General features: G+C 42.8%; 5 protein-coding genes and 1 long non-coding RNA gene across 13 annotated transcripts; 2 read left to right on the forward strand and 4 right to left on the reverse strand.

The window, feature by feature from the left end:
* Nucleotides 1-2,436: 2,436 nt before the first annotated feature.
* On the reverse strand, nt 2,437-21,337 carry LOC112844759 (uncharacterized). Its single transcript, XR_003217507.1, has 3 exons — nt 21,213-21,337; nt 17,367-17,369; nt 2,437-2,476 (listed from the first exon to the last, which is right to left on the reverse strand). It is a non-coding gene; the product is annotated as an uncharacterized LOC112844759 (long non-coding RNA).
* Nucleotides 15,805-19,555, forward strand: LOC109199800 (matrix remodeling-associated protein 8-like). The gene is made up of 4 exons (XM_019355133.2): nt 15,805-16,124; nt 16,554-16,895; nt 19,081-19,168; nt 19,494-19,555. Exons 1-4 carry the CDS (start codon nt 15,809-15,811, stop codon nt 19,540-19,542), a joined length of 795 nt encoding a protein of 264 aa, XP_019210678.1. The 5' UTR covers nt 15,805-15,808; the 3' UTR covers nt 19,543-19,555.
* Nucleotides 21,246-24,902, forward strand: LOC109199798 (E3 ubiquitin-protein ligase TRIM21-like). Its single transcript, XM_019355127.2, has 2 exons — nt 21,246-21,389; nt 22,969-24,902. The coding sequence occupies exon 2, from the start codon at nt 22,978-22,980 to the stop codon at nt 24,634-24,636; it is 1,659 nt and encodes a 552-aa protein (XP_019210672.1). The 5' UTR covers nt 21,246-21,389; nt 22,969-22,977; the 3' UTR covers nt 24,637-24,902.
* A 9,973-nt stretch (nt 24,903-34,875) lies between these two features.
* Nucleotides 34,876-47,851, reverse strand: LOC109199795 (CST complex subunit CTC1). 4 transcript variants are annotated; one of them, XM_025904391.1, is made up of 25 exons: nt 47,694-47,851; nt 47,379-47,463; nt 47,072-47,171; nt 46,774-46,996; nt 45,691-45,920; nt 45,483-45,612; nt 45,117-45,407; nt 44,914-45,036; nt 44,598-44,827; nt 44,263-44,407; nt 43,987-44,189; nt 43,744-43,913; nt 43,557-43,671; nt 43,003-43,411; nt 42,844-42,933; nt 42,402-42,539; nt 38,399-38,445; nt 38,201-38,286; nt 37,892-38,027; nt 37,535-37,603; nt 37,298-37,460; nt 37,037-37,092; nt 36,774-36,930; nt 35,299-35,419; nt 34,876-35,231 (listed from the first exon to the last, which is right to left on the reverse strand). In XM_025904391.1, the coding sequence occupies exons 1-25, from the start codon at nt 47,742-47,744 to the stop codon at nt 35,140-35,142; spliced, it is 3,660 nt and encodes a 1,219-aa protein (XP_025760176.1). In that variant the 5' UTR covers nt 47,745-47,851; the 3' UTR covers nt 34,876-35,139. The 4 variants fall into 4 exon arrangements, with proteins under 4 accessions (XP_025760176.1, XP_025760175.1, XP_025760177.1 ...); XM_025904390.1 differs by having other exon boundaries at nt 42,844-43,411; XM_025904392.1 differs by lacking the exon at nt 42,402-42,539 and having other exon boundaries at nt 42,844-43,411.
* Nucleotides 39,120-40,848, reverse strand: LOC109199799 (uncharacterized). 4 transcript variants are annotated; one of them, XM_019355130.2, is made up of 4 exons: nt 40,513-40,848; nt 40,281-40,464; nt 39,868-40,150; nt 39,120-39,780 (listed from the first exon to the last, which is right to left on the reverse strand). In XM_019355130.2, exons 1-4 carry the CDS (start codon nt 40,811-40,813, stop codon nt 39,532-39,534), a joined length of 1,017 nt encoding a protein of 338 aa, XP_019210675.1. In that variant the 5' UTR covers nt 40,814-40,848; the 3' UTR covers nt 39,120-39,531. The 4 variants fall into 4 exon arrangements, with proteins under 4 accessions (XP_019210675.1, XP_019210673.1, XP_019210677.1 ...); XM_019355132.2 differs by having other exon boundaries at nt 39,121-39,780; nt 40,281-40,488; nt 40,585-40,848; XM_019355129.2 differs by having other exon boundaries at nt 39,121-39,780; nt 40,281-40,536; nt 40,585-40,848.
* A 1,397-nt stretch (nt 47,852-49,248) lies between the features above and the next one.
* On the reverse strand, nt 49,249-55,080 carry LOC102077454 (uncharacterized). Of its 2 annotated transcripts, none has more exons than XM_019355134.2 (9): nt 54,932-55,080; nt 52,449-52,757; nt 52,182-52,356; nt 52,032-52,088; nt 51,791-51,936; nt 51,584-51,664; nt 51,299-51,483; nt 50,213-50,431; nt 49,249-50,123 (listed from the first exon to the last, which is right to left on the reverse strand). In XM_019355134.2, exons 3-9 carry the CDS (start codon nt 52,329-52,331, stop codon nt 49,786-49,788), a joined length of 1,176 nt encoding a protein of 391 aa, XP_019210679.1. In that variant the 5' UTR covers nt 52,332-52,356; nt 52,449-52,757; nt 54,932-55,080; the 3' UTR covers nt 49,249-49,785. The 2 variants fall into 2 exon arrangements, with proteins under 2 accessions (XP_019210679.1, XP_025760180.1); XM_025904395.1 differs by lacking the exon at nt 54,932-55,080 and adding an exon at nt 52,862-52,915.
* Nucleotides 55,081-70,365: the final 15,285 nt, after the last annotated feature.

Raw genomic sequence — 70,365 nt, forward strand, 5'->3', positions numbered from 1 at the left:
GATTGTTGGGCTTCATTTCTGTACTGAACAGTCATTTTAACATTTGCAGGTAAATAACAATTAGTTAATGTATTATATATATAAGAGACAAATATTGTTCTGTTAATATGTTGGCATTAGTAAATTTGGCTCAATGCTTACATATATGTATAAAAACCAAATGTACGAGCTGTGAAAACTGTTTCTGATAGAATGAAGAGTAGACTGATATATGAAATATTCTGTCATGGTTCTGTGTCGGTTCGACCCAGCTTTTTGGAGTTGTTATGTTTTGGTTTTGAAAGATGGATTTTTCCTGTATACTGGTGGTGGTGATGATTATGATGGATTATTATTTGTGTTCTCATGTTTTGTGTGGGTTTAGTTCCATGTGTCATTTTCTGTCTGTCTCTCAGTGTTAGGTCTGCGTCTTGGTGTAGTGTTCTCGTTTCCTGTTTTATTGTGAAGGTCTGCGTCTCATGTGGGTGTGTTCAGTTTTACCTGTCTCGTCTTGTTGATTACTCCCAGCTGTGTTCCCCACCTGTGTGTAATCTCCCCGTGTTTCTCTGAGTGTATTTAAGTCACGTCTTCTGCCTTTGCACTTGCTGGTCCGTCTGTGTATCCACCCTGCTTCATCTGTGTGTTTCCCTGCTGTCTACCATTGTCTGCCTCTGCTTGCCCTCTTTCATGTTCGTGTTCTGGTTCCTGCGCTGTAGTTTAGTTGTTGTCCAGTATAGTTTAGTTTGTCTTCGTTTGCCATTTCCCCTTTACCGTTTATTCAATAAACCACCTTCACACCTTTACTAGTGCCTGCAATTGGATCCTCCTTTATCATCTCCACACGGCTCATCTCATTCGCCGTGACATATTCCCTTATTGGGTGAGAAAATCAGAGCATGTCATAACTGCTTTAAGTCATACAGAATAGATATCAGAGCCTTAAACAGGCTGACTTCTGCTAAATGGGTCAAACTGGGCAGAAAGTCTACAAACACATAACATGCTTATAGAATATGATGTAACACTATAGATCAACTTAGCTCAGAATATATAAAGCATATAAACAATTACAGCAATATGATGCAACAAACACAGCAGTGCTACTAATCCAAAATACTCAAAGCTTCATAGAACTGAAACAAACATTTATTTTTAGCTCCATTCTGCTGCTCATACATACTTTAGGTTTCTGAATATTAAACTTGTTGCTGCCTTTCATAGTGTGTAACTTGAAGGCCCTGAGTACTTTCTCCCACACTGAAAACACTGGGATGATAACATTATTTGAACATTACCTAATAAGACTGATTTAGGACAGATAATTAGTTATGTTAAACTTTCCTAGCAGTCCTTCACAAACAGGGAACAGTCTGTCTATTCTCTCCATCTGTCAGCTGCTGCTGGCTCTTCCTCCTCCTCTTCCTCACACACTGCTGAGTTTGTCCTGGTGGATCATCAGGGTTGCAAAGCCTCACAGATGATGTGCAGCAGTGGGTCCCTCAGTCTGTCCTCACTCTGGACACTTGCAGTTGTCACACATGGAAATAAAATGTGTGATAAGCTGCAGGATTCAAACACAAGTGTAACTTATAAATACATGTTCATACTTTTATTCCACAATCAGAGAGAAAGAAACAGAGAGAGAGTGCAGGACAGACAGACAGGTGACAGTCTCAGGTGTATACACTGCTACAAAACAGCACAAGAGAAGGAGGATTTAGTGTTTGTGTTATTACGAGTGCTAAACAAGAAGAGTTCCCAGATGGTCCAGTGGACACATGTGTGACTCCTGTGATTAAAGCATCTTTCTTTCAGCTTAACGAGTGAACCGTCAGCTCGTTCAAACACACGTTAAAGTCTGTTTGGCTCGACACCACCGAACAGAGGCAGCAATATAACATAGCTAACATTAACAGTGCAGTGAATCCTGCTTGTGCCGTCATATTCAGGACTGCAAACCGAGCAGCATCACTGACTTTCAGCTTGTTGTGTTTGTGGATATATGACTGACTTTAATTATCCATAAAATCATCACATTCTCTGTAAGATTAAAGTCAACTATTGTATTATTATATTTTAAAGGCTTTAAAACCAAATAAACGCTGAAAGTACAAACATCACTAATGTCACATAACTTTGCCGACATGTGGCCAACAGTAATGTTTTAATGTTCTTAAACATTCGCACATAAATAAGTGACATAATATTCAGTACTTACTTCTGACAGTTCACTCTTCAGCCGCTCCCTTCGGCCGTATTTTGCGGCAAAATTATCCACACCCACCGCCGCGCTATGGATTGTGGGATATATGGGGCCACGAAGCGTGCACCGGACCACGCTTGATATTTGGGGAAATCGACGGCGCATTTGGAGTATGCATTTGAAGTATGCATTTGAAGTGCACTTTGAATTGTGACAGCCGTCGTCGCGTGGCGGTGACGTAATCGCACTTAAAATGCGTACTTCAAGCGTGCAGACCCTGAATTGGGACACAGCCTGAGGTTCTTCTGCAGGTGTCGGACATGTTTGGTCATGTGTGGTTTGTTGCTGGGAAAAACATGAATCAGTTTCACAGTAATGACAGCGTCCATCTTGTATCTTATTTTTAAAAAGGACAGCACAGGTGTTTGTGTCCATGTCACCAGTGGCGTCCTAGCCTGTTTGGCGCACCGGGCGAACACTCCCTCTGGCACCCACACACACACACACACAAACGTAAAACATTAAGGATTGTACATTAACATATTGAATCTCACCAGAGAAACAAACACACACATATGAAGAGAGAGAGAGAGTATGCATTGTATGCAAACAGCTACCAAACAGCCATCATAATTCGTCATACAATGAGAACAGGACAAATCAACAACTGACAATGACTAATTAATATTAAAATCTGTAACATAATGTATTGTTTGGAGTTTAGTTTGTTACTGTTGCTATTTTTACCATTTTTTTAGAGCAACTGTAACCCACATTATTTCCTTAGGGATTAATAAAGTATTCTGATTCTGATTGTTTCAGGATGACCTGCCATTATCCAATGACACATCTGCTTACCTGTATCTTTTGCTCGTTTCTCCTCCACTTCAGGATCGACATTGACCAATCAGAATGTTAAGCAATGTTCCCTCTAATGTTTCATGTGTCTGAACGAACACACAAACTCCCTGAGCGATCCTTTGGACCACTGTGAGCAACATCAGACGTGTGCACTGTGGTCACACCAGCATCGAATCCATCCAAATTACATGGTTTATTAAAATAATCAAATTACAGCATTTACATTTATGTTAGACTACTTTTAATTAACTGCTTTAGCCCACTTACAATGAAAATGTAAAAAAAATCTTGTTCATGACCTGTGTAGTATGCTAACACTATTGGAAGTAAAAATAACTTGAACTCCAATTTTGAAAACACAACTTTCTTTCTTTTTTAAAAAAAGCTCTGACTTGTATTGTGAGTCTGTTTTCTGAGAGAGTCTGTAACTCTCTGTCTGCAAAATACAGTATATAATGACCAATGCTGGGCAATTAATTATATAGTTACTTCTTTAAAAAAGTAACTCAGTTTGGCAAACAAGTTTTTATGCAGCTATTTTTTTTAATGCAGCCAAGGTGTTTTTATATAAACATTTCAAACTATTTACAGAACAATCAGCTGTTCTGCATCAAATCTGATGCCACACAAATTATTTGTGCCACTCCAAATAATAATTTCTGTCCACTATGAGATAAAGGAGAACAACAGCCTGATACCTGCAGGCCTGACAGCAGGAGATGTATCACTGCTGTAACACCTGTAACATTCAGCAGTTGCCTCATTGTTCTGACACACACAACAAAACTATTGACTACACTACACACTAACTACACAAGATTTGCTCTAAACGTCTCAAATCTCTCACGTCTCAAAGCACCGCTGTCACTCCTAAAACTTCCCCCCGTTTCTTATCAACTAGATGCCACGTTGCCATATCATTTTTTGATTGGTCGACACGGTACATTTTTGGACGAATAGGAAAGGGGGTGGAGTTTGTTTTTGCTCACAGGCTTTCGAGCCTTTTTCTTATAAAACGCCGTTATTACCGTTTCTTCCCGCAGTAAATATGAACAACGATAGTATTCAGGAAAAAAAATCCGAACATTGCAGATATTTTTATCATAACTCTGGTTTTACGTGTCCTATCAACACAATTTAAAAACTGGTATAAAGTCCACACTTTTCCGTCAATTGTTCCGTCTGTCCTGCTCACATCCCCATTGGTTGTACACGTTGTCATTAACGTGGCTTCACTGCACATCAGCCACGCCGCTTTGCTAGCTAAAACACCGGTGTCGGCACATAAGGACGCTGTCATAGCCTGTCAACGACGCTGATTAGCTGCGTATATACGAATGTAAATCGCATCATTGGCTGGACTATGGGATAAGGTGGCATCGTTCTAATCCCATATGGGAGCAGCCAGTCACTCACTGACTAACACTGCAAAACAGAATTGTTAAAGTATTAATTTTAATTTCAATTCAGGTTAGATTTTTTTTTTTTTTGTGCGCAACACAGATTTTCTGTGTGCAGAGACTGTGCCAGCAGTGCGCAATTGCGCACGTGCGCAGCTTAGAGGGCACATTGATGTTAAGATGTCATACTTTTGCGACTTCGGGAAAAAATGCGGTAAAACAAGAAACTGTACTTAAGCTGCAAGAAACCGCCTCTGTCCGCCGATCAACGGACCCTAACCCTTTAATAAACGGTAAGAAGAATTGATATTGTCCTTGCAACATTGGAATTTCATAAATGCACAAATTGCTTGGCGCGCAAAAGAATAATAATAATAATAATGGATTGGATTTATATTAGCGCTTTTCAGGGCACCCAAAGCGCTTCACAACAATGTGATTGGTCACTTGCAATGTTGAACCTGGAACAACATTTTCATGATGATCTGGGAACAACACCAACACGACGATATCAGATCATCCCCAGTGCACACAATACTCCCAACCCGAGGATCACCACAACATAACCTAACAGACCTACACCTTAGTTCACAGATTCACTTTGTCTAAGGTGTATTTCTGTGATTTCACACAACCCAGGATTCAAAACATGAATACTTAATGGGCTTGGATTTACAACATTGTGAATGAAAAGTGCTCTATTTGGAAGAAGCAGGCCCCCCTCCCCTTTCGACGGGTTGTGTGTGACTCTTTAAATCAAACTGTAAATTATAAATTTTAAATTGTTATTGATCCCTTTACCCCGAGTCCTAAAGTGTATATTTATTTTCTTACTCTTCTTATATTTGTTGTTTGTTTACTTGCACTGCTGGAACTGGAGCCTCGTTGTCTCGTCTCTCTATATGCTGGACTGTATGTAGCGGAGATGACAATAAAGTTTACTTTGACTTCAGCAGCGAGCAGGCGCACCGAGGGCTCTCGCACTCACTTTTCGCGTATAGAATTTTGACATCGGTGCATATTATAAGTCTGTATCATAATGTCTGGTGTTTTCATGTTTGTTGGTTTGTTTTAATTTTGTTTTATTTTGCGAGTTGGTTATTAGATGCTGCGCCAGCCAGCCAGAGAATCCCCCGCCGCCCCACCGTCTCCTCCCTGTGTAGCAAGCACCAGGCGCACCTGCAAACGAAGGACGCCCTTACTCCCAGCAAATGGGCGATAGAAACCCAATCTGTGCCTACGACATTCTCGATATGCGCTGGCATGACGTCGGGGAAGCATGAGTACGAGTAAAAAACACTTTTTGCCGATGCCCGTGATGCCGCCCCCCACCATGACGCCACCCCGGGCAATCGCCCCTGTCGCCCGTATCAAAAACCGCTACTGCATGTCACACTCAGACTGAAGTCACCTTTATAAGTTAGACTATGGTTGTGTCCAAATTCATGGGCTGCATCCTCCTGAGGCCGCATTTCTAGACCGATTACGTCACAGCGACGCGCCGAAGGCTGTCCAAATTCGTAGACTCCTCCGAATGCAGCCGACAAATGCGTCCTCCTTTTCCCCAAATTTGAAGGATGGGTCGGGTGTGTCCTTCGCGGTCTACCATATCCCAGAATTCATAGCGCGGCCCAGCCAAACTCCAGTTTCCAACAATGGCGGCCGCTACTAAGTTTTAAAATTACTCTTATTAATCTTTCTCGGTCACAAAATAAACATTTAACATATTTTCAGGCGAGAAAGTAGCTGTGTAAACATCAAATATCTGCTCGGTTTATCAAGATATCACATATTTGCAAAAGTGCTTCGATGTTTTCGGAGACGTCTGTTACCCACCAGCTCGATAGGTAGCTGGGAGCTCGAGGGTCACTGAAGCCGCCAAGAACGGCACAACTCCCGGCACATCATGTTCAGATCACCGCGGACTTTCGCTACTCAGGTTAAACGTAATATGTAAGTCACTTAGACAACCTAAAAATGTTATTGTTGGGCTTTTTTCATTGTTTTGTTTGTTCGTGAGTAAATCGGTTTGGCTGAGATTAAAGTTATTAGATCAGATTAGATAAATAAACTTTATTAATCCCCCGGGTGGGTTCCTCCTTGGTTTTCACACAGCTGAATAAACGTCAAACAGAAAACTGATTAAACAGAAGTGTGAGATGTTCGAGAACTTACGTCAGTGTCCTGTTATATTTTAGATAGCAAGGAGCAGACGGTCGAGTTTATTAAACTCCACTGAGACAGCGGTGACACTAATCTGAAGGCTAGACCGTCCAATTTCACAGCCGTTTACTTCCGGCCTACCCGACCTTCTGAGGACCCGGCCCACGTAGACCACGAAGGCCGGGTCCTCAGGAGGATGCAGCCCATGAATTTGGACACGACCTATGTCCAGGAGACTGAAAGAAGAACAGAATCAATACAATGAAACAGGAGCAGACAGGACTGGCTCACAGACGCCTTCTGCTGGTTGCTGGTTAGTGCATAAAACTGTGTTTCATAAACACTCAAACACACCTCATGATAGATTTCCTGTGACATGTTCATTTTTACTGTGTTCATTTTGCTTTTGTTAAAGGTCTTTGGCTCTGACTGTGTATGTTCAGCTTTTACTTTAAATGATTATGTCCTGTTATATCTGAGCTGTGAGCTGTGATCACCAGCTGCTGAATATCAGCATCTGAATGCAGCACTCGTAAAAACAGGAAGATTTCAGGTGAGTTTTATTCATAAAGTCATAAAAAGCTTCAAGTTTCTTCATGTAACACTTTAAAATCAGACAAAGGTCCATACAGAGAAGACTTTACAGGAAACATTGGATTAGAAAGCAGAGCGGGGTTATTCTACGTTTCACACAGAGCACACTGTCATCTGCCTTAAAGAAGTCCAGACGCTTTTCTTTGCAAGCTCTTTTGACTACGATGACCTGGATGACTGAGAACCTTCACAGACGTCATCTGCCTTTAACACTTTTCACATCCATGCCTCTGGCGCCCTCTACAGACGGCAGTAGAAACTGCTGCAGAGCTGTGAGTCAGTGGGATGTCACACAATGTTGAAGTGTGTGTCAGTGACTCAGTGAGCAGCTGTTACTGACCCACAGTCACTGTGAACACTTTACAGAGCTCCCACAGATCTAAGTGCTGACTCACCTGTTCAACATGCCAGAGGAAGCTCACATACACACAGAGCTCTGACATCATGACTCATGACATCAGCTCAGTGTAAAACATTTCAACAACTTCTTTAAGCAGTTTGGCAAAAAGGATCGGTCTCCTTTATCTAAAGGAGGCTTTTTTAATCACATGCTAATATCACCCTTAAATTTGACCCAAAATGCACTTTGTGAAGGTGGATTCAAAAGTTCAGGGTACCAACTTCATATATGTATCTACATCACAGATATGAAAGGTTTTCCTACCCACCTGTGTGCATTTCAAGGGCCTGACACTCTTTTCTACAGAGGCCACATCAGAGCAGTAATATACTGGTTTACAGAGTCAGAGCGAGAGGAAGGATATTAATACAACTCTGAGCCTGTAGATGAAAACATCCATTACTGTGTATGTGTGTGGTTGTTGTGTTACCTGTCCTCCTGCCAGCCTTCCTCTGAGGTTTGATGGCCACCTGACAATAAGTGACCTCAGGAGGACCTGAAGACATGAAGACATGAATGAAGTGATGCTGCTGGATCAGACACAGGAAACGTCTCAGTCCTGAGACCTGAATCAGCTGAACGTGTCTCTGAAACATGTCTGAAACGCTCTGTGAGACCCATGAAACTGTTTTTGATAGAAACCCCACAAAGAACAGATCCAGGCGGGGGGACAAAATGGTTTCAGGACATTTCTCAAATAAAAATGATTTTATCTTCATCTGCTGTTCTTAATAAAGCCAAAATAAAACGTGCTACATTAAAAACACATCAGTGAATGAACCTAAAGGAATCCTTCCCACCAGGTGCTCACACAGTCTGTCCCATCCTGAAGTTAATTTTAACACCCTGTTCCTGCTCCAGGAGCTGAGCTCTCAGACTCTCAGCCCATGCAGCAGGTCATGGTTACATGTCCTCTACCCCTGATCACCTCTGTGATCCTCAGAGCCACTATCTACTCTAACTAGACTCAGACATGATTATCATCTTGTGTCACAGCAAGCGATAAACAGACAGGCTGGTCCACAGTGTGGATTCAACACTTTGCCTCTGCTCAGTGTGAAATGGACACGATTATTTATTCACAGCCAAACAGTCGCTACTGATGAAGGAATGAAGGAAGTACAGTCCAGGTTACAGAAAATTTAAAAGAATATAGAATTAACAACTTAATTATAGTTGCTAAATTTTTCATTCACAAATGTCGCTTCTTGAAAATTACTCCAATTTTGGTTGGTTTTAAAAATGAAGCCCTGCTGTGGGAGGCTGTATTTAGATAAGTGTAACTTAAATAAAGCTCAAGCTTCTTGATTGATGTAACTAGATTGTTTATGCATACTTGTATATGTTATGTCACCTTACTGTACTTGTATGCTGCTTTATTCCTGACCTATACTGTTCTTTAAATGTTCCTTTGTTTGACTACTGCTTTGTTCCACTTATACTTGTATATGACTCTTCGTTGACATGTCAAAATAAGCGCTGTACTGTTATATTGTTTGAGAATTAAAAAAGTACAGTCCAGGCACCTTTTCTGCCTGGTGAGATCGAGCTGAGTGTCTGATGTCCTAGAACTGTCTTTATGTTGGTCGGAAATCAAACATCTTCCTACTGCTGATACTGCAGCTTGCTGCAACTCGTGAATGCGTGTCCATTCCACACTCTTTCACAGTTAATAATATAATTTAATAATAGGCCCCGCCCCCGACTGTACCGCCACCTTTAGTAACCAGCAGCTGGTCGGTCCCATTAGTCACATACTCAAGTTATTGGAGAAATGAGAAACACAGTCACTACATTGTGAACACGTATGAATTCAGTCATCTCCATTTTCACTTTTTTTTTTTTACATTTAATGAAACAGTTCATGAACAACCAATAACTTTTATAAAGTGTCCTGTATTTAGACATGTGTGCACACACACACACACACACACACACACACACTGAACTCCACTCACTCACCTGGAAGATAAACACTCAGGCTAATGATGCTGATGTGATTATTGCTCTGGGGATTTAACAGGTGACCTAAATCATGTGTAACATGTGAATTTCCCAAATGTGGCATTAATAAAGTCTGTGTCTATGCCAAACCTGAAGTTTAAACCCCTTTTTAAATTTACCAACATTTCTGATTTGCAGCTAAGACTGTGACATGTTTTCACAATTTGCAAGCCAGAATAGTGATCACTCTTGAAGCCTGGTTGCTGCACAATACTAGGACTACTAGCACTAGTTCTAGTACTACTGCTACTGCATAAAGCATATTGTTCAGGAATTTCACAGATTTGTTTAAGTCTAATGTGTTGGCTTACAGGTAAACTTGTTTTGGAGGTGGATAGGATGAAAACTTCCACCATCACATAATGTTTTCCGATCAGTAGGTTTGGAGTAAAAAAGAACTGAACGTATATTTGTCTTTTTTGGGCTACTTTTATGTCAAGAAAGTTAACTTTTTTAGAACTGTGATCAAGGATAACACATAAACCCTTGAAAATGTGAATGTAAAAATTTTACAAACTCCAGAAAAGTGGCAACTGATGTGGCTAAAGTGCAGGCATTTTGTACTTAAGTAGAAGTACAGCTGTTAGTGTCAAAAACACTTGAGTAAAAAGTTTGATAAAGTATCGGGTCAGAAATGTGCTCAAAGTGAGAGTCAAAGTAGTAACCTAACTGCACCGTGTACTATAATAAAAAAAATAAATAATATTAGTAGATAGGACTACAAACTTAGTGTGGTGGTAAAAGGCACAAAGGCCTCAGAGGCACATTTGGCAGCGATGGTTAGAGCTCAGACACCTGGAGCCTGGGGGTTGGGGGGCTAACAACACTGACTGGTAAAAAAAAGTCTAACATCTAGGTGTTACATGGTGTTGCAGGTGATAAAGAGCCATAAACTACTTCCATTTGTTTAAAGGAGATTGCCAGTTTGGTTGGGTGTTTTAGAGTCACAGAGATCCTGTTCTGCTTTACTTAAAAAAAAAGGATTTTCAGAGCTGTTGATATATGAATCGGTGCTTATAGAAACATGGATCAACCCTGTTTTTGACAGTGTGAGTGTTACATTGTGACAGTTTCCATAAAAGTCTGCAAATTCTCTGAACAGGTAGCCATGAAGCAACCATATTTTTCTTAAGATTAATTCAACTTAATATTATTTGTATGGCCATATCACAACAACAGCATAGCCTTAAACCAAGTTTGGAGTAAAGAGAACTGGACATATATTTGCTTTTTTGGGTTACTTTGATGTCAAGAAAAGTTAATTTGTTTAGAACAGTGATCAAGGATAACATGTAAAACGTTGAAAGTGTCAATATAAAAACTGCACAAACTCCAGAAAAGTGGCAACTGATGTGGCTAAAGTGCAGGCATTTTTTACTTAAGTAGAAGTACAGCTGTTAGTGTCAAAAACACTGGAGTAAAAAGTTTGATAAAGTATCGGGTCAGAAATGTGCTCAAAGTGAGAAAGTCAAAATAGTAACCTAACTGAACGTTGTGCTATAATCAAAAATAAAATCATATTAGTAGATAGGACTACAAACTTAGTGTGTTGGTAAAAGGCACAAAGGCCTCAGGGGGGACATTTGGCAGCCAGGGTTAGAGCTCAGACCCCTGGAGCCTGGGGGTTGGGGCTAACAACACTGACTGGTAAAGAATCTAACATCCAAGTGTTACATGGTGTTGCAGGTGATAGAAATCCATAAACTATTGTTTAGAGGTTGTTGTGGAAGTTTTCCATTTAATAAAGCCTGCAGACAAGTGATGAGCGGTAGCTAACATTGTTTAATCAAGACAAAAGTACAGAAACCAAGCATGGTGAGGGACTGCCATCGCTGGCGCAGAGGGTGAGCATGGCTCTCAGTTAAATACCTCCTACAGGAACAAAAGGCAGTACACAGCTGTTTTCACGCCTTTGGTCTTTCCCCCAAAGAAAGTTTCACACTCCCTTGCTATCTCTTACAGTGGAGAAAAGACAAAAAGACTCTTCCTGTGGAGATGGAAGAGTCTTCAACATCATACGAAGAAGGTCATTTTACTCCACACACACACACACACACACACACACACACACACACACACACACACACACACACACACACCCCTTTGGAAAATCACATAGTTTGACCATAAGAATTCCCAGAATAATTAGTGTTTGAGATTTCTGAAGCAACATCACAAAAGAAAAATATCCTTGCATGTCACTTTGCTTTCATTTGAAAATCTAAAGTTTTTATGTAAAACATAAAAGCAACAAAAACTTTAGATGTTAGAGATGTCCTGATGAAATTTGTGAATATCTAGATCAATGGTGTTTCCTTGTGAGAGTCTATAGGGCATAGACTGAGGCTGGGTTTTAGAAATACATGATGGTAACATGAGACATGTTAACTTTGAGAACACTAACATCTAGATTAAGGTGTGAGAAGTAAATGCATCACAGAAGCTGAAAAGAGGTTCCTTGTCTCTAGATTAGTTGAAATAAATTGAAAATAAACTGATTTGAACAGGTTTGATGCATTATACAAAAAAAGGTTGATGAAATAGTTCACATGATCTAAGCAAGAGTCACTCGGAATCTCAAATGTTAAAGTACACTTACTGATTGTACTTTTACTACATGAGCTAATGTAGATGCTCTAAAAGCACGCTGACTGAAAAAGAAGCACACATTTGGAGAAACTATGCTGTAACTTCTCATACTGTGAAGTTTTTCTGACAAAAGTGAATTGAAAACTTATGCTGTACAGCTTACTAAGGGGTCCTGTGATGGGCCATGTGCAAATACACAAAAGAACAAGTTAAATTTTACCATAACACTGACTGGAGAAAAGCCAGTTTGGGATTCTAATTGAGATTACAACTGTAATCAGTAAAATCAGTGCTGTGATAGTTAGTTTAAGATCAAAACCTGATTTAAAACACAGTCTAACATGAACATTCTTGCCCCTGAAAATAGGTCAGGATGGCCGAAAAATGTACTTTAAAATGAGATTTTCTTTTTTGTTTCATTGGAACAGTAAAGTACCATAACAAAGAAATGAGTACACCTTTGTAGATATCACTGATATGGAGTTTTTCATGTTTTACATAAAGACTTAGGGCTGCTAGTTTCCTAATGGCATTTTCTCATTTAAACCATGGTCAGTTAAAAAGTTTAGCAGCAAGACACTTGTTTCCTTTGTTCCATCAAACATTTCTTTCAGACATCTGTGTTTATCGGAGCGATATGTGACTATTGAATCAGCAGAAAGTACACAAATACAAGATTAAATATTTTATTTATTTATCAAAGATACATAATTACACATTGATACAATGAACAAGGTGTCTATAACAATTACACATGGTGTAAGAAAAACATTATAACATACAAATAAGTGTTTTATGATAATCTGACACACTTTAAAAGCATAAGAATAAAAGTTTAAAAAAATCATGTTCTTTGATGATCACATTACATGTATCACATTTTTAAAGCATAACGTAGGGAGCAGAGTGTTCACAAAAACAGTTTTAGAGGACTTAAACACGATTACTTTTTCCACAGTGCTTGTATGCCTCTTGCAAAACTATGTACTTTTCACCATAAGACACAATAACTCACGATTATCTAAGACCAGCCATGAAATGTCCGTCGCTTCATTACGATCATTTGTCCCCGCTGTTGCCCTCAGATCCAGTCTTCTGTACTGGGGGGTAAAACGTCTCTTTTTGGGTGTTCATAAAAATTTTCTCAAAAAGCGATGTTGGTGAGGGGACCAGAAACACTGGGTTGCAGAGCAGTTGGTAAGGACTTGTATATTTCTGGAGAGTCAGCAAAAGCTGTCTTGCTCGTGCTCCTGATTGGATATGTGGAGCCCGGCTCTGATATCTCACTGGTGGCAGCTAAAGGTAGGCACGCCTTGGAGGCGGAGTTGGTCTCGGGCGCAATCTTTCAAACGAGCCTCACGGCATTTCAGGCAACCTCAGGCTGGAAACAACATCCGGTCACTTGTGGTCAAAATCCACGCAGAGCTGGTGTTTCGCAGGGATCAGGTTAACACATCAGGCTTAAATCAGAGTCTAAAAATATAAAGAAAAACAAAAAGAGTTTTAAAACACGCAAACTAGCAAAATATCAAAGGAGCATAACATGATACCTGATGAGGAAATGATAGGTGATGTAGACATGTAATGTATACGCTTTCACGGGAGTTAAACTAGAGCTTATATATATATATATATTTAAAGTGTATTGTACATGGGATAGGCTCCAGCACACCGCGCGAGCATGAAAAAGGATAAGTGGAAACGAATGGATGGAAGGTGTATTGTACGTGTTACAAACCATTGTTATATATTTTTTCTTAAATGAAAGGATTGAGAGAATGGTCAAAAGGAAAATGCAAAAATGTAGTTAGAGAGGAAGATTAACACTTACCGATTGATATGCACATAGGGAAAGCAACGGCAGTTGTTGCTGATCCCTGGTTCGCAGTTGTTGCGAGCTCGTTTCCCGCAGGCTCTTCTGCACTTCGGGCGTAGCGATGAGGCTCAAAACACCCCATTCAGACAAAAGTAAAGGCGATCCGCTTTTAGCTAGTAGAAATAGATTTCGCTCTCTGTGAGGCTGAAGGCATAACCCCAAAATCCGCCGGAGCTGTGATGAATTCTGTCCTACATTCGGTTAGCGGGTGCTGGCTGAACCCTATTCGTGTGAGTTGCGCGGGGGTGGCAGAGGCTCTGTAGCTGGTTACCGGGGTCTGAGAGACCACAGTGAGGTTGGTAGGTCTGGTGGCCATGTTGTTTGTGAAAAAAGGAGAAAACTTGTTTTTCTGAGAGAAAAAACAGTTAAATTTACGTTGAAATGTTAGATTATTTATCCTGAATGGGAGCCAGCAAGTTAACCTATCGCTGAACAGGTAAATCCAAGCTGAGCGCTATTGGCTAGCCGGGGTGCGAATGTTATGTGATTGGCAGCGGGGCAGTAAGGTTTACCTGGAGGCGGAGTTGGTCTCCGGCGCAAATTTTCAAACTAGGCAATGGAGCATTCGCCTGCTGAGCCAGGGAACGAACAAGTAGGAAAAACTGTGCTCTGGCTGAAGTTCCGTGAGAGCAAGAGCGAAAAGGAGGACTTAGACTCTGCGCGGATTTTTAGTGAGAGGGCTGGTTTTTTGAAGAAAAAGACTAAGGGTTTTTTCAGGATTTCCCCTGTTATCGAATATAAGGGTTAGGGTATATGAGGGGGTCCCTACAAGTTATTCTAGGGTTTTTTGGATAGAAATACGGAGGATTTTTTGAGGAGTTTCTCCCTGCTTATTTCCTAAGGATTGGGGGTTGGGAGCGGGGAGAGAGTTTTAGGGAGTAATTGTACGGGGTTTTTTTGTGGTGCGTTTTTTGGAGAAAAAGAGTTTTTTAAGAAAGTTTTTTTTTATGTTGGGAGCCGCGGTGCGTTTATGCTCGGGGAGATCGCGAGACTTTTTTCTTTTTGCGATTCTGAGTTTGATTTTAAATCTCCTTGTTCGGATTAAACAAATGCATATAAAATGAAATAAAGTGTTCCCCAAAGGCATGCACCCTGTATTTCTGGCCATACTGAACGTTACAAAAGCACAAGTTTAACTAAGCACATTTATACTGGTTTAACATGTTTTCACACACACAAAAGCACGGTCCCAGACACAGGCGCGCTCACGGGCGCTCCTAGACACACATGCGCTAGGGGCGCGCACGCGGTGCGCGCTCACGCGCTGACCCACCAGTAGATGGCGTTTTTTAAAGCATAAAAAAAGTAAAAACTTTTTTAATAGCTTAAAAATAAAAGAATGCTATTTGATATAAAAAATAATCAATTAGTTGGTTTTGGGGGAAGAAAAAGCAATGAGCTATGAACTAGCATATTTTGGATGAATATCATAATTTTTATGAAAATCATATTTTTTATGAATATCATATTTTTTATGAATATCATATTTTTATTACTTCCTTTATTACTTTATTACTTCCTTTACTTCCTGAGCTCATGAATATTTTATTGGGGGGCCATAAATCACTCAGTTTGACATAAGGGGTATAATATCCCTCTCTAACACACACGAAGTTCAGCTCCAAGTCAGAGAAACAGGAATGGAGAGCTGCTGGTTACACAGCAGAGGACATGATGGAGGATCAACCTCACTGATGTCTGTCTGTCTGTACTCTGATATTTTGCTTTTAGATGTTGGGATGCAGATGGTGGTTACACAAGGGCTAAAGTTTGTAATGCTGCCCTTCAAAATACCACGTGACCTTCCTCATGGCACCACAGTGGAGTGGAGACACAACAGTGTGAAAGTATACAAGTGCATAGCTATAAATTTTGGCACACAGCACCAGCCTCGCAGAGATCGTGCCAGGATGGATGGATATCCACTGACAACTGGAGACTTCAGTCTGACCCTTAGACACCCTCACCTCAGTGACAGTGGAGTCTACACCTGCACCGTCAACAACACATACAGAGACATCCTGCTACAGAAAGTGGTGACTCTCAGTGTCACAGGTGAGTGTAACAGCTGTTTGTGTGAATCGAACATGAATCAGTGTAATCAAAGATCTGCTGATGGATCTGTGATAACCTGATATCACAGAAACAAAGTGAATTAAAAAAGTCATACTCTGCTGACATGTTACATTTTTCCATCCATTTAAAACTGTTCAGATGAAGAAATGTCGCAGTGTTCAGGACATTGTTCAGCTGTGAGTCCAGCTGTTTCCAGCTGTTTGAGAGTGAATGTGTAAGAGTAAAGAAAGCAACAGAAAGCTGTGCAGCCTCACACATAAACACAAAAGCAGTTCAGCTCCAAGTCAGAGAAACACTGAAAACAGGATGAAGAGCTGCTGGTTACACAGCAGAGGACATGATGGAGGATCAACCTCACTGATGTCTGTCTGTCTGTACTTGACATGTTCTGCTCTGGTCTCTTTTTAGATAATGAAGTAGGCGTGTTGGAGGTGACACAAGGGGAGAGGTCTGTGCTGCTGCCCTTTCAAACCACAGCTGACCTTCGTCAGGGCGTCACAGTGGAGTGGACACGCTCAGACTCCAAACACACCAAAGTCTGCGTGTTTCAGAAAAGCCAAAGCCAGCCAGACAAACAGCACCAGGGTTACAGAGGTCGCGCAGAGATGGATGAAGATGCACTGAGAACTGGAGACTTCAGTCTGACCCTGAAAGACCTCCGCCTCACTGACAGTGGAGTCTACACCTGCACCGTCTACAACAAGAATGGACACATGCTGCTACAGAAATCAGTGACTCTCAGTGTCAGAGGTGAGTGAACAAGTCACAGGTCTGAGTGAGTATTTGCTAAATAATGCAATCAGACTAATAAATCATGTGGGTGTTCAAATCATGGGCTGCATCCTCCTGAGGCCGCATTTGTAGGCCGATTACGTCACAGCGACGTGACGAAGGCTGTCCAAATTCGTAGACTCCTCCGAATGCAGCCGACAAATGCGTCCTCCTTTTCCCCGAATTTGAAGGAAGGGTCTGGTGTATACTTGGTGGCCCACCATATCCCAGAATTCATAGCGTGGCTCAGTCAATTCCAGTGTTCAACAATGGCGGCCGCTACTAAATTTTAAAATTACTCTTATTACTCTTTCTGGGTCACAAAATAAACTTTAAACATATTTTCAGGCAAGAATGTGGGTATGTAAACTTCAAATATCTGCTCGGTTTATCAAGATATCGCATATTTGCAAAAGTGTTCCGACGTTTTCGGAGACGTCTGTTACCCACCAGCTCGATAGCGAGCCGAGAGCTCGAGGGTCACTAGAGCCGAGAACGGCACAACTCATCATTTCGCTACTCAGGTTAAATGTAATATATAAGTCACTTAGACAACCTAAAAATGTTATTGTTTTTGCTTTTATCAGTGTTTTATCTGTTCGTGAGTAAATCAGTTGGCTGAGATTAAAGTTATTAGATTAGATTAGATAAAGTAAAACTTTATTAATCCCCTGGCTGGGTTCCTCTTTGGTTTTCACACAGCTGAATACATGTCAAACAGAAAACTGATTAAACAGAAGTGTGAGATGTTCGAGAACTTACGTCAGTTTCCTGTTATAGTTTAGATAGCAAGGAGCAGACGGCCGAGTTTATTAAACTCCACTGAGACAGCGGTGACACTAATCTGAAGGCTAGACCGTCCAGTTTCACAGCCGTTTACTTCCAGCTGACCCGACCTTCTGAGGACCCGGCCCACGTAGACCACGAAGGCCGGGTCCTCAGGAGGATGCAGCCCATGAATTTGGACACGGCTCATGTCATGTATAAAGAGATATGATGAGAGTCCATCCTTCTCCTGCTCCTTTACCAGAGAAACTCTGAAATATCTCAGGCACCTACATAACCCAGAATCATCTTCAATAAACACGCAATCATTGATAAACCGAGAGTGAAACAAAAACCTGACATTATCTATCAGAGGCCTCAGAGCTTGAGGGTCCTGCACAGTATCTTTGCTGTTCCTAAAGCTGCACTCTTCTGTTCAGTTCAATTAAATTTTATTTATATAGCACGAAATCACAACAGCAGGCGTCTTAAGGTGCTTTATATTGTAAAGTAGATCTTACTATGGGAAGGAAAAACTCCCTTTTAACAGGAAGAAACCTCCGTCAGAACCAGGCTCAGAGAGGGGCGGGGCCATCTGCTGTGATTGGTTGGGGTGAGAGAAGTAAGACAGGATAAAGACATGCTGTGGAACAGAGACAGAGGTTAATAACACATATGATTCAAGGCAGAGAGGTCTATTAACATATAGTGAGTGAGAAAGGTGACTGGAAAGGAAAGGCCCCTCCCTTTCCTGGTTCTTCTGGAGGTTTCTTCCTGTTAAAAGTTTTTCCTTCCCACTGTCGCCAAAATGCTTGCTCATAGGGGGTCATATGATTGTTGGGTTTTTCTCTGTATCTATTGTTGTACGATCTACTGTACAATATAAAGGGTCTTGCCCTGTGTGATCGACCCCAGCCTCTATGGATCTTGTGCTCAGAGCTTGTTCCTGTACTGCCATGATTAGTGCCTCTGTGGTGTCTTTCAGTCCAGCTTTGTCCAGCCACTGGTAGGATTTCTGGATGTCAGCCTCTATCTGCCGGTGGTAAATACCGTGCAGGGGCACAAATAAGAGGCTGTGAACCCAGATTTCCATCCACATATTCAATCACAGAAATCAGATTCACTCAATCTTGCTCATTAAGATTGAGTTGTGCAGTTTTATAAATCTAACAGCCTGAATTTGGAGACCTGACCAGAGTCAGTGTTCAGCTCTGCTGGGTCCATGCAGGCTTGGACGGTCACTCATGTTCCACTAGTGATTTTAGTATTTCCACTATTCAAATTCAAACTAAACCACAGCTGAGAGGAAAGAGTCTTGCACATGGTCACCTGGTTTGTGTGTGTGATGTAGAAATAAGTTGATGAGTTCTGAGACTCGCTCCTGTTTTCTCCTCTGCAGCAACCTTAAAGGGAGCCATGGCAGACATGCTGGCACGTCTCAGGAGGAGGAGGAGGGCACCAAAATCTGAGATTAAAGTGGAAAAGAGGTATGTTTGCAGGGTCACAGTGGTGTCTGTGTTTACCTGTGAGGTCACCATGGTAACTGCAGCTGGTCCACTTTAAATGAGCTCAGTGAGTGAGGATGTGTAGGGTCACATGATCACAGGAACTCACCTGCCCGTGCATGTATGAATGTATGAACCTGGTTTAATTCTTGGCTCTGATCCTCATCCTAGTTCCAGCTGATCGATCACAGATCAGAGAACCGATCAGTCTGTTTGTAGGATATTGATCAGCTGGCACAGCTGGGATAGACTCCAGCATCAAACCCACGGACCCATGTGAGTGTCTGACTGTCCTCTGTGTCCTCAGGAACAGGAACCAAGAACAGGAACGTCTGACTGCTGAAGAAACAGTCTGAGGAGGAGGAGCTGGTGATGAGCAGCCTGTGTGTATATACAGTATCTCTTGTGTATTCAGCCCTGAGGAAGATGAAGGTCCTTTGGCCTTCCTCTGCTAACAGCTAACTAACCTCAGCCAGATGTTCTGCAGCTGTTTCTCTAACAATAGAAGTTTATAATGATGATGACCCCGAGCGTGTTTCTGCTGTTCTGATGGAGTGAAAATGCTTCATTTGAGTCAAAGGTCAAAGCTGCTGACTGTCAGGAAGCATCAGAGCTTCAGAGAAGATCAGACAAACATCATGACACACCCCCTCTGACCCACGAGTCCTTCCTGCTCCAATCTGAGCAGGAAGGACCCGTTAGATAAACATGGACTAACTCTGAGTGCAGAGCTGGTTTGGAGCTGTGGAGACTTACTAAGGAGTAAAGTGGACATGAATGAGTCACAGAGGGAGGAGGAGGTGAACAGTGATGTTTGTTAGACATGATCAGACTGAAGAGATGAACAGAAGAAGAGTTTAATGCTGGATTTGAACAGAACAGGAAGATAAGCTCCGCCCAGCAGCTGAGTCCTCTCTGCTCACACTGGTGTTGGACTGCAGACCTCAGGGAGTCTGCTTCCACATCTGGTTTCCACAGCTGGAGGAAGGAGGACTGTCCCACGAGCACGCCTACGCCCCTCTGTCATTACTGAAGTAGTGATGGTGTTTAATCAGTGTGAGACTGTTTCACTGGTTCAAGCAGAGATTTACATAAATGAGCTTTTATGAGTTCTTATATTATCTTATCAGGCCGTTTGCTCCTGTTAAAGATAAATGTGCATCGAACTTTGTGGATCTTTAAGTCTAATAGTTTAAACCTGTGTGTGACTTTGTGTCCTTGAACGGCCCTGACAGACTGCTGTAGTCCATAATATTCATTTTTCCTGCTGACTAAAATAAGCAGCTGAGCTCTGTGAGGGCAGAGCTGCTGCTAACAGGTGAGTCTGTTACCTGGACTGGACTGAGTGAGCTGCTGTGTCACAGCTTTATCAGTGACACACTCAGTGTGTGTGTGTGTGTGTGTGTGATATGTCATAGTGCTTGATAAACACATGAAAATATATTAAAGGTTGATTCTTTTTTTCTTTTGGTTTGTGGAACAAAAATCAGCAAAGAAGAAACGCTGGCGTAAAACTTAGTGTAGAAGTGCAACAAACATAAGCCGGCTCATTTGATGGTGTGACGCTTGAGAAGGATTTGCGCACCTACATCATTATTTACGGTTTAAATTGTGCTGCCTTTAGGTGCACCTGGTAAATTCAGGAATCTCTACTCCAAACCACAGCAGGTTGTTTTAAAGGCTTTTCTGGGTTAAGTTCAGTTAGCTTTGTATAAACACATGTGTGAGAAATGTTCTTCAATCAGCTCTTTTTACTCTCTTACATTTCACAGCCAGTACTTTTGTACTTTTACTTGAGTAAAGAAGTTGAATTAGTACTTGGAGTATTTTTAACAGTAGTACTTCTACTTCAGTACACACTGTGTGAACTTTTACCACCTGTGTCTGAGACCTCCTTCAGGGTCCACCTGAAGCTCTCAGTCTGCTGTGGAAAAAGGAAATCCAGGTGAGTTTCTCCTGATCACCTGAGGCCGTCATTACTGTGTGAACCCACTCCTCACTCCTCCCACCCGCTGCACACAGTCACTGAGTACAGACCGGCTGATAAAGGGAGAGGCAGGAAGAGGCGGAGCAAAGACGAGAAGTTCAACGTCATTTTGCAGAAGTGAAAGTGTGAGAGAGCAGCAGCAGAGCTGCAGTCGAGTCCTGTTTGTCTCTAAAAGAAGATTCACTGGAGTCCATCAGGTTTCTCTCAGCAACAGTGGTGAGTGCAGCTGATCACACTTCCTGTTTCTACACAAATCTTCACTCTGTTCACTTCATGCTGACTCATCACAGTCACACTGGATCCATAGAAATCTGCTCATGTAACCACAGATCCACTGTAGGAACATCGAGCTGCTGCTTCAGTCTCACTGTGGCTCTGCTCAGGACTGTGGACTCAGACTGTGCTCTGGACTTCAGACTGACTCCACACTTCCTGGTTATTCATCACTTCCTGTTCCTATTAGACTGATTCTGGATCTGATTGATCATAAGGATTACAGACGTGAAAACACCTGTTTATTCTTTATTGATATAAAGCCTTTGATACTGTAAACCAGCAGATTTTGGTCAGTACTTCAAAAAGTCATTCAGACATTTTACAAAGAGAGATTGTCTGACTTAGTGTATCCTGTAAGAGTCACAGATGTTCCTGAATCATTCAGAAAACAGTCGATGCTTCACTTTATAACTTTGTGTGGAAACATAAATCTCATTATTTAAACAGATGTGTTTGAATCATCCTGATAATCAGGCTTTAAATATGTCAGAGTTCACACATCAGCTGTGATGTTCAAGCTGAACTGGATCAAACATGTCATCAGACACAAACATAGATGATGGTGTTTAATCCCAAAGCTTATTTAAACAAACTGGAGGACAGAATTCCTCCTTAAATGTGATTTTGATCAACAAAATTCACTGATCTCATTTTCACACACAGGCTTTATCATGGTGGCTTCTTCTCTACTAACATAAATCTTTGATCTGGACAAACAAATATTGAAATACAAAAATAAATCAATGTTTTCTGAGGATCCAGAATAATTGAATGCTGTATCCCAGCGAGTGACTGGAAAAGTTCATCTTCTTCCATATCCTGAGTTTGTGAGGAGCTGTGATGTTCCAGTATCTGTGAGAGAAAACAGTTTTTAATGACGCACAAATGGAGCAAATATACAGACACCACTGAATAAACATGTTCTCATAAATGCCATTAATATACTGGATCAACAGTTAATAACACATTTCTGAGGTTTATGATTCATTGTCCTCCTCACTGTCACTTCTATTGGAACAGTCACTGTTTAATATTAATGGCTCGTTGATCTGGACTTACAATAAGAAGGATTTAGTCACCAACAAGGTCGAAGTTTACTTCACAGTAATTGATGGAAAATATCCAACAAACTGATTTATTCAAGTATAAAATGATCTGGATGAATCTTGGAGCTTCTGTAAAACAGTCAGAGAAACAATTTCACATCTTTCTAACGACTGTTTTTATCTTCATCCCCAAAGTTATTCTGTTCATCTGGACGCTGCACTGTACAGCAGACACTACGATGTTCAGTTTGTGTTTGGGATGAACCAGTTTGTGTCTGAGTGTGTTGCTGGGTCTCCACCAGTTACTCTGAGAACTGAAGAAGCTTCTCTGATGAAACGTCTTCAAGAAACTCAAAGAAGTCCAGACGCTTTTCTTTCCAAGCTGCTCAGACTACTGACGCTTGTTTCTCTCTTTTTAAAAATGAGATTTAAAGTGAATTTTGAATCAAATGTTTCTTTTCTTTCTCCCTCAGAGTGCAGACATGTCTGCTGCCAGCAATCTGCGATCTGAAGATCAGTTTCGGTGCTCCATCTGTCTGGATGTGTTCACTGATCCAGTCTCTACACCATGTGGACACAACTTCTGCAAAACCTGCATCAGTCAGCACTGGGACATGAATCAGAGCTGTCAGTGTCCCATGTGTAAAGAGACTTTCTACACTAGACCTCAGCTGAGGGTCAACACCTTCATCTCTGAGATGGTTGCTCAGTTCAGACGTGAAGCTCAGCAGAAAGCCAGCAGCAGCAGCTCAGAGCAACAAGCTGCCAAACCAGGAGAAGTTCCCTGTGACTTCTGCACTGGAACCAGACTGAAGGCCCTGAAGTCCTGCCTGGTGTGTCAGACCTCCTACTGTCAGACTCACCTGGAGCCTCATCTGACAGTGAAACGTCTGAAAAGACATCAGCTGATTGATGCTGTGGAGAACCTGGAAGGCAGGATGTGCACGAAGCACGATAAACTTCTGGAGCTGTTCTGTAAGACCGACCAGACATGTGTCTGCATGCTCTGCCCTGTTTTAGACCACAAGAACCACGAGTTTGTTCCTCTGAGAGAAGAATATGAAGGAAAGAAGGCAGAGCTGGAGAAGACAGAGGCTGAGATTCAGCAGATGATCCAGAAGAGACGACTGAAGATTCAGGAGATCACAGAGTCGGTGAAGATGAGTAAAGATGCTGCAGACAGACAGAAAGCAGAAGGTGTTCAGGTCTTCACTGCTCTGATGGAGTCTGTTGAGAGACGCCTGAAGGAGCTCATGAAGGAGATCGAAGACAAACAGGAAACTACAGAGAAACAGGCTGAAGGTCTCATCAAAGATCTGGAACAGGAAATCTCTGAGCTGATGGAGAGAAGCTCTGAGGTGGAGCAGCTCTCACGCTCTGAAGACCACCTCCACCTCCTCCAAAGCTTCTCCTCCCTGAAAGATGTTCCACCCAGCAAGGACTGGACAGAGGTCAGAGTTCATCCACCATCATATGAGGGGACTGTGGGGAGAGCTGTGGCTCAGCTGGAGGAGACAGTCTGGAAACCCATGAAGAAGAAGCTGTTTGAGGCTGAGCTGCAGAGGGTGCAGCAGTATGAGGTGGATGTGACTCTGGATCCTGATACAGCTCATCCTGAACTCATCCTGTCTGATGATGGAAAACAAGTGTATCATAGTGATGTGAGGAAGAAACTTCCAGACAACCCAGAGAGATTTTCTCTGTGTGTTATGGTTTTAGGAGAGCAGAGTTTCTCTTCAGGCAGATTTTACTTTGAGGTTCAGGTTAAAGGAAAGACTGAGTGGGATTTAGGAGTCGCCAGAGAGTCGATTAACAGGAAGGGAAAAATCACACTGAGTCCTCAAAATGGTTTCTGGACTGTGTGGCTGAGAAATGGAAATGAGTACGAAGCTCTTGATGACCCTCCAGTTGATCTCTGTCTTCATCCTGGTCCTGAGAAGGTGGGGGTGTTTGTGGATTATGAGGAGGGTCTGGTCTCCTTTTATGATGTAGGTGCTGCAGCTCTGATCTACTCCTTTACTGGCTGCTCCTTCACTCACAAACTCCACCCATACTTCGAACCCTGTCCTAATGATGGAGGTAAAAACTCTGCACCTCTGATCATCTGTCCTGTCAATCAAACTGAGTCGATCAACGACTGATTTTATTTGATGAATGATTGATTTTTCTTGAAGGGACCAAATGAACATATTGAGTGTAAATCCTCTACAGTCTCCATGTTTCTATAGAATCTGATCATCAGGACTCTGATTCACACTTTGATTCTCATGGAGTTTGATTTGAACAGAAGAAAAGTTGAATCAGGAAATGTTCCCACTGATGGAGACTCGAGCTGAAGAGCAAATATCAGAGAATAAATGTCCAAAAGCTTCATTTACAATAAAGTTTGTTCAATGCTTTGAGTGAATCCAGACTCATGTGTGGCTGTTATACGGAGCATCAGAGTCCAGCTGAGTTATGTTGGATACAAACTGCTTATTTTGGCTCTGTGAGGATTTTTGTTCACTGAAAACTGATAAGACGGATAATATTCAAAGAACTCTGTAGAGATTCATGCATCCATGTTCTCCACCTGCAGGTGTGGAGGAGAAAGGTGGAGCACAGACTGCTGCATCCTTCCAGTCACATCATTTTGATGATTATATTTCCATGTTGTGATGATTTGGGTTAAAGAGAAACAGAGTTGAACGGCTGCAGTCACAGCATGAAGAAGATGCTGAAGCTGAGCTGTCAGTGAACATGTTTCACAATTTACTGAAACATGTGTTTTTTTTTCTTTATGCCGTACAACCTATTTTAAAAGAGCTTTGATCACAACATCTTTGCTTTTTCCTCCAATCGTTTATTCAGCTTATTTTATTTAGTTTAACTAACAAAGGCTTAAAATTTAACTCTTGACCTGATTTAAACGTTTAATTTCTCATTAACTCAGACTTTTAATTTATTTCCTTGTTTAATGTATTATTTCTTTGTTTAATTTTTGCCGATCCCTTCTGTTTAACCTGTTTAATCTGACCTTTGACCTATTAATTTTAACAGTACTCTTGTTTTGACCTTTGACCTATTCATTCCTTATAACAAAAAACCCTTTTATCTGATATTTTCACCTTATTTATTGATTATATATATCTATTATATTTTATCACCTTACCTTATTTTTTATTTCTTTATTTTTTCTTTATTACCTTCTTCTTTAATCAAACGTGAAATTTCTTTCACCTTTGAACTTCAGGCTTAAATTAAACCTTTTTTAAAAACCTTCTTACCAACACATAATTCCAACTTTCTGCATTAAACATCTATCTTATCATATAAACACTCGATCACTGAGAGAACTTTGCCTAACGTTAAAGTTAGGTTAGAACCAAATGAAGCAGCTGATCTCGTCAAACTCATAGCGACAGTAACTGACAGTGAATTATTTTAATGGTCTTCATTGTATTTGTTAGAAACATTTTTTTTATTTTCCTTTAATTGCGGGACTTTGGTTAAGTTAAATCCAATGTATTAACCTACCTTTGAGGTGAAGTGCAGCTGCGACTAACGCTACGGCAGGCAATGAGGTGCGTTTAATGTCACTCTGTTAATTTGAGCATCCATAAACTGAATGTCTTATTTTTTCTTACTTTATTATTGCCAATTTATTGGAGAATTGGGCCATTTAATTAAGATAGATTTTATGTTGTTGGTTGTAAAGATCTGGATGGATATTTTATTTTGTATTTCTATTTTTCAGTTTGATTTTTCAAGACTTGGTCATTTGCCTTTTTCTTTATAACTTGGCCTACTTTTAGTTTTAGTTTTGTTAAAATTAGCAGTAGTGAGAAATGTTATTGTTGGTCTTGAATATATTTGATGTAGCCCATACAATTAAGGTAAGTGTCATGTTTTTAGTTGTTAGAGTCTGATGAAGAATCTTTTATTTTATTTTTCTCCAAAAGTTGATTCTGTTTATCTGGACATAGTGTTTTTCAGTTTCAGCTGAATGCAGGTTTCCCCAATCTTACACGTGTCAGGAGCATCAGCACAGCTGAAATGCATTTTTTCTAAGCACCGCGTCTCTGTGGCTTTTAAACCTCAAAACACTCTATAACAAAAATTGGTCCACCCCAAGGATCGGGTCCCCTGGTGTAGTTTCCACTGTGTGAGACTGAAGGCTTCCTCAGAGTGAGGCTGAGAGCGGCAGGCCCAGGTTCAAGTCTGACCCGTGGCCCTTCAAATAAAGCTGAAAAAGGCCAATAAATTATATTTTGGCGTGTTGGGGGAGCGGCTGTTCTCTCCCATCATGCCTTGGGACATGTGCTGCTGTTAATGTTCTTGTTTTGTTGTTTATGTTTACGTTTCTTTTGGCTGTTACATTGAATGTTGTGTTCATGCTGTAGTGAGTTCAATGACAGTTATTGTTGATGGAAGAATGTCGTACCATGAGTGAGATCAGGCTTGTGGTTATTGACCCTCTGAAGCACAGTGTCGTACTATGTGTGTTTTAATAAAGAGCTCCCCCTACCAGTTTGGGGTTGAACTGCAATCTCCCTGAGAGCTTCTTTGTTGAGATTCCTCTGCATGCCACATTGGTGTCAGAAGTGGGATTCCGAGAGCATGGCCACTATTCTGAAAGACGAAGAGGAGCTGAGGAAGATTGAGGAGCTTATCACTCGCCTGGAAGCGGTGAATGGAGCCCGACTGAAGAAGCAGGGGGAGCTCTGGGCAGCAGCAAGCCAGCCAGTGGAAGATCTGTGGGGCTTACCAGATGGAACCTCACAGCCCCGCCCACTGGGAAGCTGTCGGAGCCGCCAAGGCATGCTGCAGGCTCCAGGACCACAAGCAGCCAGCCAGCCTTCGCTCATGGTGGTGCCGGGGAGCAGCACACCCTCACTGCTGGCAGCCGAGGGGGACAACGCCAACTGTCTCCAGGACCCAGTACAGCCGCCACTGCCATCAGGGGCTCCTGTCCGGGGGAGCATGAAGCTGCCACGCTATAATGGGGAAGCACCTCCAGAGACCTACCTTATCCAGGTACAGCTGGCTGCTCAGCTAAATGGATGGTCAACGAAGGAGACAGCTGTTCAAGTCGCCCTCGCCTTGGAAGGCAGGGCACTGCAGATCCTCACAGATCTTCAGCCAGAAGAACGTTTAAGTTGGCCTGCTGTTGCCAGAGCAATGCAGAGCAGGTTTGGCCTCCGTACACATGCGGATGATGCCCGAGATAAACTTGCTAGCCACCCACGGAGACAAGAGGAGAGTCTGGGTGCCTATGCTGCTGACCTACGTCTTTATGCACGTAGAGGGTACCCTGCTTTTGATGCTGCAGCGCAAGAAGAGCTTGCTCTCCAGGCTTTTGTCCGGGGTCTCCAGCCAAAACGACTACAAGAGCACATCCGTCTGCATGCACCAGAAACCCTGGCGGCAGCTCTAACTGAGGCCAAAAGAGTGGAGCATGTGCTCAGCCCAGGTGCACGCAGCCCTGGCGTAAGTCACCAAGTGCGCCAAACAGACTACGAAAGGAGCGACCAGGAGGAGGAGGCCCGCCAAACCACCCACATACCACCTTGGCGATCTCGGCGAGGGAATAGACAAGCAGGAGGCCAATCCAGGGATAACTGCCATCGGTGTGGAGAACCAGGCCACATCGCACGCTACTGTCCAGCACCAAGCCCACAAAGCCTGGCACCCCAGCTGCCGTTAAACTAAGGCGGGGTGGCACAACGGAGGAACTGCCCCCTGCAACCACTCTGCCCTCCAAATCACACTTGCGGGTTGGCCGGCTCGGCCAGGCACGAGGACTGTATCTGGACTGGACTTGCCGGCACCACCTGTAGAGCCCTGATAGACACTGGATCCACGCTTTCCTTGGTACAGGCCGGAGTCCTCCCTGGTACTGACGGCCCAAGACCGCAGGGTTGGCAGCCTACTCAACTCCACATCACCACAGTCACAGGGGAGCGTGCCAAGGTTAAGGGGGAAAGATCCCTCCCGGTGGCTGTGGCTAACCGCACTGTTGACCACCAATTCTGGCTAGCCAGCATCCAGGACCGATGCATCGTTGGTCTAGACCTGTTAACCAAATGGGAGGCCACAGTGGACGTGTCCCGAGCAATCCTTTACCTGGGCACGGAGGCTGTGAAGCTCCACACCACCAAGGAAGTCCCGCTGCCTGCCTCCACTTTTTCAGCCAGCGTCAGGAAGCCTGAGGACCTGTACTTTATTATTGCCACCGCTGGCGGTGGAAGGGGCCTCTCCTTCACCAGCGGCACAGCAACTGTCCACAGAGACCAAGCTAGCTGTCAAGGACCTATACCAGAGGAGCTACGAGGGTCTCCAGGTTGATCAGCAACGGCAGCTGCGGGAGATACTCGACTTGTTTGCCGACATCTTTGCAGCCAAGGATGAGGACTGCATGCAAACCAGCCTGGTACAACACGACATTGACACTGGGGATGCACGGCCCATCCGCCTCCGCCCTCGTCGCCTTCCCCTTGCCAAGCGTGCCGCAGCAGAGCAGAAGGTCAGGGAAATGGCAGAGGCAGGCATCATAGAACCCTCAAACAGCCCCTGGGCGGCCCCAGCCGTACTGGTTCGGAAAAAGGATGGTACCTGGCGGTTTTGTGTCGACTATCGTCTACTCAACAGCATCACACGCAAGGACTCCTACCCGTTGCCCCGGATTGACGATGCCCTGGACGACATTGCTGGGTCCTGCTGGTTCAGCTCCCTCGATTTGCGCAGTGGCTACTGGCAGGTGGAGCTGACGCCAGAGGCCCGCCCAAAGACTGCTTTCTCCATTGGCCAGGGACTGTGGCAGTTTAAGGTGATGCCCTTCGGCCTCTGCAATGCCCCAGCCACATTCGAGCGCCTAATGGAGGGGGTTCTGGCTGACATTCCCCGCGACCGCTGTGTGGTCTACCTGGATGACCTCCTTGTCCACGCAACAGACTTCGAGAAAGCCTTGGCTAACCTGACTGCGGTTTTCCATGCTATCCGCCAGGCTGGCCTTCGTCTCCACCCCAAAAAGTGCCACCTCTTCCGGAAGGAGACAACCTTCTTGGGTCACATTGTCAGCGGAGCAGGGGTTTCCACCGACCCCGCAAAGGTGGCTGCTGCGAAGGACTGGCCCATTCCGGGCAACCCTGCTGAGTTGCGGAGCTTCCTTGGCCTGGCATCATACTACCGGCGGTTCGTCAAGGACTTTGCTACCATTGCAAGCCCCCTGCACCAGCTCACACAGAAGGGCCGGGAGTTCCACTGGAGTGAAGACTGTGCCGTGGCATTCGATCGGCTCCGATCTGCACTGGTTGAGGCACCGGTGCTGGCCTACCCAGACCTGCAGCTTCCTTTTCTCGTGGACACCGATGCCAGCAACACGGGTGTGGGGGCTGTACTGTCGCAGGAAGGCCCTGAGTCGTCTCTCTACATACAGTCCAGTATATAGAGAGACGACCAGGCTCCAGTTACAGCAGTGCAAGTAAACAAACAAATATAAGAAGAGTAAGGAAATAAATATACACGTTAGCACTCGGGGGAAAGGAAAGTTTACTTTGACAATAACAAAATCAGCTTACTATCACCTCAAGAATATTTCAAGGATAAAAAATCTGATGTCTCAACAGGACCTGGAAAAACTAGTCCATGCATTCATCTTTAGTAGGCTTGATTACTGTAACAGCATCTTTACAGGTCTACCTAAGAAATCAGTCAGACAACTACAGCTCATTCAGAACTCTGCTGCTCGACTCCTCACTAAGACCAAAAAAGTGGACCACATCAGTCCAGCTCTGAGGTCTTTACACTGGCTGCCTGTCCGTCAGAGGATAGACTTTAAAGTTCTGATACTGGTCTATAAAGCTCTGAATGGTTTAGGACCAAAATACATCAGTGACCTCCTGACCCAGTATGAACCTTCCAGATCTCTTAGGTCATCTGTATCCGGTCTTTTATCAGTTCCCAGAGTCAGAACCAGACACGGAGAAGCCACATTCAGCTTTTATGCTCCTTATATCTGGAACAAACTCCCAGAAAGCCTCAGATCAGCTGAAACACTCAGTTTATTTAAATCCAGGTTGAAGACTCACCTGTTCTCAGCTGCTTTTGAATAAAGCACCAAATCCACACTTAAGCTTAAATTTCAAAACTTACATTTTAACTACTGATTTTATCTACTGTCCTGATTTTATCTACTGTTTTGATTTTTGATTTTATATACTGTTTGTTTGTTTGCTTGTTTGTCTTAATCAATTTTAAATCATGTTTTTTATCTGTTGTTTTCAATTTCTCTGTAAAGCACTTTGAATCACCTTGTTGTTGAATTGTGCTGTATAAATAAACTTGCCTTGCCTTGACTTCAGCAGCGAGCAGGCGCACCGAGGGCTCTCGCGCTCACTTTTCGTGTATAGAATTTCAAAAAAACATTGGTGCAAATTATAAGTCTGTATCATAATGTCTGGTGTTTTCGTGTTTGTTGGTTTGTTTTTATTTTATTTTATTTTGCGAGTTGGTTATTAGACGCTGCTCCAGCCAGCCAGAGAATCCCCCGCCCCGCCCTCTCCTCCCTGTACCGCAAGCAGCAGACGCACCTCGCAAACAGAGGGCGCCCTTACTCCCAGCAAATGGGCGATAGAAAACCGATTGGTGCCTACGACATTCCCAATATGCGCTGGCTGATGTCGGGGCAGCTTGAGTACGTGCATTTTTTTTTTTTTGCCGATGCCCGTGATGCCGCCCCCCACCACGATGCTGCCCCGGGCAACTGCCCTGGAGAAATAGTTTGTTGCTTTATAAGAAAGCCCTCCGCAAAGCCAGAACATCTTACTATTCGTCACTGATTGAAGAAAATAAGAACAACCCCAGGTTTCTCTTCAGCACTGTAGCCAGGCTGACAAAAAGTCAGAGCTCTACTGAGCCAACCATCCCTTTAACGTTAACTAGTAATGACTTCATGAACTTCTTCAGAAATAAAATTTTTATCATTAGAGAAAAAATTACCAATAATCATCCCACAGATGTAATATCGTCTACAGCTACTTTTAGTACCATTGATGTTAAGTTAGACTCTTTTTCTCCAATCGATCTTTCTGAGTTAACTTCAATAATTACTTCCTCCAAACCATCAACGTGTCTTTTAGACCCCATTCCTACAAAACTGCTCAAAGAAGTCCTGCCATTAATTAATTCTTCAATCTTAAATATGATCAATCTATCTCTAATAATTGGCTATGTACCACAGGCCTTCAAGGTGGCTGTAGTTAAACCCTTACTTAAAAAGCAATCGCTAGACCCAGCTGTCTTAGCTAATTATAGGCCAATCTCCAACCTTCCTTTCATATCAAAAATCCTTGAAAGAGTAGTTGTCAAACAGCTAACAGATCATCTGCAGAGGAATGGCTTATTTGAAGAGTTTCAGTCAGGTTTCAGAGCTCATCACAGCACAGAAACAGCTTTAGTGAAGGTTACAAATGATCTTCTTATGGCCTCTGACAGTGGACTCATCTCTGTGCTTGTCCTGCTAGACCTTAGTGCAGCGTTCGATACTGTTGACCATAATATCCTATTAGAGCGATTAGAACATGCTGTAGGTATTATAGGTACTGCGCTGCAGTGGTTTGTATCATATCTATCTAATAGACTCCAATTTGTTCAAGTAAATGGAGAGTCTTCTTCACATGCTGAGGTTAATTATGGAGTTCCACAGGGTTCAGTGCTAGGACCAATTCTATTTACATTATACATGCTTCCCCTAGGCAGCATCATTAGAAGACATAGCATAAATTTTCACTGCTATGCAGATGATACGCAGCTCTATCTATCCATGAAGCCAGGTAACACACACCAATTAGTTAAACTGCAGGAATGTCTTAAAGACATAAAGACCTGGATGGCCGCTAACTTCCTGCTTCTTAATTCAGATAAAACTGAGGTTATTGTACTCGGCCCTGAAAATCTTAGAAATATGGTATCTAAGCAGATTCTTACTCTGGATGGCATTACCTTGGCCTCCAGTAATGCTGTGAGGAACCTTGGAGTCATTTTTGACCAGGACATGTCCTTCAAGGCACATATTAAACAAATATGTAAGACTGCTTTCTTCCATTTGCGCAACATCTCTAAAATTAGAAATATCCTGTCTCAGAGTGATGCTGAAAAAGTAGTTCATGCCTTCATTACTTCCAGGCTGGACTACTGTAACTCATTATTATCAGGATGTCCTAAAAACTCGCTGAAAAGTCTTCAGTTAATCCAAAATGCTGCAGCAAGAGTACTGACAGGGACTAGAAAGAGAGAGCATATTTCTCCTGTTTTGGCTTCTCTTCATTGGCTTCCAGTTAAATCCAGAATTGAATTCAAAATCCTGCTCCTCACTTACAAGGTCTTAAATAATCAGGCCCCATCTTATCTTAATGACCTTGTAGTACCATATCACCCTATTAGAGCACTTCGCTCTCGCTCTGCAGGCCTACTTGTTGTTCCTAGAGTATTTAAAAGTAGAATGGGAGGGAGAGCCTTCAGTTTTCAGGCCCCTCTTCTGTGGAACCAGCTTCCAGTTTGGATTCGGGAGACAGACACTATCTCTATTTTTAAGATTAGGCTTAAAACTTTCCTTTTTGCTAAAGCATATAGTTAGGGCTGGACCAGGTGACCCTGAATCCTCCCTTAGTTATGCTGCAATAGACGTAGGCTGCCGGGGATTCCCATGATGCATTGAGTTTTTCCTTTCCAGTCACCTTCTCACTCACTATGTGTTAATAGACCTCTCTGCATCGAATCATATCTGTTATTAATCTCTGTCTCTCTTCCACAGCATGTCTTTCATCCTGTTTTCCTTCTTTCACCCCAACCGGTCGCAGCAGATGGCCGCCCCTCCCTGAGCCTGGTTCTGTCGGAGGTTTCTTCCTGTTAAAAGGGAGTTTTTCCTTCCCACTATCGCCAAAGTGCTTGCTCATAGGGGGTCATATGATATGATTGTTGGGTCTTTCTCTGTATTTATTATTGTGCGATCTACTGTACAATATAAAGCGCCTTGAGGCGACTTTTGTTGTGATTTGGCGCTATATAAATAAAATTGAATTGAATTGCCCGTGTCGCCCGTATCAAAAACCGCTACTGGCTGTTACATTGAATGTTGTGTTCATGCTGTAGTGAGTTCAATGACAGTTATTGTTGATGGAAGAATGTCGTACCATGAGTGAGATCAGGCTTGTGGTTATTGACCCTCTGAAGCACAGTGTGGTACTGTGTGTGTTTTAATAAAGAGCTCCCCCTACCAGTTTGGGGTTGAACTGCAATCTCTCTGAGAGCTTCTTTGTTGAGATTCCTCTGCATGCCACAATATTAAATATAAAATATAATTAAAACAACATCAGAATGAACAATGAGCTGCTGTTAAGAACTCCCGACGTCCATCCAAGGCCCGATTGTCTTACAGATAAAGACAAAGACAATGTTTCATCCCTCCGTTCTCCTCCTGTTTCACTTTAAACACTGTTTCCATGACAACAACCAATATATATGGAAAAGAACCCGACACCAAAAACTGAACTGTGGAAAAAGTTTTGTAGCAGATAAACTATTAACTTTATGTTATTAATTTTCAGCTCATACCATCATTAAAACATGTTAGAACACGCATGTAGGATTTCACAAATCATCGCTCCTAAATTTAATCGCATCCATAACAATTGTTTGTACGTGTTAGCTTTGAAAACATCACATTCTGTATGTTAGTTGGTTTAGATGAGTGATCTCCAGGATGAAGGATGAATGAGTGCAGAGGCCCGTTTCATGGAGGCTGTTTAAGTGTGATGTAAACCTGGATTAAAAACCCACATTTGAACACATTCATCAGTGGCTGTGACCATGTTGAAGGACTAATGCTGACGTGCTCTGACACTCATTAGCATAGAAAACAAAGTGGTGAAAGCACAGAGCCCTGAGGAGCTCCACTGGACCGCTCTGTTCACACAACTTACATTTAATGATTTTACTTTTATTTACATGTAAAACACCCTCAGAGAGAACAGTTGTTTCAGAGCTGCCAGCTTTATTGGAAAGATGAACTGAAATCATTTAACCTAAAATTGTCCAATTTATGACAAACTAACACGGTGAAATGTTGCAGGATTAAAATGTGTCGATGGATGAACTCTTTCAGTATAAGATCAAATAATACAAAACACATGAAGGTGAGGAGAAATGAATTTTAAAGTAAGTGTGATTTAAAGCAGACTGATTCTTTCCTGGTCAGGCTGAAGCTTTCACCGTCTGACGTCTGTAAAGAAACTGAAACACGTTCACAGTGTTTAGTTTTACTTCACAAACACAGAGAATCTGAACCACAGGCTGTGGGAGTTACACCTGACCCAGAGCCACACGTGTCACACAGCACACCCACCTGTTCGGGTACGTCTCTGATGTGGGCGCCACTCACAGGGATCACTTCCTGTAGAAGGGTCACATGACCTGTTATAGGCCCCTTTGTGATGATGACAGCTCCGCCCCTTTCGTGTGAGGTTAAACCCAGAGAGCTTCGTGTGACCTCTGACCCTGATCATCAGGGTCAGTGAAGGTGAGATACCGTGTGACAGGAGGAGGAACAATAAAGTTTTATTTGTATGAACATGTAGAACATAAAATCAGAACGAAGCAGGTGGAGCTCAGTCAGGGTGGAGGTGCAGACAGGTGAGCTGAAGGGGAGGAGCCAGTCTGGTCAGGAACTCTCTGTCTCCTCGAGTGAACCTCCTCACCTCTGAAACACAAACACACGACTCTGAAGGTTGCAGTCAGGTTGGTCAGGGTGGTGAGGGTGGGGTTACCTTCTGGTCTCTGGTTGGTGCGTTTCCTGCAGGTGAGGCTGAGCGGCCGAATCATGACATCACTGCTGCACAGACACAACAGGAAGTGGAGGAGGAAGTCGTCAGCGTCCCCGTCACACACCTGAGACAGAGACAGAGGTTATGTCACTGCAGACTCACGGCTCGGCCCTGTGGAAACGTCATGCAGGACGTCTGTTTCTCTCTGTGGTGTCCCCCCACAGTGTCCCCCCACAGTGTCCCCACCATGCTGTGTGGACGCTGTTCTTTGGGTTGTAGCTGCATCTTCTTCTCGTTTCACCTCCTCTGACCACAGGACGTTTCAGTCTGCAGGGTCTTTGTCCCGGTCGTCCTCAGCAGTGTGGCTGAAGGTGTCTGCTCTGCAGACGTGGAGCTCTGTGAGCTCACAGTGTGTCCCTGTGCAGCCTATAGAGTCTTTGAGGTCTTTGCTCTGACAGGCTTGTTCTGTACTGGGCGGCTCTTTGACTTTCTTCAGGTTTCACTTCCTGACACTCTGATAAGCTCAGATATCCACAATGTGAATCCTCACAAACGTCTGTTTCTCTCTTTTCACTCAAACCTTCTGACATTTTTACACCGACTGTAAATATGAAGAAAACTCTCAGTTTGAACCTGAGTTTATCCCCAAAAGTTGATAGTGTTCATCTGGACGTAGCGTTTTCAGTATAGAAACTGATCTTTGCAAAGTAAATAACAAATAACATGAATGAGTTAAAACCATAAATGGAAATAAGTGCTCATTAATCATAAAGAGTCTCGTGTCACAGTTTATGGAGTTAAAACGTGTTCTTGTTATTTTAAACAGGACGTCTCAGTTTAGACTCCACATTTGTGTTTTTAGAAACTGTTACTGTTTGATACTAATCTCACTTTCTTATGATTATAATTATTTTCTGCAGTATAGGACAAAAATTAATATTCAGTTAACACAGCTCCACCTGTGGGTGGAGGGTCCCTGTGGGTTCTCCTGGTGTGACCCGAGTCCTAAATGCCTCTCGCTGTCCTGCCCCTCCCCTGTGGTCTCCACCCTCCATGTGAGAGGTGTGGCGTTGCAGTGAACATGAAGCTGGTCAGCCCTGATTACCCTCAGAGCTACACCACCTGCTGCTTCTTCAGGTCGAGTGGGTGGAGTCAGGGGCACGACCTGAGTGTCACTGAAACACACGGGTGTAAGGCCCCTCCCCCCTGTTCACGTGAGCCCAGCATGGGTCCGTCACACCTACAGACTTTTAAAGGTGGAAGTGGCCACGCCCCCAAACCAGTTCAGCAGTAAAGTGTGAGCAGACGGAGCTGTTACCAGGATGCAAACAGGATGTGCCCTTTCACAGTTAAAGCCTCAGAAATAAAAACATGACCCGATCTTAAATTTTTAAAGATGAAATAAAGTTTAAAGACGACGATGAGCACGTGACTCACCTGTGACAGGTAAATATATACACCTGACAGGTGGTACTGACCTGGCTCTGCCCACGAGGGAAGACTCTGATGTGACCTCTGACCCTGAGTGCTCTCTGAAGCCCCTCCCACTGAGCGTCAGCCAATCCCAGCAGAGCACGAACCAGAACAGCTGAGAACCAGACGTGAGCCTCACCTGTCCCGTCATCAATCACCAGCCTGATCGAAGAGCAGAGCGACATGGTTTGATCATGTGACTGTCACCTGACTGATCCAGGTGGTTAACGTGTATCAGCAGGTGAGCTCAACAGGAAGCTGCTCTTACTTTGCTGTGGACTGAAACACTGACGAGGTCGAGTGACACTGAGAGCTGCTGCAGCCCTGAGAGAGAGAGAGCAACAGGTAAACACACACACACCTGAAATCGTGAGCAGTTCACTCCAAAACTACACTTTACTTACGTGCACCAACACTAACACACCACCAACACGCTAACAACACATGAAGCACTCTGAGTACTTTCACTGCACCCGAGAAACTACAACTAAACACATCCTGTACACACTGTGTGTATTTTATGCAGTACCTGTGTGTACACGCTGCCACACAGCGAGCAGCTCCACTGCAGTTGCAGGAACAGGAAACACACCACGTGACCTTTGACCTGTCCCACAGTGCACCTCTGCTTGCTGCTCAGAGCCCACTCACCCAGGTGCATGATGGGAGCAGGAGGAGGAGGCTGGGCCGAGCTGATAGAAACAAAACAAATAAACAACAGCACGACAAACACGTGAACCAGACTTTACCTGCCCTGTAAACTTACCTGGTGTCTCCCAGGGAGACCACAGTTATCGAGCTGACAGGTAAGTACGTGCAGTACACACTTCCTGTCCTGAAACACACACACACAGGTAAACCACACAGGTACATAACCATCGGCATAACTTTGTATTGAACATTGGGGGGTCAAGATCTCTGTCTAAATAAATAAATAAATCTGGGTACATTCCCAGATGATCAAACATGCAACTATTTTACTGGTAACACCTGAAATGAGTAAAGAAGATCAACAGCCTATTTATGCAAGATAATTCATAATTTTATTGGGGGGTTACATTGGTTGGAAATGAGTCCAAATAAAGAGTCCAAACATTTATAAGACTGTCTATGTGTGTCTCACCTGGACAGCCTCCTCTGGAAACCAGACAACAGCAGAGTGTTACCCGGCAACAGGCCAGGTGGGTAGGGGGTGTGGCTTAAGTCCAGGTACACCTGCAGACTCCTCCCAGCTTGGTCACAAAGAGTGAGACGCACACCTGCACACACACATTCAGCTAACAGTCAGACCTGAGACTCATCCCTGAAGCACTGCTGCCTGCAGTTCCTCTAGTGTCCAGCAGAGGCAGCAGTGAGTCAGCCCCCATAGACCCCCATGTTAAAACTTCACAGCAGAAAAAGCCTGATACACAAACCACCTGTGTGTTTGTACCTGAGTGTGTGTGTCCAGAGTGGGCAGTCCTGTTGTTCACACTGATCCTTTCAGACACCACACCCTGAAAACACACCAGCTCTGAACTGAAACACACACACACACACACACACACACCAGTAAGAGTTTAAAGCAGGCTGGAGCTGCAGTTCCTCAGATGGCCACAGGGGGCGACTCAGTGAGGGATGAGCAGTTTACCTGCAGTCTAAGACCTCTGAGACAGACAAGACTGTGGGTGGGACGGCCTGAAAACACAGAGAAGGGAGATGGAAAATGTGACGTCATTCAGGGGTAAAACCACAAAGGATTGTGGGTACGAGTGGCAAGTGTTACTAGCGCACGGCGGCTTTCACATGGAAACAGTCACACAGCGATAAAAAGAAACACAAAAAATGGCAAGAAGCTGTTGTATTATTACAGTTTTTTTTAATTGGTTTGGCACTATTTTCATAACTAAAGTGTGCATTTTCAAATCTCTCAGTACAAAACTCACATTTGATCACATTTGTAACACCACTAGTCATTCTTTCAAATCAGATGTCATGATTTCATTGCATTTGCACATATTTACATTCCACGTAATCATTGTATCAGAACACATGATCACTGTGATATAGTTTGAGAACATTTGCTTTAATCACCCAAACAAAACAGTAAGCTCTTTTTTCAACTTAGTACTTTTACCAATCATTTCATTCAGGAGAAAATAATACAAGGTAAGCGATTCAAATTGTCCTTGGTGATGAATGAGTGTAACTGAACTGTAAAACTGTACACAGCAAATATTACACTTATGTTCAGACATAAAAAAAATTATATAACTATACATATACATATACATACACACAGACACACACACACACATGAAAAAGGGAGAAAAAAAACAAGTCATTTACATAAGCAAAATATATTTTTATTTTATTTTATTCTCATCACTTTTACACAATTAATCAAGCCGGTCATTAACATTGGGCCATAAATTTTCATCAACATCACAGTGGATGTCTTCGTTGTTCAGGCACCGTGGGAAAAATCTCCTGGCATGACGAATCCAGGCTTGACATTGCTCAGCAGTTATATCACCACAAGCTTCACACATGGCTTGAAGAAGGGAGACATGCTCATGGGGATGGCGATCATACACCTTCCACCTCCATGTAGAGAAGAATTCCTCAATTGGGTTGAGGAAAGGGGAATATGGTGGAAGATAGAGGGTCATGAAGCGAGGATGTGTTTGAAACCATTCCTGAACCAGCTGTGCATGGTGGAAGCTGACATTGTCCCACACAACAACATAGACGATGTCTTCTCCCTGACAGGCCTGCTCCAGTTCATTTAAAAAAAACTATCAGGTGTTCAGTGTTGTATGACCCTAGAACTGGTCTACAGCCTACCACACCATCTTCAGATATAGCTGCACACACTGAGATGTTTCCCCCACGTTGTCCAGGGACTTGGATGGTAGCCCTTTGTCCAATAAGGTTACGTCCTCTGCGTCTAGTTTTTGCCAGATTGAAACCGGCCTCATCAACGAAAATATACTTGTGATGATTCACAGCAGCGTCCAGCTCCATCACCCTCTAAAATGATCATTTAGTTAGTTTTTTTTTTACAACTAATAGTTGTCAGTACTGTTACAGTAATTGCATGCCAGTTTAGTGTTGTACCTGAATATATTCTGAACGCAGTTGTTTCACCCGGACATTGTTCCTCTCAAAAGGAACCAAGTAAATTTGTTTCATGGAAACTTGGTGCTTCTTCAAAAGCCGGGCAATCGTTGGAAGGCTAATTGATGGCACATTGGCAAAGGTGTCATTGCTGTTCTCAATAGCCTGTTTGATTTCAGACAGCCGTATGTCATTCCTTGCCCTGACCATTTCCACCACAGCCAACTCCTGCTGGTCAGTCAAAACACGTGGGCGACCACCACCAGGTTGTCTCCTGTTAATTCTGAGGACAATCATATACTGTCAATATTGAAGTATTACCAATCACATTACTGTAAACTGACAATTACATGTTGTTCATCTATACAATAGGGTACTATTTTTTAGAAGTGAAGTTGCTATAGCAGACATACCGGTTTTCTTGGCGAAAAGTTTGGATGATAGAGCTGACAGTTGACCTTTGTAAATTAGGCTGTACCAACCTGGCAGCCTCAGCCATGGTAAAGCCTCTGTTAACCACATGGTCAACAATGATGGCCCGGACTTCATTAGAGATGATGGTGCGTTGTCTTCTGCCTACATTTCTCTGAAGACCACCTCTCTGTCGAGGAGCACCACCACCTCTTCCTCTTTGTCTGTGCCCACCTCTCTGTCGAGGAGCACCACCACCTCTTCCTCTTTGTCTGTGCCCACCTCTCTGTCGAGGAGCACCACCACCTCTTCGATGAAGGTTTCCTCTCCCTACGAGTCTATCCTGCTCCATATTTGAACAGTGCAAAGTCTCAAACACAGTTCTACTTATATGGTAACTAATTGTGATCATCAGGGGGAAACAATTAGCAATTAGTATTTCTAGATTGAAAGCTCTTGCAGCAATGTGTAACTTACAAATGACCAGACAACAATCAGTCAAGTTGAAAATCCATGGACATAATGAATGATTCATTGATTAAACATTAAGATCAGTTGAATTGAATGACAGACAAATGTATTAAACTGAATGATAAGAGATGCAAATCAAAAATTTTATAGGGATAACATTATGAAAGGCAGTAACTGTGAACGAAACATTTATTTAGATGAAACACTTATTTTGTGTAGTGAAAAGGATATTTTGCCATTATGTGTATTGTACTAACACAATTGGAAATATGCTGAAATGTTTGAAAAAGGTGCACTTTTGATGATCTGTTGCGATATAAGTACGAAGAGTTTTGAAAATGTACCAATTGCTTGTGAAAACTGCGCCAAACCAATTAAAAAAAACTGTAACTGCAATAGCCGGTAGCATGACAGCCACGGGAAGCCGACGGGTAAAGAGATCGTTTTTTATCGGATGACGTCGTGGAAGAGAAATTGTTATATATGTGCATATATATGTGCCCAATGGTTGTTTTGAAGCAATCAAGTGATGAATAACTGTTTTCCAGTAAGTTGAGTTCCAGTGGGGGTTTTTTTGTTTGTTTTTGTATTGATTTGTTTTTCACGAAGCAGCTAATAAAGCTGATGGATTTTTACAATTTTGCTTCTCTCTTGTCAGATTCTATAATGGAATGAAACAATAATGCCAGTTATAAATAAAGACAATAAATTGAATGAATTACGAAACACTCATTTTATTTCTATTAGATCTGAAAATGTTGTGTAATACTACAACCTGAAACGACAAATAGATTGTGTTCGACTGTACAGGAGCTAAAAATATTTAACAACAGCTAAATAAATGGTAAATGGGCTGCATTTGTATAGCGCTTTACTTAGTCCCTAAGGACCCCAAAGTGCTTTACACTACATTCAGTCATTCACACACTGGTGATGCTACATTGTAGCCACAGCTGCCCTGGGGCGCACTGACAGAGGCGAGGCTGCTGGACACTGGCACCACCGGGCCCTCTGACCACCACCAGAAGGCAAACATGGGGTTAGTATAGGGGTTAATATAAGGATATTTGGGCAGCCAGGAGGCAGCCTGGGATCGAACCACCGACCTTCTGATTAGTGGCTGACCTACTCTGCAGCCCCAGCTACAGCTGTGAAATGGAATAGTCCAAATCACCAAAGTAAACTGGACCTGGGCTTGTTGCAGGGATCTGAAGTTAATAAACATTTTGGGAGTGTATGCACTAAAACTTAGGACCATATAATAACAAATATGTGCGTGATGAAAGTTGGGCAGCACGCTAACGTCCTTACTCCACTCCTTATGCTCGTATGGGTCTGACCCTTTCACCCCTTTGAGTTTTTTTTCCTTTTCGTCAACTCTGTCTTTGTACAGACCTGCTGTGTTCACCGTCGTTTTGCACATAACTATTTTTGGGGCAAATAAAATGCAAGTAGGGATTAAAACCACAGAATTGATGGTTACTGGTGCTGGAAATGCTAGCGCTTGATGCAGTGTTTTGATTTTTTCCCACTTGTACCCACAATGCAATGCGTGAAAGTCACATGGTCTGTCAATCTCTATAAAAAAAAGTTTAAGGTTCCTGGACGAAGACGGGGAGCAAACCGTGTGTGTGTGTGTGTGTGTGTGTTACCTGTATGCAGGTGGGCAGCAGCAGTGGGCGTGTCAGAGTGTGGAATCTCCAACCACGTCTGACTTGTAGGGTTGACTCAGCGTGGAGATCCACCCCACTGCACCCAGAAACTCCACAGCCAATCAAAACACTGGGATCCTGATTGACAGACACATGGGCCAATCAGCTGCAAGGATTCAGGTCATATCAACTCACAAACAGGAATGTTGGGTATCATCTGCATAGCAGTAAAAATGTAAGCTGTGTTTTGATGATACTGCCAAAAGCAAGCATGTATAATGTAAACAGAACTGGTCCTAGCATTGAACCCTGTGGAACTCCATAACTACAGATAAAGCTGGAAAACGTCTGTGTTCATGTGTACTAATATCAGAGAGCAGAGACCGATGAGGCAAACCTCTGGCCACGCCCCTTAGTGACATCATCAAAGCTGGGTTGATACCTGAGTGTTAGCGGCGATGAGTCTGTAGAAACATCCAGGCTGGAGGACAGGAAACCACCACGTACACACACCTGAGAACACCAGCACCACCTGCACACACACACACGTAACTGTGTATCCAGGTGAGCTCAGGTAAACCCACACAGGTGCGTCTCTCACCTTTCTCTCCTGGTTTTGTTCACTTTCTTTCTCTGCCATTGGTTCATTCTTTGGGTCCCGCCTCCAGCTGACCACTGGACCAATCACAGCAGCTTTCGCTGAGAAGCACAGTCTCAGCCCTGCCTCCTGATCCTCTGCCTCCGCCCCTGTATTCCTCCAGGACACACCCTCCATCTGCTCCACCCTGATCACCATGGAGACATAGGGCCAGGGGTTGCCGGAGTCTGCTTCTTCTTCTTCTCTTCTCTTCCTCTTACTCCCAGCAGTCTCTTCTCCTTCTTCTTCTACTGTCTGCTTCCTGGCAGTGAGGTCCCCTCCTGGCTCCTCCCCCTTGTGTCTCAGGTGTGTCTCCATAGCAACAGATGGACTCAGGATGTGCAGGTGGTCCAGAGAGAGCTGAAGGTAAACCCTGTGAATTGAACCCAGCTTTATTTAACTCATAATGTTTACAACCAGGAAGGAAGCTCACATCCTGAACCAATCAGACACCCTCTTACATCACAGAGAATGGACCAATGAGCAGTCAGCATGCTGCTGGTTGTGTGTGTGTGTACCTGCAGTGTTTGTGTGTGATGAACCTGTCCTGGTCCAGGTGATGGTAGGAGGGGAAATCTGATTGGAGGAATCTCTCTGTCACCATGGTGAACTGCACCACACCCACCAGACAACCTGCAGCACACACACACATTAAAGAATAAAGCTGTGTGTCACTGTGTGTGTGTCTGTGTGCGTGCATTGTACCAATCCAGGCGCTGTTAAAGACCGCCCTCTGCGCTCCCTCCTCCTCCTCGCTGCTCTCCGTCAGCACGCAGGCTGCAGCTCCCGTGGCGTCTCTGAGCTGCATCGAGTGTTTGAACTCAGACGTCTGTGACGGCAGCTCCAGCACGCCGACCAGCAGCAGGGGGCGCTGCCTGACACACAAACCGGCAAAAATCATTGGTACGTAATCACATGACTTCATGTGGGGAGCTGCTGTCACCTTACCTGACAGCGTCTCCACCCCGAGGCTCGGAGGACAGAGTCCTGCAAGACCAGGACAGGAACCCGTTGATCTGGGAGGAGGTCAGGTTGGAGCCATCAGGGGGCAGCAGAGAGCTCAGAGGGGCTGAAGACCAGCAGTCAGTCTGCAGGGACTCCAGGAGCTCCGACACACCGAGGTACCGACGGACCGCTGAGGACACGCTGTACTGCAGGGACACAGAGCACACTGAGCATGCTCCACACTCACCTGTAAGGAAGACAGGTGAGAGTGGGACCTACCTGAGTCACAGGACAGGTGTGAGGCTCGTCCAGCATCTCAGAGTAGATGTCTCTGCGTCCTCGTCCTCCAGCTCTGCTCTGAGTCTCCATCAGCCTCCAGGACAGCAAGCACACACACTGCTGCCTCCACACACCTTGGACCAGACTGAGGACCCAGACCGTGACGAGAGTAAGGACCAAGACCGGGACCAGGAGCAGGACGAGAGTGAGGACCAAGACCAGGAAAAGAACCAGGACCGGGACCAGGAGCAGGAAACAAGCCAGAGCCAGAGAAGGACAAAGGTTAGGCTCTGCTGTCTCTGACTGTGGACAGGTGGTGGTGGGTGGAGCCTCACCTGTGTGCCAGCTGCGAGCTTAGGTGACACGTCCACAGGTAATCGGACACATCTATGTTTCTCTGCAGCAGTAACCTTGGTAACGCCCCATCTCCCGGGCAGCGGTTGTCGGGTGGCGACCCTCCCGCCCTGCTGAAGGCCGTCACCCTCAGGCTGGAGCGCAGGCAGGTGCAAAGCATGCTGGGAGGGAAGTCTGGGCAGGGCCGGTACAGAAAGTGGGCGTGATGCAACTGCAGGAGGAGGAACCATCAAACTTTATTAGTCGTGGCTGCCACGAACACAAACGGGCATGATGATGTCACGTCATGTGACTCACCTCCACTCTGTCTCCCGCCCTCAGCTTCCTCTTTGCCGCCGGCTGATAGGCCACGCACAGACCCACCTTCCCATCCAGCACGTAGAGCCCCGCCCCCTCACTCACAACTTCAGTCACCATGCCCTATCACAGCAGAGGAGGCTTAGTAATCAGCACACAGGTACAAACATGTGGTAGCCAATCAGAGCTCAGAGCGCTCTCACCTGGTAGCTGATGACTTTGGATTGCTTTATCCTCTCAGCTGATTGGTCCAGCTCCACCTCCTCATGCTCTGCCTCCTCACAGTCGTCCTCAGCAGGCTGTGACATCAGCAGCAGGGACTCAGAGTGTGTGTGTTCCTGTGTGTGCGTGTAGTCGGCGTGCAGCTCGGAGCCCTTCGACAAACACAGGATGTTGTTTCCTCTCCAGCCTCGTAGCGCACACACACGTAGAGCTGTCACACACACGCTCTGCCCGACACACACACGCTGAATCCAGCTGAGTCGGCTGCTGTCCTGCACACACACACACACACACTGAGCTTCATCAGGCCTCCCTCCTCACCATCATCATCCTCAGAGAGCTGGTACCTGTACGAGCACGGGCAGCGAGCGCGACTCATCCGTCAGCGTGAAGCAAAAGAAGGTCGTTCCTGCCACGGCCAGCAGAGGGCAGACTGAGCCCACCTCTCCGAACACGCTCAGCCGCTGACCTTTGACCCTGGAGCACACACACACACATCTGTCACACACACACTGCTCAGAAACTCCACTGCAGTTCAGAGGTCATGTGACCCACCTGTGCCTCAGCAGCCTGCCGGCCTCTCCGACTCCCACCACTCCACTTAGCTCCACCCTTCCAGGAGCAGCAGCCAATCCCTGCTCAGCACCAGGACACAACAGGACAGGGGAGCCAATCAGCTCCAAGAAGCCTGCGGCCTCTTCCTGGCCCGATGCATTGTGGGGAATGTAGTTCCAGTGAGGGAGGAAAATGGGACGATCGAGCCACAGGGGCGAGAGAGACAGGCACTGGATGAGAGAGAGAGAGACACGGGTGAGAGAGTGGCGGAGTCCTGGGTGGATGCTGGAAGCCTGTACTGATGATGACAGCTTCATCAGCTCTGATCTGCAGTGATGCTGTTTGTTTTAATAGCTGCATCAGATTAGATGAAACTTTATTGATCCCTCGGGTGCGTTCCTCCGGGAAAGTCGGTTTCCAATAGCCCAGCACCGACAGAGGTTACAGAGTGTGAGCAGAAATATACCAAATATCAGTGGTTCCCTGATAAAAACTTTTTTTGCTGGGCTCTATTACAACATATTTTCTAGTCTTTGGCTTAGAATGAAGTTGGTTTGGAAACATATTCAGCGACGCTTCATCTCCTGCTTTGCGTTTGTGTTGGCGTCCCGTGTTAGCAGTGTCCAAGCACGTTTTTTTGGTTTTTGTTCCCTTTTTATACCGCGCCACCCCTGCAATGCCTCTGCGCCCCCCTAGGGGGCGGGCCCCACACTTTGAGAAGGTCTGCTATATATACACACACATATAAACACAAAGTATTTATAAATACAGAGTATTTATATGTGTGTATATATATAGGAATTAGATTTAATTTACGTTGCACATGAAAACCTGCAGTTTGTTGTACTCTGACCTCGTTACCCATCAGTTCTGACCAGATCCGGTTTAGTGATGCTGCTGTGAAGAGAAGCTCAGAGTCCTGAGAACAAACCAGCTGATGGACGATGACAACGTCAGGAAATGTTCCTCATGTTCAGGGTTTTGGCGTGAACGCTGTCGCCCTCCTGTTACCTGTAGGCCCTCCACTGCTGTGCTTTCCTCTTCCTGCTGGGTTAAGCTTAGGCTCCTCCCCCTCTGACTCACCTCACACATGACGCTGCCGCTGGCGTCCGTCAGCCTGTACTCTCCGTCACGGCCTTCTCTCAGACAGCCAATCAGCAGCAGGTTGACCCTCGGCAGCGCCCTCTGACCCGGCACGGCGAGCTCCGCCTCCCTGGCCCAGGCTCTCTGCTGATTGGTGCTCCAGGACAGGTTGCTGACGCAGGCCAGGTGCTGCTGGGAGACGAGCTCGGAGACGGACAGCAGCCTGCGGACAGACGGGAGGACAGCGGTAAGGTCAGGTCACATGACCTGCTACAGCGATGATGTCAGCGGGTGTTACCTGTAGCTGACAGGTAAGCTGTGGGCCACACACATCTGCTGCTGGATCGCCTGCACCGCACACATGCTCAGATCGAAGAGGCTGAGGTCACCGTGGTTACCTGGGAAAACAAAGTTTAAAAGGTAAACACAAACATAAACAACTGAAGCCCCGCCCACTGAGAACACCTGTGAGGGCAGGTGAGCCCTGCTTTCACTTTTTAAATAATGGTTTAAATAGTATTTGGTTTCATAAGTGAACATCATCATTAAGAATTTAAAGTACAGCTGATTTATCAGCCAGCTGTTTCAAACTAACAGGAACTCACCTGTCTGCGAGGGGGCGGAGCTACACACCACAGGACTCAGGTGTTCAGAGATGAAGGTGAAGATGTTCTTTAACCACAGGGACTCCTAAAGAAACAAAGCAGCAGGTCAGAGGTCACAATAATACATGTAAAACAGTCTCACATCCTTATATTCACTCTTTTCTGTATGGATTTCTGCTTTAGGATTCTCGGAACAGTGATTGGCTGCTGCTCTGCCTTACGTCATGACGCAGGCATTACGTCCGCAGGGCTCTGCATGTACGTAGACTGTTATTTATCGCTCATTTCGGCAAACAGGGACACACTGGGACTCACCGCCTCGGTGCTGGGCTTGACCCGGTCCAGGAGCTCCTGCAGGGGGTCCATGTCTTCGCTCCGGGTGCCGGTTTCTCCCCCTGCTGACAAACTCCCGCTCACGGCTTTCAAACAGCTTCCGGTCCTCCTCCCTCTGACCGTGGCCCCCCGTGTTCCCGCCTCTTACCGTTCATAAAGCCGCCATGATGCCCTGCCGTCCAACTTTGCTTACTTTTGTTCTGTATTTTAAACAAATCATCAAACTTATTAAACTGACTAGTCTCTGCCAACGCAGGATCTCTACCGCGCATGTGCGGAACAGCTTTTCCCTACCGTACATTTCACAATAAAAGCCCTTCACGTCCACATACACTCAACTCTCCTACCTCCTTTCCTAACCACTTTTCCTTGATAAAAACGTTTTGAGGTGGAGGAATGTGTTTAGGAGATGTGATAAGGACTCAGGAAAGGAAACAACTGTGTTTGAACTACAAAACGATCACGCAACTCCAGCCCAGCGTGCTCTCAGCCTGATTAGTGCAGGTGTCTGTGAGGAACTTTCTTTTATTATGAAAGGGTCAGACTTCCTGCTGAGGCTCAGGGTCATGTGACTGACAGCAGCTTTTGCAGCTCACCTGACGCCACAAGGTGTTTCCTTTTCAGGAGGATGACACCTTGTGCGATCCTCGGAAATCTCAAACAAAAACACATTTCTGTCAAGTGGAAACGTTTTAAAACACATTTTTGGGGTTGCAGAGTATAAATACAGATTTAATTGAAGGTTTGTCACAGTTTTTTGTTCAGTTTTTATCCAGGCTGGGGGTGTCTATGTGGAAAAATAGAGCATGGATGAGCGCATCTGTGCACACCAGTAATGCAATTTAAGATTAGGGAATTGTAACCCCCTCTTTCATACGGCAGGTACAACAAGCCTTCATCAAGTCCATATCTGGGGAGAACGTTAAATAAATCTGACCAGTCTATTCTGTCCAAGGCCTGACGAGCGTCCAGTGATAATGAAGCTGCATCGTTAGCATCAAATCTCTCATGAATTATATCAGAACCCTTCTTATATTGTGAAACCCTTGATGCTTTGGTACAAAGCAAATCAAATGTGCGATCCGAGGGTCTAATCTTCAGGCTAAACATTTAAAGTATTTTAGTGTCAACCCCCGTCAGACTCTAAATGATGAGTGTTCTGCAGGAGGTTCACCAGGTTTCACAGTACTCACTGCCTGTCCCTCAGTGGGTGGAGAGCCTCATTTGGTCAAATCTGAAATAATTCCTGTAACAAAGCCTGTTTTTAATGATGTGGCATGGATGTTTTTGTTAATTACGTTAAATGTGGTCTCCAATATTTTTATGAAAATGACCATAAAAACATTAGTTTGGTGTTTGAGGGTTCAAGTTGAGCTGGGTTTACACACAGTGGTGTGAACCTGAAGTTAAGCTCAGGGCCACATTAGTGTTGGGCTGAAAGTAAAGAGTTCAGGTTAAAATGAAGTGTTTGGCTGTTCTGATTGGAAATCTCCAACTAGGGTTGATGATCATCAGTAACTGCAGAGGCCTGAGGTGCTCGGTGGGGAAACTTAGTGAGTGTTGTTGGCAGCAGCAGGCTGAGCCTGTCAAGGTTGGAGCCAATCAGAGAAAGTTTGAGCCCTGAAGTCTCCACTGCAGCTGTCACCACAGGGTTTGGTATATAAAGGCCTGTGAGGGAGATTGATTTCTGATTGTGTTAATAATAGTTTTTATTATCGGTAAAAAACAACAACAGTGGTTTAGTTATCAGGGACATAAGCATCATGTTTAAATGCTGCATGAGAGCTCACATTTTTACATGTTTTTAATCAGAAAAGGTCAAACAAAACAAAAAACAAAGACAACTCAAGTCAAATGTCCAGTCGAAGGATTTATGGGTGACTCCATCAGGGATGGACCGAGTTAACCTGCATTTCACCTCTGAGAAAGATATATGGAGCCACAGCTGGACTGGACATCGATGGTGTTTTTTAGTTTTTATGGCCCATGTTTATATGAAATACACTATATTAGAGTCATGTCGGTATGGGCAGATATCCAAATGTAGGATAGGACATAAAACACGGCGCCATCTCTAGACTCCATAGTCCCACAGGAGTTCCTCTCCAACCGCGATGTCCCTCAGGGCGATGAACAGCACACTCTCACGAGGACCAGCAGGGAAGTTCATTGTGAACCTTTGTGGCTTCACGTTTGGATTCCTTTGGCAAAGGTTGATGTGCCTTCCACAGGAGTCCTTGTGCAGGTGGCAGGCACAGGGGGACGCAGTGGCATCAGCCCTGTGGCACTCGTCCCTGTAGAAGAAGAGAGACCCCGACTGCTGCCTCCGATTCCCTGCAGCTTTGGTGATGCACGTCCCGTGGTAGTCGCAGACGACGTCTCCTTTGTTGAAAGGCATCAGGGCGATCACACCTGTGAGCAAACAGGAAGTCATCATAAGCTCTTTAGAAATGTTGACTTGCTGTCAAAGAGGGTGTGGTCCAAACCATAGGTGCATTTACCTTTGCCCTTTTCCTCCCTAAAGTCCTTCAAAGCCAGGCCCTTCCATTTGTGCTCTGAAATCGAGGACATGAGGGACTGGCTGTCCTGGATCCTGGGCTGTGGAGCAACCCAGGCCTGTAGGACGGCATCAACAGTGGGCTTGTTGGTGAACCAGGTCTCCTTATCTAATGCCATCTGTACTCTTGCACGCTGAGGGGCGTTACCTCTTCTGACACACCCTGTCCCAGAGCGAGACGTGAGGAATAATGCAAATAAACCATATGTATCTGTCAATCATATATATTTGAACCTCTGTGATGTGAAGTATTACTGAGCTATTTGTATATATTAGAGCCAATGTTCCCTCTAATTTTTCATGTGTCTGAGCGAACACACAAACTCCCTGAGCGATCCCTTGGACCACTGTGAGCGACATCAGACGTGTGCACTGTGGTCACGGCGGCATCTAATATGCCAAGTTACATGGTTTATTAAAATAATCAAATTACAGCATTCACATTTATGTTAGACTACTTTTAATTAACTGCTTTAGCCCACTTACAATGAAAATGTAAAAAAAAATCTAGTCATTGACCTGTGTAGTATGTTAACACTATTGGAAGTAAAAATAACTTGAACTCCAATTTTGAAAACACAACTTTCTTTTTTTTTTCTTTCATAAAGCTCTGACTTGTATTATGAGTCTGTGGTCTGGGAGAGAGTCTGTAACTCTGTCTGCCAAATACAGTATATAATGACCAATGTTGGGCAATTAATTATATAGTTACTTCTTCAAAAAAGTAACTCAGTTTGGCAAACAACGAAGTTTTTTGCAGCTGGACTATGGGATAAGGTGGCATCGTTCTAATACAATATGAGAGCAGCCAGTCACTTACTGACTAACACTGCAACGCAGAATTGTTAAAGTATTAATTTTAATTTCAATTCAGGTTAGATTTTTTTTTTGTGCGCAACGCAGATTTTCTGTGCGCAGAGACCGTGCCAGCAGTGCGCAATTGCGCACGTGCGCAGCTTAGAGGGAACATTGATTAGAGCTGTAAATAATGGAGGCAGAGCGTCCATTAGCATGACGTGCCCGGGCTTACCGAGGATGTGCTGAACTCTCTGCTTAAGCTGAAGCTCCCTCCGCTTGTGGTAGTGGGCTCGGTAGTGTGGAAAACCAGCCTGTACACAGCGGCGTTTTGAAGGTGGCTCTCCTTTTAGTGTTACTGGGAAGGTCCGCTGGAAGGCATCCCATTCTCTGAGAGGTAGGCGCTTTGTGGAAGTGGACCTACACAGAGTGAGAGAGAAATCCACCAATAGTGTGGATGTGGAACCTTGTAAGGCAGGTTTTCTTGTGCTAGTGGGTAACATAAAAAAGAAAAGCTTACCTGGCCTGTCCCGAGGTTTCTGCTCCTGCTGAGTGTGACGCTGACCCAGCTGCAGGATGCTCAGTGTCGCTGCGCAGGTATCTAACCAAATTAGAAAGGTGAAGCAGTTATACATCTACCAACAAACGCAGCAACACATGTGGCTGAGTGGTGAGACCACACGGGCAAAGTTTTGCCAGTATGGATCCAGTGGTGTGCAGCACTCACCTGGCCCTCAGGCGCCCTACATCTAATCCTGGGTTGGTCAGAGGGACCCCACCTTCTCCCAGGAAGAACCTGCCCCCGTCATCACTGCCAGCTCTTTGGTTTCGTAAGGACACTGGGCGGATGTTCTTAAAGTAGCACTCCAACAGCTGCAGAGACAAGAGCCATCAATGATAACTATAAATCACCTCCCAGGGTCCATACAGAGCAGGAAGAGAGTCGCTGCTGAGAACAGAGGACGTACTTCTTCTTCCTGGATGGTCATCCTCAAGCTTTCCCTTCGCTCCATCCAGTCCTGCACCTGTGTGTGTGGGACAAAGTGTTGGAGCTTAGGGTGATGCACACTTACATCAATTATCACTTAGAATTTACTGTTTTTGTTGGCGGCGCTTACAGAAAAATCCTGAACAGCACTTGATGTCAGTCCGTGCTGTAATATCAGGATGGCCTCGCAGTACTGCCTGAACGTTGTCATGGCAACGTTGGGGATGCAATCACCACCTGCAAGCTTTTGGTGGAAATACTCGATGTCCTTTTTAGCCATGGCGAGGACTTCCTTCTTATCAGACCTGTTGCAAAGGTGACGGCAGTAAGACGGTGTTGGAAGTGCGTATGTGTCATGCAGTATGTGTGAGCCAGAGTGGCAATAAGCTCATCAGACCTCGGTGTTGGCAGCACTGTTGGCCAGGTTTGGGGAGCGTCTGTGAAGATAAAGCCACGACTCTGAAGGCGACTGCAGAGTTTGATGCAAGATGTTGCGTCCTTGCAAAACTCCTGCAGCTCCGAGATGCTCTAGAGTCGACCTTCCCTGGAAAACAGCTCCTGGGAGGCAGTAGCTCTGGAAGCTTCTTGCTCCCTCTCCTGTGCTGTGCCGTCTTTCAGGCACACTTTGCTCAGGTGAGTCGAAATGGACAGCTGGGGCTCGTTGCACAGCAGGCAGTACACAACGTTTTTCTCCATGTTGTTTGGACTGCAAATACAGAGACAAGCTCTACATATCACTTTATAGCACCAGTAGCATGTCTCTGTATGATGCAAAGCTAGCTATGTCGCTACACTGGACACCAAACCTACTTTAAAACTGAACCTTTGTTGATCCTCTGCTGTTTCTCCAAAGCACACAATGTTCTGCACAAATACATTTAGCACATGTATAAAACATGCACGCACACGAGCAGTTTGTTCAGCTTCATAGAAACCAGTTTCTTGAAGGCACGCGGATTTTCTGAGTGGAACACTAAATGGTAGTGATGGCCCGCTTGATGCTGACGCTCCGGAGCGTGTGTCGAAAAAAACAACACACTGGTTCAGAAGCACTGTGTCGAGGTTTGCTTCGTTTGGCAAAAGTCACGTGACCAGTGACGTCCGAAGCTTCATTACGCACGTAACTGCTTCGGTACCTGATTCAAATTGAACGAAGTGAATCATTTGCGGGATTTGTGGAGTGTTTTGATGGTGGCCGATAGCGAACCACTGATCATTCTACTGAGAGATTTGGTTCTGTTGTGTGGGAGTATTTTGAGTTGATTCTCGTCAATCGGGTGGGTTTTCCAGCTTTGTGTTCTGGCCGTTTGCTTTTGTTTTGTGCGTGTTTATTTTATCTGAAAACGGGAAAAACTTAAAATGTCAAAAATCTGCTTTTCATAATATAAATATCATTACATAACTTTAGAAAAACATCCATTTGACTCGTAACATTTAATGTTACAAAAAGATATATTTTATTTTAAAAAATAATCTTAAAATGTTAGTCTACAAAATGTGCAGCAATTTAATTTATTTATTCTCTTTGGCTGATAGTTTGTGGAGCCATAACTGCATCTCTACCAGTTTTTCTGCACTCCAGCCTCTTCTATGCCATGTGAAGGGATTTTCCTTAAGGCAGGAGAAATTATCTCCACGAAAAGGAACAGGTTCGGCCATCGCACAGTGCAACAAATTTTCTTCTTAAATAAAAATGAAAAAGGGTTACCTTAAATGCATCATGGTTTTAATTTGTAAGTTCATAAGCATTTCCTTTTCCATTTCACAATCAATTCTACCCCCAGGTCAAAAATATGTATAGGAAAATTTCCCTAATATAATATTATTTATAAATATACCCGTCTAGCGATTAATTGCATAAGTACATGCAGGCAGGACCTCACAGCAGAAGCATACTGCATAATGTGTTGTACATTATTATATGCATGTTATATGTAACGTGGTATTTTTCAATTATTGTATTTACCAACATCAAGAAGTCACAAGCAAAGAAAGACCACATCATGGTGCATGTTCAAACAAGAAAAGTTTACTGGGCAAAATTATTTATTAAACAAATAAACCACATTTTTAACACCAAAAAATACGCGTTCAAAGCAACACAACAGCAGCCCAATATCAGACAGAATTCCACTCTGTAGAGTTGGCAATCATTATGAAGCAGTTGGTTTTATTTTGTGGATTCAAGCTGCTCTTCATACTTTTGGCCACCAGATGTCACCAGAGAGGACTGTGTTGAAAAGCTTCGAGTAATGAACCGTTTTTCAATACAAGCTTCAGAAAGCTTCATTTGGCCATCACTACTAAATGGCCTGTATTTATATAGCGCTTTACTCAGCCCCTAAGGACCCCAAAGCGCTTTGTACTACATTCAGTCATTCACACATTCACACACTGGTGATGGCAAGCTACGTTGTAGCCACAGCCACCCTGGAGCGCACTGACAGAGGCGAGGCTGCCGGACACTGGCGCCACCGGGCCCTCTGAGGCAAAAAATGGGGTTAGTATCTTGAGGTTCAAGTGGAAGAGCGAAGCGCAAGTACGGAAGCCGAGGGGTTGTCACATGATTCGGAGAGCATTGTGGCATTGAAGGCTCAGCCAATCAGAGCCAGCGGATTTCGTTACGCGGGCATTTTGCCGTAACACGGGCAGAAATATTGCCGTTCAGTGCCTTCGTAGCTTGAACTTTTCGTAAGTCGGGGTTCCACTGTATTCTGCTTCTAGCCAAGTCAGTTAGCATTAGCATCAATCCACCTGCAGCCTAAACCCACAATGTACACACAATGACCCGCATCCTTTACCGAGATGTGCGAATGACCAAACAACATCCTGTGCTGTGAGGTGTGCCGTGCACATTCATTGTAATGCGTGTTTACTAACCTGAGGCAGTGAACCTGCTGTCAGCCTGGGTGACAAGTGGACGAAAACACAATAATCTTCTTTAAACCGTGAACACAAAAGACACACATGCTGTGCTAGCGTTAGCTTCCCAACAGGAAGTTCTTTCTGTGAAATTCTTCTTCTGCGCCCAAAACACTGCTCGGTACCACCGCCGCGCTCTGCGCCCTCTAGTGTCCGGATGTAGAATTGCATTTTAATGTCTGAAACTCATAATCCAACAAGCGGCGACAGGTTTTTGCAACGTGTTTTTAAATTACCGTAAATTTTGAACCGTTCGGTCAATTGAAACTACTCCAATTGTTTCTGAAAGCAGAGACTCTGCGCTTTAAGTCAAGTCAAGTCAAGTCAAGTTGGCTTTATTGTCACTTCAGCCATATACAGTTTGTACACAGTGGGGCGAAACAGCGTTCCTCCAGTGCCAAGGTGCTACATGCAACATAAATTTACAACATAAATTAACAGAAAATCACTAAACTAGCTAACTACAGACAGGACAGACTGACCTAACATAAATTACAACATAAATTAACAAAAACTAACTATAACTAAAACTAACCATCTAACTAGGTAAGTAGTGCAAAGGAAACCGTAAACATACTTGGTAAGTAGGTAGTGCAGGAACAGTAAACATAAAAATATTGTGCAAAAAGAGCATTTACAGATTGATGTGTAAGTCCAGTCTCAATGCTTTGAGGTAGTTGAGTTGAACTGATTGATAGAGTGTGTGTGTGTGTGTGTGTGTGTGTGTGTTTATCAGTCCAGTCCCTTTTTGTTGAGGAGACGGATGGCTTGTGGGAAGAAGCTGTTGCACAGTCTGGATGTGTGTGCCCGAATGCTTCGGTACCTTTTTCCAGATGGCAGGAGTGTGAAGAGTGTGTGAGAGGGGTGTGTCCAATCAGCCACAATGCTGGTGGCTTTGCGGATGCAGCGTGTGGTGTAGATGTCCTTAATAGAGAGGAGAGAGACTCCGATGATCTTCTCTGCTGTTCCCACTATCCGCTGTAGGGTCTTGCGGTCCGATATGGCACAGTTCCCAAACCAGGCAGTGATACAGCCGCTCAGGATGCTCTCGATAGTTCCTCTATAGAAGGTGGTCAGGATCGGTGGTGGAAGCTGGGCCTTTCTCAGTCTTCTCAGAAAAAAGAAACGATGTTGGGCTTTCTTGTGCAGGAAGCTGGTGTTGAGGGACCAGCCGAGGTCTTTCTCCAGGTGGACGCCCAGGAATTTGGTGCTGTCGACGATCTCCACAACTTTAGTAACTTTTGTATTTAACTTTAGCGTGAATGTGCATGCACAGTTTGTTTAGCTGATAGAAAAGTCACATATGAAATTACCTGATACTTGTAAAAACACCAAAGTTAGCTGGTTTACTCTCGCTGTAGTTTCTCCGTAGGGTTACATCCACCTGGAAGTATGTCTGTGAAGGTTCTCAGTTATCCAGCTCAGCGTAGTGTAAGGAGCTACTGATGGAGAGTCCCACATTTAAGCCATATGGGAGTGTCCCCAAGAGGGCCATGGACCCCTAATCATCCTCTACCTAATCATCCTCTACCTAATCATACAAGCCGAGGTGTGAAGATAACAAAGCTAGCAGGCAGGTTGGCACCTTTGTCTCTCATGCATGAAGAGAGACGCCTCTGAAAAGGCCTCCAGGCCTCTTTAAGTGCAGTCACACCTAACAAAAACGGATAAAACTGGATTATAGATGTTCAACGATGGTCGCTCACACAGCACAAAAGCATTGCACATCTGCCTTTCACGAGCTGCTCCTCCTCTGCCTCACCTCGTGCTGTCATCCTGGGTTTGCATTGAAAGTATTCCCCACCTAAGTAGGCTGCCATTCCCAGAATATTCCCAGGTCTCTATCTTACAATAAAACACAGACCTATCTCTCCTTCCTCCTCTTCCTCCTTCATCCTCTCTGAAGATCCAGAAAAGGAGTCTCTACTCCCTGTCAAAATTAGGGCTTAAAAAGTTTTCTCCCCCAACAAAGATTAAACCATAAACTGGGAGGGCTGGGTTTGTTTGCTCTCACTGGTCTGATCGAGCATCCCTGATGTTTCACACTGGTTACCAGTTCTTCAGAGGGAAAAACACAGGTGGGAACAGAAGAGAAACAAGGCATAAGTCCACACTCCCCACTCTGAATGGCACACACGAGATTCTTTGAATCCAAAGCAGTAGCGGTTTTTGATACGGGCGACACGGGCGGTTGCCCGGGGCGGCATCGTGGTGGGGTGCGGCAAAAAAAAATGCTCATACTCATGCTGCCCCTACAGCAGCCAGCGCATAGTGGGAATCACCCATATGCTGGGAGTGAGGGCGCCCTCCGTTTGCGAGCTGCGCCTGCTGCTTGCGGCTCAGAGAGGAGAGGGTGGGGTGGCGGGGGATTCTCTGACCGGCTGGAGCAGCGTCTAACAACCAACTTGCAAAATAAAACAAAATAAAAACAAACCAACAAACACGAAAACACCAGACATCATGATACAGACTAATAATTTGCACCGATGTTTTTCAAAATTCTGTATGCTAAAGGTGAGCGCGAGAGCCCTCGATGCACCTGCTGCTGCTGAAGTCAAAGTAAACTTTATTGTCATCTCTGTTACATACAGTCCAGTATAGAGAGAGACGAGATGACGAGGCTCCAGTTACAGCAGTGCAAATAAACAAACAAATATAAGAAGAGTAAGAAAATAAATATACACTTTAGGACTTGGGGTAAAGGGATCAATAACAATTTATAATGTACAGTTTGATGATTTAAAGTCTCACACACAACCTGTCGAAAGGGGAGGGAGGCCCTGCTGCTTCCAAATAGAGCACATTTCATTCATAATGTTGTAAATCCAAGTTCAATCATGTATTCATGATTTGAATCCTGGGTTGTGTGAAATCTCAGAAATGAACCTTAGACAAAGTGAATCTGTGAACTAAGGTGTAGGTCTGTTAGGTTATGTTGTGGTGATCCTCGGGTTGAGGGATGGGTGTTCATACTGGAGTGCAAAATTAAAACCAATGGAAGATGGACAAGAAAAGTTCAAAGCCATCAGGTGGTTAGTTTAGAAAAAATAGAAAAGAAGAGGAGGAGAAAAGAGCAAAAGATACAGGTAAGCAGATGTGTCTTTGGATAATGGCAGGTCATCCTCAAACAGTCAGAATCAGAATACTTTATTAATTGCTAAGGAAATAATGTGGGTTACAGTTGCTCCAAGAAGAAATGGTAAAGATAGTAACAGTAACAGACTAAACTCCTAACAATACATTATGTTAAAGATTTTAATATTAATTAGTCATTGTCAATTGTTGATTTGTCCTGTTCTCATTGTATGAAGAATCATGATGGCTGCTTGGTAGCTGTTTGCATACTCTCCCTCTCTTCATATGAGTGTGTGGACAACAGTTTTATGTTAATGTACAATCCTTAATATGTTTTGTGTGTGTGTGGGGGTATGTGTGGGGGGTGGGGGAGTGTTCGCCCAGGGCGCTGAACAGGCTAGGACCGCCACTGATCCAAAGAGAGCTTGCCTGCAGTTGGTCACACCGTTCCTCTACGTGGATTAGATGCCATGCATCTATGCAGTGAGTAACACACCAGTTTCTCAGAGGGCAATTTGACCTTCCCCTCTAATTCTGCTCTCATTGAAATGTCACACAAACTTTTTTTTTCCCGAGAGCTTGAAAATGCAAAATCTATGCTGCAGAACGTGTGAGGCAGATGGTAACTTGTTCTGTGCAAGAAATCACCCTCTGGCCAGCTTTCTGTTATGGCCTCTATCACTTCAAAAAATACTGTGGGATCTAAAAAATAGATTTTTAAGTGGCTACTCTCATATTGAAGTTTAATTGACCAATGATTTGCATTTAAAATCTGTACGAACTCTTTAAAGTGTCTTCCACATGCACCCACACACCATAGTTCATGGTGGAGAAGAGCTGCTCTAGTGCGTTTTACTCCCTGAAGTCGTATGAATGGCAAACTACACTCACTGGCAGCAGCATAGGCACACTTAAGATTTCTTCTGACATTTTCGCTCTCTAGTTCTAATTGTCATCATCAGAGGCTCCATAGTCAGAATAAATAACACTGGAGATAACGGGCACCCCTGATGAGTGGAACGCTCCAATGTGACACGTTTAAAAAGTATTGTTACAAAAGTTGAACCTATCTGAGAAAATGATTTCCAAATACATACTTTGGGAGAACGTTAAATAAATCTGACCAGTCTATTCTGTCCAAGGCCTGACGAGCGTCCAGTGAAATAATATATGCATATATTATTTCACTGTGAAATAATATATGTATATATATACATATATATATATATATATATATATATATTATTTCACTGTGTGTGTATATATATATATATATAAATAATATATATCTATATATCTATATATCTATATCTATATATATATATATATAAATATATATATATATATGTATGTATGTATGTATATATATATATATATATATATATATATATATATATATATATATATATTATGGAATGCCGTTTAGGAAAATATTATATATATATTACAATCAAAGTCTGAATATATAGAATGAAGCTTGAATATATAGAATGAAACTTGAATATATAGAATGAAACCTGAATATATAGAATGAAACTTGAATATATAGAATGAAACCTGAATATATAGAATGAAACCTGAATATATAGAATGAAACTTGAATATATGGAATGAAACCTGAATATATAGAATGAAACTTGAATATATAGAATGAAACCTGAATATATAGAATGAAACTTGAATATATAGAATGAAACTTGAATATATGGAATGATCTTCTGAATATATTGAACGAAACGTGAATATATAGAATGATCTTCTGAATATATAGAATGAAACTTGAATATATAGAATGAAACCTGAATATATAGAATGAAACTTGAATATATAGAATGAAACCTGAATATATAGAATGAAACTTGAATATATAGAATGAAACCTGAATATATAGAATGAAACTTGAATATATGGAATGATCTTCTGAATATATTGAACGAAACGTGAATATATAGAATGATCTTCTGAATATATAGAATGAAACTTGAATATATAGAATGAAACCTGAATATATAGAATGAAACTTGAATATATAGAATGAAACCTGAATATATAGAATGAAACTTGAATATATAGAATGAAACCTGAATATATAGAATGAAACTTGAATATATGGAATGATCTTCTGAATATATTGAACGAAACGTGAATATATAGAATGATCTTCTGAATATATGGAATGAAACGTGAATATATAGAATGATCTCTGAATATACATGCCAGATGCTTCGGTTATTAGTAAATTTGGTTGTGTTCATTAGTGGGGGGTTTTGGTGCCAGACACTAAAAAATTGTGAAATATCACAATATTGAAAAAGTTCCAAGGCTATTATTTAGGTAAAGGTTGATAAGACTGGTTTTATCTTCATATTCCTTTGTGCCATTTAAATCTTAAAAGTAGTCAAATAAAGTGCTTAAAATATACTTTTCTTTAACGGCAAACCATACTTGTCACAGTAAAAAAATGTCACACTATATGTTACATATCATGGTATGATGTACTAATTTATCTGTTATTAAACACGAATTGTGATTCTTTTATTAAATAAAATATCTGTTATACATTTTTAACTATCAAACAGAGAAATGTTTGTATTTAAACTCTTACAGGCTGATATTTGGAAAAAAAAAGACACATAAAAGGTAGGAACACAGAACACTTTATTTGTGTATTTCCAGTACCCAGAGGAAGAAAAGAGTATTCTGTAGTAACAGGGCAACACTGACCTTAAAAAAAATAAAGAAAAGAAAAGAAAGGTAAAAAACAAACAAAATACAATTAGCCTGTCTAATCAAGTAAACAAATTCCTTAAACATTCCCTAAAGAATGTAAACCAGGTTATGTTTAACAGTTATTATCATCATTATTATTATTATTAGTAGTAGTAGTAGCATCATTATTTGATAAGAATGCAATGTCATATAGTGTGATGATGATATAATGTTCATATTTCAGCTATATATTATTATATATTTCATGTCTGTCACATTTAGACAACTTGCTGGCAGTGTTGGAGATATTCAACAAAAACTATTATTTAAAGCTGTGAGTTAAGCTAGAAATCAAGTGAAAATTAATATGAATTTCAATGTAAAGCATAAATGTTCAAATGGGACACTGAAATAAAGCTTAACTCATCTCATTTGAAAATGTAAAGAAAAGTTGCTCTAGGTGGCAGATCTTTCAATGACCACATGTAGCTATAGTATTTAAAAAAGAAACAAAGGTATCTGAAATACAAAACATGGCTGGTAAACCTGTAGGTTATGACATTACCACTGACATTTTGCATTGTGTGGAATAGCTGGACACAGGAAACATTGGAGAAAATTGAATTCTATGTAACAGTGAGGTTGCGGCATATTCTTTTGCTCCCTGCAGGGGTACTAAATAATCTAATGTTACTATGGGTCATATCAGAGAACAGGGACAAAACATGCCATATAGGCAGGAAAACAGATAAACTACAATCCAAAAACAAAATATGCCTCATATGTATAAACTGAAACCAAATGCATCCATCCATTCTCTTCTGCTTATTTTTATCTGTGTTGCTAGCCTATTCCAGCTACCACAGGATGAAAGGCAGAGTACACCCTGGACAGGTTGAGAATCTGACGCTGGGTTAACAATATTAACAAGAAACAAGAAAATTAAACATGCATATGCAAAATAGAAAAACAAAATCTTCATCATTTCTACAATCCTTCAGAATACGCATCATGCTCTTCCAAATCCTGGTGAATTCCGTATTGCAAACTCCATGTCTGATTTGAAAGTAGTGTACACTACATGAACTGGGATACAAAGGATATTTTCACAAGTATTGGTCACTGGAAATCTGCAGTTAGTGATGAACTCAAGGCTTGGCTTTGGAGAAAACCCAGGGCTGGAATGCTGTCACATCCAGTGCAGAAAACAAGAATATCTTCCAAAGAGACACCATTTTCAAATATAAGATAGAAAAATACAAAATCAAAATGAGATTCTAACTAAGATTATTGGTATACTGATACATTAAAATACCAAAAGATTAATGCAAAAGTAAAACATGCATATTTTGAAAAGTAAGCTGTACTTTGGAAGTCACACATGAAGCTAATTAGCATTTAATCTATATAGTGAATCCATAATGTTGAAAAAAGAAGTTAGTGAAGACCACAACAATTTAAGCTTAGTTGGATGCAGAAATAGTCTATTATTTGTACTCAGTAAACAGGATTGGTAATAATGCAATTATCTACGCTTTTAATACACTGAAGTGAAACTGAAATCACATTTGGGTACAATGTTCCTTGTAAATTCAGCACTTGCGTCGGTACTTGGTATTCTATACCTCCTGCACAATCCACTTTGTATTGTCTCTGTCCTGTCTTTGTTTATTGTACAGTTAGTATTGTACAGCTATGATTATAGTGTTGTATAGTTAGTAATTAGTACTTTTTTATCCCTTAATTTTACCCAAATTTAGCATGTTATTTATTTGTAATTTCTAGTGTTACATCTCTTGGAGATATATCTTTTATATACTTATAAATGCACCATGGTTTCCAGTTTATTTTTAGTTTAAAATCCATCTTTGCCTTTCTCACTCTCATTTTATGAACATACATACATTTGATGAAATGCTCAGGATTACTTACTGATTCATTGTCCTCACAAAAAAAAAAAAAAAACCTGGTCAGGTCTGACATAAATTCACTTCTGATGACACAGTTTTTTCTTACAAGGTCTCCATTCAAAGTCTGTTTGGAAGTGAGTGATGGCTCAACTAGTTTGGTGTGGCATGCCAGCAAAATCTGTAGCCTAGGGGAGGAAGAAAACAGTGTATATGAAAGTTTTGTTAATGATAACAGACTACAATACAATACAGTACATTAAAAGGTTTAAGTTTTGTTAACTCTAAAAGATATCAATCCAGTCCAATCTGATCAGTGCTCATAGATCCTTTTTGGAAATACCCAAAGTTGACCTTTAATAGTATAATAATCTAAGTAACAAAAAAAATCTTTTTATGAAAAAGGATCTAAAGCTTACCTGCATCCTTCAACAACTTGCTGGAAGGCAGTCCTTATTGCCTGCATTACTTTGTCTGAGTCCCAATCACAGCTAAACTCCAGTGCAGATTTTATATGTCCATTTTCAAAAAGCCAAGCTTTTTTGTTACGCCTTGGCACATGTGTAGTTAGATGGTCTGGCAAGAGAATCACTTCTTTGGTGAAAGACTGAGCCACAGAATGTGACCTGCTTAGCTGTGCTGGAAACCTAGTAGAGGATAAAGGCAAAGTAAACATTTCTCGATGTAATATACTCACACTTGTCTGTTCAGTGAAGTACATCTTATTAAAAAAAAAAAATACACCATGCTGTACACATGTCCAATTTGCATTAATAAACACCCTCTAGCCCCATGGTAGCTAGGACAGGCTCTTGGAATCCTGAATTGGATAAGTGGAAGAGAACGGATGGATGAATGGATGGATAGATGATGGAAGATAGTGGGATGGGTGGGTGGAGAAACTTAACAATCACATAAAAATGTTCTTAAATTGACGAAGTACTTTTTCTTGCTTTTAAAAAAAAGTTTCATTAAATTATATACTGCCAAAAACTATGTACTGTAACAACTGAATTATGTGCTTTGCTTTTACACAACGTTTGCAGATTAAGTTTAAATATTATCGAAATCACGTTTCCACAATAAACAAATTAACTGTTGTGCACAGTTTAGTCTCCACAATCACACGTTGTGAGTCTATTGCACACTGTTTTTTACTGTGATATTTTTGTTTACTTAGCTTATTCTAGCAATTGAAACCTGCCAATTACTAACTTTACACTAGTAATTTCAGTGCATTTAGTTCCGTTCTTACCTCTTCTGCCTTGGACCCTTTCGAGTTAAAGGTCTAAGATTGTAGATGGGACCCGTTGTGGGACACTCCTGTGATGTGGAAGGCACGTTCTCCATAACGTTAGCTGGATAACCAGGGGCTATCTGACTGGAGAGGTTCACTGCATTTGGTCTTCCACATTGAAACAGTGAATAAATTTCTTCATCAGTAGTACGATGCGGTACACTGGTACTAATATTAGGTTGGCCAGAACATTTATTTGCCAGGGTGTTTATTAGCTCCTCATTACTTAGAATGTGAGCCACAAGACTCCGTGCGGACTGGCTCATAGCGCCATTCCTCGCAGGTACAAACAAGGAAAACACTAGATGGCGCAAGCGCCTCCGTGACGTCAAGTTTCATTTTATATATTCAGAAAATCATTCTATACATATAATAATTACCTAAACGGCATTCCATTATATATATATATATATATATATATATATATATATACACAGTGAAATAATATATGTAAATATATATATATATATATATATATATATGTATATATATATATATATATACATATATATATATATTTATATACATATATATATATGTATATAAATATAAAACATGAAACCTTTCTGAATAATCAGTATTGCTCAGTTTAAAATCAGCTTCCATGAAGTGCTTTCAGAGTTTGTTGGTGACTGTGTCCTCATCTCTTCTTCTTTCTCCAGGTCATATCCTGGTTCCCACAAACTGAGGCTGTTCCTGGTCCTGGTTTTCTCTGATGTTTTGAAGTCAGCTGCTTCCTGTGTTTAGCAGACTGATGACGATGTAGCCAATATGTCAGCTCACCAAAGAATAACTGAAACAATATCTGTGCCAAAAGAAGAAAATGTATTCAGGGTCTGACTGCAGTTTACCATCTGTGCTTAATATCTTATAGAGCAGCGGTCCCCCAACCCCGAGTCGTTTGGTACCGAGCTGTGAGAGTTGAGGTTTGGGTGTAAAATGTTTGGTTTTTAGGGGTTTTAGTGGTTTTTAGTGTTATTTTGTTTTTGTCGTTTTTGTCTCGGTTTTTGTGGGTCTTTAAACGCGTGTTATGAATAAATCTTCTTTTTTCGGTAGCAGTACTAGTTTTCTTTTGTAGTATTTATTTGTGACACCTTAAAGGCCGGTCCGTAAAAACATTGTCATGCATAAACCGGTCCGTGGCGCAAAAAAGGTTGGGGACCGCTGCCATAAAGATTTCTGGATTGGAGCATGTCATCCTTCAGGACTCACATCTGCTTTACAGTTTACTTTTTGACTATGGGCCCGCTGACACAAGCGCTCTTTAAATGACTGTGACTCCGTCGTTGTTTGTGCTAGTGAGAGCATGTGAATGGTTTTGAAAAGATGAGAAGCTGTTCTTTACGGGATATTTGGGGTATTACGGTAGCATATAGCATTCACAGGCTACTGCTGTCTGAACACAAAAAAGTCAACTCTGCTTAGTTTTTACCGTCACTGTTTGTCACTGAGAGACATTTCAAAGACGAGCTTTACGAAACTTTACTGTGCATCATTAGAAAGCACGAGCAGCCACAGTCCAATCACAGATAAGAACTGATGATTGATGATGATGATGCACGGAGCAGAGAGGCAGGAATGGAGAAGTGGCAACACACAAAAAAAGACCAGGAGATTTAAAAAACTCCAGTGTGGCCCAGGCTGAAAAACCTTTTTATACATATTTAAAGCTGATGTTGTGTTACATTTTGTTCATGCTGAATATCAGTTTCCACTTAAGTATAAAGCTGAAAAAACTGTTTTGTTTCTTTCTAAATGTCTGTATATAGTCTGACCAGCAAATACTGGCTTGCAAAAGTATTCGGCCCCATTGAACTTTCCCACATTTTGTCACATTACAGCCACAAACATGAATCATGTTGGAATTCCAGGTGAAAGACCAACACAAAGTGGTGTACACGTGAGAAGTGGAACGAAAATCATACATGATTCCAAACATTTGTTACAAATAAATAACTGAAAAGTGGGGTGTGTGTAATTATTCAGCTTGAGCATGTGACTGCTGCATCAGTGCACACAAAAGTCTTTGACAGGTTTTTAAGATCATGTCAGCGTCAGAGCGATCCAGCGATATTCATCAGTACAGGCAGCGTTATGTTTATATCCTCAAAAATCAACAGACTCATATTCATGTTTCTGTCACGGAGAGGTGACCTGTCCATGTGCACCTCTGCTGTCACAGCCCTCCCCTGCACCTGCACCACCTAACAAACAAGGAAGTCATATTTAGATATTAGAATGAAACTTCCTCGTTCTGCTTCTTGGACAGTCCAGTGTTTGATGTTTCTGTTATTTTCCCATAGTTTAATGTAAATGAGTCCCTTTAGAACTCATATCTACACTGGATCGTTATCTCAGGAGGACAGTCTGTATGTTCATATTAAAATACTGAGTACAGAGTGTGTGTTAGTACAGATAATTATTTACTGCAGAGCTGTCTGCATGAACAGAGAAGAACCAGATTCAAACCTGCAGGCTCATTTCATGTCTGTGTACAGAGGTGCTGTGTGGACCACATTTGAACTATTGCTTTGTCTTCATGGACAATTTTAAATAGATGATCATTTATTAAGATTAATCATATATTTCTTACAGCACTGTGTGATGAACTAGATATCTGTGTTTAATATAAAGTGCTGCGTGTCCATCAAACAGTGAAGAGCTGCTGGATTCATTGTTTCCTCCAAATGAAAGAAAAGTCATTTTCATGTGACAGAGCGACGATGCAGTGGAGTCTGTTTCTGCTTCTTCTGATGGGTGAGTGATCATTTTACCAGGGCTCCTGATTGTTTCCACCTAAAATCCTTTAGTTTGATCAGGACTCATTAAACAAATGAACTCTGACTGAGAAAATCAAGGATTCACCTGTAAACTGGACAGTTTGATGGGAACATGAGTTTCCTGCTTGTATCAGCAGATATTCAACAGTATTTCTTCTGTTTTAGGTCAGTGTGTCTTCATCACATGTCAGCTGTATGAGTACCACTTTATTCAAGAACAGATGAGCTGGGATGAAGCACGGGCATACTGCAGAGAGAAATACACAGACCTGGCCAAAGTGTTTGACCTGACAGACATGAGAAGACTTCAAGATTCTGCACAGAGTCAAACAGAAGCCTGGATTGGACTGTACAGCGAGCCAGGAGGAGACAACAGGAGGTGGCACTGGTCTCTGCCGGGGGAGGAATACACTGAAAATAAGAGCTGTTGGAAAGATGGAGAGCCAAATGATTATGGTGCCACCCCTGAGAACTGTGTGAGGACAAGTGGGCAGATTGTACATGTACTAACATGCATCACTTCATCTGCTATGACGGTGAGAATATGTGGACAGAAATATGATATGAACAATATTTAATAATGTTATAATCTGTGTTATATATATATATGTTCTTGGTAAATGGTGCATGGTGAAGATGTTTTTGTGTTTTTTTGAGTGTGCAGCGTTTAAAGCGTGGAAGTACTGACCTTACTTTGAGTTTGATTCCATAAAAAGTGACAAAAACATTAGTGTCCGCTGTGCGTGGGAAGAAAACGTCTTTTTACAGCAACCCCCCCAAACTTCCAAGCAAGGACCGAGTGCGCTACGACGTAATGAGAAACTCGCGGATTCTTCCACTGACTGCTGCGACACACCTGCACCAGGGCAAACCTCTGCCTACCTCACTCCTGCTTTACAGGTGAAAATAGAGCAACAGGACCGCTAGTCTTTGACTTTATTCATTTTCTGCTGTGTTTTACTTGCATCTATTTGAAAGAGTGAGTGTAAACACAAAAAATATTTTATTTTATGTGCTGGAATGTGCAGAAAATAGGTTTAAATGTTCAATAAATTTCTTCCAGTCAGAGAATGTTGCATATAATTAAAGTTCTTGCTTGATGCATAAAGTTAAAAGATTAAAACTGATAAAAAGTGTTTCAAAAGAGACTTTTCCATTTGATTACATTTTGTATGATGGATTATGCAGAAAAAGTAGAATTGGGCTGAAAGATCTATCACTTTATCACCTATTTGGTTTGTAAATTGTGTTTTTAAAAAGCAACTAAGTAACTAAGTAATTCATTACTTTTGAAAATAAGTAATCAGTAATTAGCTACTGGTTAATTTTTTCAAGTCACTTGACCAACACTGGTCATAAATATGCTATATTATTCACAGATGATTTTTCAGGGGCAGTGTCAGCTTACTTCCTAAAACAGAAAAGTGACACCACAGAGGCCACAGCAAAGTTTCTAGCTGACTGTGCACCATATGGCTGTGTTAAGTGCATTAGATCCAACAGTGGCACTGAGTTCACAAGCAGTTCCTTCCAGTCCCTTTTAAGGGAAAGGGGCATAAAGCATGAGGCATGTGTGCCATATTCTCCTCATCAGAATGGCACAGCTGAGGCAATGGGGAACTCTCTTTTAAATGGGGAGGTGTCCTTTCCTAGAAAAAGGACTGCCGAGAGAATTATGGCCTTATGCTACTGTAACAGGACTAAAAGTAGGGATGGGTATTGATAAGATTTTAACGATTCCGATTCCATTTTCGATTCTGTTTAACGATTCGATTCTTTATCGATTCTTTTGAAAAAGGAGAACACTAAGGTCGATTAGCTTAGAACTTTGTTTTTATCTTCTCTTTGAACAAGATAGAAATTTAGGAGTAACATGGCCTTACAAACCCAACAGTGAGATCTCAAGAGAACCAGCCTTCAATGGGGTGTTAGAGGGTCCCCAGGAAAAAAATGTAAATGTAAAATAATAAAATAAATATTCTTCTGTACTATAACATAAATTATTCTGAAGCAATTACACAAGAATATCCAGTAATGTCCCTGCCTACAATTAAACCTTCACTAACCGAAAATCGGGGGCATCTGCTGTGACAAATGGGTGCAAGATTTTGACCACAAACTTAGTCACTGCTCGGTGACATTCATCCTGGCCTGAAAGGAGACGCTACCGGTAGACTGCAGCGAGAACTGCCAGCAGCTGAGCCAGCCAGACTCTGTCTGTCTCTCTCATCAGGGTCACCTAAATGCACAGTAATGGCAGATTTTGTAATAAAGCAGATCGCGCTAATATAATATGCACTGTTAGTTGATCATTTACCTGCCGCATTAACGGGAGAGGACGCGCAAACATTACCGCTGCTGCTGAGTTCAGATTCACGAGTCCGGAGCGGAATTAAAAACACGACATTCATTTGAGGTCATCGTGTGTTTTGTGAGCAAATGCTTTTGCAGATTCGTAGTGTTTCCTCCCTTAAGTGAAATATCTACTTTGCAAGTATTGCAAGTTGCCCTGTTGTCATCCGTTCTCGTAAAGTATAAACAAACTTCTGAGCGTTTGAGCCGCCATGTTTCCTGCCAGGTAAATGACGCTCCGCAATGTGGTGACGTCATTTGGGGCGACTGGAATCGATAAGGGAATCGTTTGCAAAAACGGCAAACGATTCCAAGGAATTGAAACAGTGGGAACCGGTTCTCAACAAGAACCGGTTTTCGATACCCATCCTTAGCTGTCACTTCCAGGCACCACACCTATACCGTCTGAGACTAGCCCATCGGTGGTATTCAGCATCATACCTGCATGAGGGCTGTTGGTTTGTCTACTAAAGAAAGATTCAGATTGAAGACATTAAAGGAGAACAGTGGACTGATCTGCATCCAAACATAACACAAAAAGAGTTGCAAAATCTGGAACATTTATGTTTTTCTGCATGAATATTATTTGAACCATAGGCTGATTTTTGTTGTTGTTTTTCTAATAAGTCCTAAAGGTAGATAACAAGAACCCAGTTTAATCGAATGAGCCTGACCGTGAAAGGAAGTTCACTATCAGCTGGTCACCTTTTCATTCCTCCGCAGCGACATGTACAGTAAATGTGCCTTCTGTCCATCACAACATGCACATCCCAGCAGGCAAGCCAAAATAACCCCTCCACATTCACCATTTAAATGTGTTAGAAACTGCTGCAGATTGTTTTCAGGTCAAGCACTCTCTTGATTTCGCCATGGTAACACTATATCAGAACTACAGTTTATGCAAATTTACCTTTTTTAGATTAAAACAAATTAGCTGACTTAAAAGTGTTCCTGAATAAATAGAACTCCACTTTTTACAGTCAAAATAACAAACTTTACCCCCTATTTGGGATAAAGGGCAAAGGGTGATTGACTTATATTAAACATGAACTTTATCTGAAAAATGTTTCTCGTAATTATCAGACACTAAGATTCCCCCCTCCTTTTTTTGTCTTTTCTTTTTTTAAATAAATGTGCTGCTGGATTTGGAGACAGTGCAAAAACCGAATACTTCAAACGGAACGAAATGAAATGTTTTTAAATTTCTAAATGTAATCTGATGCTAAGGGGGGAAAAAAAAGCAGCAAATCCTGTTAAGAACCCAGAATACCC

This window comes from Oreochromis niloticus, unplaced genomic scaffold (assembly GCF_001858045.2).
Source record: "Oreochromis niloticus isolate F11D_XX unplaced genomic scaffold, O_niloticus_UMD_NMBU tig00001364_pilon, whole genome shotgun sequence".
NCBI lineage: Eukaryota > Metazoa > Chordata > Actinopteri > Cichliformes > Cichlidae > Oreochromis > Oreochromis niloticus.

Bases quoted from the DNA above. Each gene is read 5' to 3' on its own strand.
- LOC109199795 (XM_025904390.1), bottom strand. From the start codon at position 47,744: ATGGACCCCCTGCAGGAGCTCCTGGACCGGGTCAAGCCCAGCACCGAG. The intron at 45,037-45,116 runs GTGAGAGCGCTC...CTGCTGTGATAG, and splicing joins CCAAAGTCATCAGCTACCAG to GGCATGGTGACTGAAGTTGT. The intron at 35,232-35,298 runs GTAACCCCACCC...TTTGTGTTTCAG, and splicing joins CACCAACCAGAGACCAGAAG to AGGTGAGGAGGTTCACTCGA.
- LOC109199800 (XM_019355133.2), top strand. From the start codon at position 15,809: ATGCAGATGGTGGTTACACAAGGGCTAAAGTTTGTAATGCTGCCCTTC. The intron at 16,125-16,553 runs GTGAGTGTAACA...GTCTCTTTTTAG, and splicing joins GGTGACTCTCAGTGTCACAG to ATAATGAAGTAGGCGTGTTG. The intron at 16,896-19,080 runs GTGAGTGAACAA...TCTCCTCTGCAG, and splicing joins AGTGACTCTCAGTGTCAGAG to CAACCTTAAAGGGAGCCATG.
- LOC109199798 (XM_019355127.2), top strand. From the start codon at position 22,978: ATGTCTGCTGCCAGCAATCTGCGATCTGAAGATCAGTTTCGGTGCTCC.
- LOC109199799 (XM_019355128.2), bottom strand. From the start codon at position 40,813: ATGAATCATTCATTATGTCCATGGATTTTCAACTTGACTGATTGTTGT. The intron at 40,151-40,280 runs GTATGTCTGCTA...GATTGTCCTCAG, and splicing joins ACTTTTCGCCAAGAAAACCG to AATTAACAGGAGACAACCTG. The intron at 39,781-39,867 runs GTACAACACTAA...TGATCATTTTAG, and splicing joins TGCGTTCAGAATATATTCAG to AGGGTGATGGAGCTGGACGC.
- LOC102077454 (XM_019355134.2), bottom strand. From the start codon at position 52,331: ATGGCTAAAAAGGACATCGAGTATTTCCACCAAAAGCTTGCAGGTGGT. The intron at 51,484-51,583 runs GTAAGCTTTTCT...CACTCTGTGTAG, and splicing joins GAAACCTCGGGACAGGCCAG to GTCCACTTCCACAAAGCGCC. The intron at 50,432-51,298 runs GTAAGCCCGGGC...GCTCTGGGACAG, and splicing joins GAGAGTTCAGCACATCCTCG to GGTGTGTCAGAAGAGGTAAC.